This window comes from Rattus rattus, chromosome 1, assembly GCF_011064425.1.
Source record: "Rattus rattus isolate New Zealand chromosome 1, Rrattus_CSIRO_v1, whole genome shotgun sequence".
NCBI classification, from domain to species: Eukaryota; Metazoa; Chordata; class Mammalia; order Rodentia; family Muridae; genus Rattus; species Rattus rattus.
In genome coordinates, this window is record NC_046154.1 from 261,639,405 (window position 1) to 261,704,562 (window position 65,158).

General features: G+C 49.9%; 3 protein-coding genes and 1 pseudogene across 4 annotated transcripts in view; 2 read left to right on the top strand and 2 right to left on the bottom strand.

Moving 5' to 3' along the window:
• The window catches only part of LOC116890213 (keratin, type II cuticular Hb1-like), a 6,297-nt gene extending 6,196 nt beyond the window's left edge, over nt 1-101 (bottom strand). The window contains exon 1 of the mRNA XM_032890949.1: nt 72-101. Within this exon, the coding sequence (XP_032746840.1) occupies nt 72-74 (3 nt within the window). The 5' untranslated portion in view covers nt 75-101. The remainder of the gene's footprint in view (nt 1-71) is intronic.
• A 10,966-nt stretch (nt 102-11,067) lies between these two features.
• On the top strand, nt 11,068-17,999 carry LOC116883746 (keratin, type II cuticular 87). Of its 2 annotated transcripts, none has more exons than XM_032884997.1 (9): nt 11,068-11,451; nt 13,015-13,223; nt 14,206-14,266; nt 15,033-15,128; nt 15,583-15,747; nt 15,929-16,058; nt 16,447-16,663; nt 17,379-17,410; nt 17,806-17,999. In XM_032884997.1, the coding sequence occupies exons 1-9, from the start codon at nt 11,068-11,070 to the stop codon at nt 17,997-17,999; spliced, it is 1,488 nt and encodes a 495-aa protein (XP_032740888.1). The 2 variants fall into 2 exon arrangements, with proteins under 2 accessions (XP_032740888.1, XP_032740882.1); XM_032884991.1 differs by having other exon boundaries at nt 15,929-16,054; nt 16,443-16,663.
• Nucleotides 18,000-21,085: 3,086 nt separating this feature from the next.
• Nucleotides 21,086-36,204, bottom strand: Krt7 (keratin 7). The gene is made up of 9 exons (XM_032885008.1): nt 35,814-36,204; nt 34,373-34,584; nt 32,524-32,584; nt 30,263-30,358; nt 29,104-29,268; nt 28,244-28,369; nt 25,005-25,225; nt 21,795-21,829; nt 21,086-21,397 (listed from the first exon to the last, which is right to left on the bottom strand). The coding sequence occupies exons 1-9, from the start codon at nt 36,117-36,119 to the stop codon at nt 21,246-21,248; spliced, it is 1,374 nt and encodes a 457-aa protein (XP_032740899.1). The 5' UTR covers nt 36,120-36,204; the 3' UTR covers nt 21,086-21,245.
• Nucleotides 36,205-38,859: 2,655 nt separating this feature from the next.
• Nucleotides 38,860-44,348, top strand: LOC116890203 (annotated as a pseudogene).
• The last annotated feature ends 20,810 nt before the right edge of the window (nt 44,349-65,158 follow it).

Consider the following 65,158-nt stretch of genomic DNA (forward strand, 5'->3'; position numbering starts at 1 on the left):
GGCACTTGGAGCACCTGGTAGAGTCCAAGAGCCTCAACCCATGTGACTAATGAGCCATGGGCAAGTCTCACCATGGTAAAGGGCCGCCCGATGCCTCCAAACCTCTCGAGTACCACAGCCTAGCTCCAGCCTAAGGTGCTCACAAAATCCTCATCTGTCTCCTGTCTGCTCTGTGACCTCACTTGGTTACAGTTGCAAGGTTCCAATTGGAATTTTTAGAGACAGAGGATGGAAGGAGCTGGCGCTGTGAGTCCAGGCAGGAAGGAGGAAGGCTTCCTCCCTGGGACCCAGTTGGCATTGTTGTGTGACTGTCTTAGTCAGGGTTTCTATTCCTGCACAAACATCATGAACAAGAAGCAAGTTGGGGAGGAAAGGGTTTATTCAGCTTACACTTCCACATTGCTGTTCGTCACCAAAGGATATCAGGACTGGAACTCACACAGGGCATGAACTTGGAGGCAGGAGCTGATGCAGAGGCCATGGAGGGATGTTACTCACTGGCTTGCTTCCCCTGGCTTGCTCAGCTTGCTCTCTTATAGAACCCAGGACCACCAGCCTAGGGATGGCATCACCCACAATGGGCTAGGACCTCCCCCTCTTGATCACTAATTGAGAAAATGCCTTACAGCTGAATCTCATGAAGGCATTTCCACAACTGAGGCTCCTTTTCTGTGAAAACTCCAGCTTGTGTCAAGTTGACACACAAAACCAGCCAGTACAATTGACCCCTTGTCAACTTGACACACAAACACATCGCTTTAAGCCTCAACCTTTACTTTCTTATTCATCCCCAAGATCTAAATAACTTTGAGTTCCACAGTCTTTACATATTAAAAATTCAATCCATTTAAAGTATCCAATACCTTTGAAAATTCAAAGTCTTTTTTAAAATTCAACTGTGGACTCCACTAAAATACTTCTTACTTCAGGAGGGAAAAATATCAGGGCACAGTCAAAAGCGAAATCAAACTAACTGTCTAATGTCTGGGATCCATTCAAGATCTCCTGGGCTCATCCAAGGGCTTGGGTCACTTCTCCAGCTCTGCCCTTTGTAGCACACACGTTGTTTTCTAGGCTCCAGCTGCTGTACTCCACTGCTGCTGCTGCTCTTGGTGGTCATCTCATGGTACTGGCATCTCCAAAACACTGCTGTCTTCCACTGCATCTAGGCTTCACCAATAACCTCTCACAGTCTCTCTAAATGGTGCCAAGTCTCAACTCCTTTGCATGGCCCCTTCAGTCCTGGGCCATCAGTTGCAACTGAGGCTGCACCTTCACCAATGGCCTTCCATGGCCTCTCACAGTGCCCAGCCTCAGCTGCTCTTCATGACCCCTTCATGCCTTCAAAACCAGTACCACCTGGGTGACTCTTACACATTACCAAGTCCAGCCACACGCAGCACAAGGTACAACCTTGGCTATCTCTGGAACACACCCTCTTTGTGCTCTCAAACACTTTCCAGAAGATTTCACCTCAATGATGCTTGTCTCTTCTTAATCACCAACTAATTTCTTAGCTCCAGCTGACCAGCATCAATAGTCCCAGTAACTCAAAGGTTCACTTTAGTAGTTCTGGTATCTTGTTAATCACAGCTGATTCTTGTTAATCACAGCTAACCAAAACCACAGAATCTTCACAATCATAAAAAAACATGGCCCTGATAAGAGTCTTTAATCTTCCCTCTGAAATTTCTCAAGCCAGGCCTATCATCGTCTGCACTGTTCTCAACATTATCTTCCAAGCTCCTACAGAGCTCTTAACATCCCAATAGCTCTTCTAACTCAAAGTTACAAAGTCCTTCCACAGTCCTCCCCAAAACATGGTCAAGTTGTCACAGGAACACCCCACTTCTGGTACCAATTTGTCTTAGTCAGGGTTTCTATTCCTGCACAAACATCATACATGACCAAGAAGCAAGTTGGGGAGGAAAGGGTTTATTTAACTTACACTTCCACATTGCTGTTCATCACCAAAGGAAGTCAGGACTGAAACTCAAGCAGATCAGGAAGGAGGAGCTGATGCAGAGGCCATGGAAGGACGTTTCTTACTGGCTTGCTTCCCCTGACTTGCTTAGCTTACTTTCTTATAGAACCCAAGACTACCAGCCCAGGGATGGCACCACCCACAATGGTTACTAATTGAGAAAATGCCTTACTCCTGGATGTCATGGAAGCATTTCCACAACTGAGGCTCCTTTTTCTATGATAACTCCAGCTTGTGTCAAGCTAACACACAAAACTAGTCAGTACAGTGTCTATCTCAGTGTAATTCTGTTTTTATTTCATTTTTGTTTTTTCTTACAATGATGGCATGACCATAGGGTTGGAGACATGGCTTGGTGATTCAAAGCATCGACTGCTCTTGCAGAGGACCTGGGTTCAGTTCCCAGTACCTACATTGTGGCTCGTAATCACCACTCACTTCAGTTCCAGGGCGCATGTCTGTGGACACAGGGCACACAGGTGGCACATGGATATACATGCCAGCAAAACACTAATACACATAAACCTAAAAATAAAGAAATGTAAGATGGTGCCCGCATATACAGTGAGGGGTAGAGTTACAAGGTAGGCAGAGAATTCAATTTCACAAAATGATAGGAAATTGTTTTCCATTTTTACTGGTAACACATAAAAAAAATTGCCTCTGTTGAGGACTGGATTTGTGCTTACATGGGAATTTGCACGTCTGTCTGCTGCAGGTCCCTGGGAACAGTTGGGTTTTTTGACTGGTCAATAGAGAGCCAGCAGCCAATGGCTGGGCAGGGGAACAGAGGCAGGACTTTGAGGATTCCCAGAAGGGAAACACAAACCAGGGAGGAGGAGAATCATTGCCAGGGAGAAAAAGGGAAGAGGATACAAGCATAAGGGTGTGGAAGACAGAACCAACCATGGAAGAATCAGGGAAAAGCCGCCAGGGGCCACTCCCACAAATAAAAACAGAATTACACCGAGATAGTCACACAGCAAAGCCAACTGGGTCCCAGGGAGGAAGCCTCCTTTCTTCCCGCCTGGGCTCCCAGCTACCCCCATCACTTTAAGTCACTTAACCACAAAGAAGACGCATACCCTATTCCCTGGTGTATGGTACTAACTGCCTCTTACCTCTTGCACTACCCACACATACCTGGCATATCCTCCATGCCTGACAGGACCCAGGAATGGGACTTCCCTCATGGTACTCACCCCTCCCCGCTCAGATCTAGAAGTAGTAATCTCTTGCGATAGTAATTTAATTTACATATTCCATTGGAAGAAACAGTTTCCCCAGCCAGGATTTTCCCAGAAACCAGTGAGGGGAGGCACCAAGTTAGACTTAGGCCAGAGCAATGTCAAGTCATACATAAACTGAACACAAATAAGAAAAAAAAAATAAATCCCCCAAGGATATCTGCCAGTTAAAGGAGAATCCTGGAAAAGACGCATTGCAAGACACACACTCTGGTTCCCTCCAGTTTCTCTGAGGGAAGAATTGCTATCTACTCTGATAGTATAAGCCTAATTTTTCTGGGGCTTGGTTTTTAAGATTTACTTTATTATATGTGTGTGAGTGTGTGTGTGAGTGTATGTGTGTGAGTGTGTGTGTGTGTTTCTGTCTGTCTGTGTTTGTGTGTCTGTGTAAGTGTGTCTGTCTGTCTGTGAATGTCAAACAAGTGTACCACACATGTATGGTACCTCGAGAGGCCAGTAGGGTGTATCAGACCTCCTGTAGCTATGCTTTGAGGAGGTTGTGTGATGCTCATTGTGGATGCTAGGAATGGAACTCTGGTCCTCTGAAAAACCGGCAAGCACTGTGAACTGCTAAGCCATCTCTCCAACCCCTGCGGGCTCTTAATGGGCCCATCCTTGACATCTGCAACCTATTGCTTGGGTCCATTTCTTGTACTTTTTATTTCAGTAATTACTGTAGTTTCCAGTTCTAAAATGTCCACTTTATTCTGTTCCATTTTCATTTCTTTTACTCATCGAGATTGTAATCGTTTAAATATGATTAGCCCAGGGAGTGGCACTATTAGGAGGTGTGGCCTTGTTGGAGTGGGTGTGGCTTCGTTGGAGTAAGGTGTGCCCTTGTTGGAGGAAGTGTGTCACTGTGAGCTTTAAGACCCTCATCCTAGCTCCCAGGAAGTCAGTCTTCTCCTGTTTGCCCTCAGAACAAGCTGCAGAACTCTCAGCTCCACCTATATCATACCTGCCTAGATGCTGCCCTGCTCCCACCTTGATGATCCTGGACTGAACCTGTAAGCCGGCCCCGATTAAATGCTATCCTTATAAGAGTTGCCTTGGTCATGGTGTCTGCTCACAGCAGTAAAACCCTAACTGAGACAGAGATTAAGCAAGCACTTTGGACATATTTGCATCGGTTTCCTTAAAGTCTTCACTTGCTAAATCCATCATCTTGCCATTCTGGAGTCCACCTCTTGGTGCCTCAGTAAAGGAAGATACAAAGAACCTATGGGTCTACTGGGGCCTGCTGGATATGCCCACTCACATTGATTCTGACCTGCAATCCTTGAGCACCTACCAAAACCTGAAGAAGGAAGAGGTGAGAACAAGGGACTTACCCATCCCCGCAGTACATTAATGCACACTAACGACAGCTATTATTCATCTTAAAGATTTCAGTCTTGTTATTTTAGTATAATAACTCTCCCAGGCTGGGGGTAGAGTGCTTGCCTACCATGTTCAAAGGTCCTGGATTCAGCCCCATCAGTAAACAATTAGCTTCCCTGAGCTTAGATCAGGGGGAAAGAGTATAACAGGAACCATGGAGCGGGAACGGTGTCTTTTGTCTCTGCATTCCTGGGACTAAGTACAATCAGGCTACAGTCAGCACTCAGAAGAGGTGTACAGGACACACACATGGATGGGTAAATGGTGTCCTGTTCATTTCAGTTGCTGTGGCAAATATCTCGATTGAGGGGAGAGAATGATCTACTTGGCCTATAGCATCAAATCATAGCCCGTCACTTCTGGGAAAGTCGGGGCAGGAACTCATGTAGGTAGTCACAGTCAAGAGCAAAGGGAAAACAAAGCCCCCTGGATTGCTTGATTGCTTGCCTGCTTGGTTGATTGACTGACTGACTGAATGGCTGGCTGGCTGGCTGATTGATTAATTGATTGGCTGGCTGGCTGGCTGTATGACTGACTGACTGACTGACTGATTGATTTCTGCATCTTTATAGAGGTTGTATATAAAAACCACTGGTCTACTGGGTATGGTGGCCCAGGGTTTTAATCCCAGTATTCAGGAGGCAGAGACGGGCGGATCTCCGAGTCAAAGGCCAGCCGGGTCTACATATCAAGTTCCAGGACATCTAGGACTACATAGAGAATCTCTGTCTCAAGAAACCATAACAAAAATCATACATACTTTAAAACCCGCTGCTCTAGCCTCATTTTTATGTCTCCTGGATGTCTGTCTGCCTCCTCTACTGGACTGGGGATGCTCTCGAATCAATCCCTCCTGTCTCTCAGTCCCCCTTGCATGGGAACAAAAGCCTGGGAAAGATTCAGCCCAGGACAATTGCTCAACTCCTTATGTTTTTCATAATTGGATATTGAGCCCAGAGTCTTGCAAACGGCCAACTGAGAAGCTACCACCCACAATGCCCCAGGACACCACATGATGAATGAGTGACATGGTGGTGATGGTGCAGAAGGGCTGGGTCCTCTGAGGCTGCCTGCACTATCTGAAGCTGTGTTCATAGGAGCCCAGCTTGTAAAATCCCCCCCAGAGGGGCCACGGTTGGCCCCTCTGATGCTGAGATTTTGTGTAGAGAAAATGCAGCTGAAGACAGATCCAGACCCTGGTCTAGTGGGCTCCACTGCCAGAATTCAGACGAAACCGCACCTCTGGTGGTGACTCCAAGCTGGGCCAGAAAGGATGGGGACAGAGGAAGAAGAGCCCCCTGACATCTCCCTCGACGCCACCATTCATAAGACCACATGGGAGGGTCCTCTGCCTCCCTAGGTCCAAACACCATTTTGCCACATGGGTTCAGCGAATGTTGAGCATTTCCCCTTCCCCTGGGGTTTCACCGTGAAGATGGAGCTTTGCCAATCCTATGCTGTAGTAGCTCTGAAGTCTTAGCAGGCTTCTTCCCTGGGTGAGCGTCTGAAGGTGTCTGTCTGTCAAGCTTTACCAAGGCTTGTGCACACTGCACTCTGGAGGGATCAGGGGCCAGAGGAAGGCCACATTAGGCTGTTTGCTTTGAATTATTACCCAGCCTCTGAATCTTGGCTTTTCCGTTGGGCCACAGGTTAAGATGTGGCGAAGAAGAAAGGATGAGCCATCCTCACTCTGCAATCCGTACCTTAGCAGTTCTGAGACAAAGGAGCTCTTAGGAGCTCTCCAGGGGCTCCAAAGGTCAAGTTCTCTAGGTAACCTGGGATACGTGGACCCTGGCATGGCCTGGGGAATGTGTCAACCCCCACCATAGAGTGACAGTCCTACTCATAGCCAAATTGTTCTCTGTTAGGTCTTCCTCCCTGAGGAACCATGGGCTTAGGGACCCTGTGTGAGCATCTGATTTGAGGGTTCCAAATATCTGTGTCCTAAAGTACTCCAACTGGATCACCTGTCTCCATCCTTCCTACGTGCTACCAAGATTACTCAACCCTGTTCCATGCCTCTCCCTTAGTGTGAACAAAAGCCCAGGGCCTACTCGCAGACTGGTTTTGTTACCTTGGGTTCCTTTCCAGAGAGCTTCTCTCTGAGTCCAATCCACCAACTACAAGGCAAGACTGGGGCCACCTGGGAGAGCAGGTGGCTGGGGTGGGGGGCTGAGGTGGGGGTGACCTCTGAGCAATGACCTGGGCAGGCACCTGGAGTGACCAGCGGGTGAAGGAGAAAGAAGAAGAGCTGCCATACATTGACAGCTTGCTGTCCATCAGGGATCAGATCGCTGCTGCTGTAGGGACACTCCTCACTCTAGCCTCTTGGTGTTCTTGACGAGTTTGTTTATGCCAGTGCTGGCTACAGAGAAAACAAGATGGGATCCTATGTGTGATTTCTCTCAGGCAGTAATGGTGGAGCTGAGTGGTGTTGGACTTCAGGGAACTTGCCTTGGAGAAATGTATTTCTGAGGTGGGTGCGTTGATGTTCAAGATGTTTCAGAGTGAAGTTATCAGAAATAGTGCACGTGTGCATCCATGCACATGTACACACAAATACACACATACATACATACACACATGTTGTTGTAAAAATATAAAAATAAAAAAGGTATTGTTGTCTTTTACCCACTAGGTCCGCACCACACTGTCCCAAGATATCTGTTAGATATCTTGGCGGAAACACATCCCAGCCGCACACTTTCCTACACTCAAACCCTCACATAAAAGAACACACAACACAATAATCTTAGATCCAATTGATAAGATATAATTGCCCACTTAATCATACAAAGCCCGGTACCATCCATCTCTTAGGAACATTAATAACAACCTGTTAATACACAGAGCAGAATCTTAACATCACCTGCCATGGCTTCTCACCCTCTCCTCTCCTGTCTCTCCTCCTTTCTCCTCAGTCTCCTCCTCTTCCTTCAAACTTTTCTCCTGCCCATCCTTCCTTCTCCTCCAATGACAGGCCTCCTTCTATCCTGTACCTGCCCCTCACCTGTACTTTATAAATGCAATGGGGAGAAGCTTCTGGTGAAGTTACCTGATTCCTGACTAGGCAGCTGTCCTTGGGGCAGTGGAATTAGCATCAAAATACAGATAACTTCAGGACAAACCAGAACACACACATACATGCACACACATGCATACATATAACACATACACATTCACATACACACATATACACACATACATGCACACACACGCATACATATACACACATACACATTCACATACACACATATACACACATACACACACATAAACACAAACATATACCCACACACACACACACATACATTCACACATACACACACACATACACACACACACACAGAGACACACATACAATATACTCCCGCTCCTCTCTATTCTTGGTACTTTCTAATTCTTTGCATTCTCCAGATCTAACCAAAGAGCCATCTGCTCTAAGAACCTGCCCTAACCTGGCTCAAAACCCCAATTTGAGGCTCACCCAGTCAAAAGTTTATATAGCTTGGGGTCCCATGGTCAGACCCCTACTGCTTCCTATATAGAACCTGTGTATGCCTGCCCCAGCTGAACCTCCTCATTCACTCTCTGACCCTGGTTCCTGATGGGCATGATGACCAAGACAAGACAGCAGCTCCACCCAAAGGCTGGAGATGAAGGTGCGGAGATGAAAGGCCTTCCAGAGCTTCCCAGGGCTAAGACTGGGGAAACCCTCCCCTCCCTAACACCTGTCATCACTAATGCTCTGATGAAGACGTCAGTCCTGGATTACATCCGGTATTTCTCGAGATTCAGTCTACTTCTCTCCCAAGTTCAAGACTAATAAAGGGACCACCAAAGGGGATGCTCGCCCAAAGGCTGGGTCGGGCATGAAGATCTGGGGGAACCACTGTGGCCACTGTGTCAAGGTACCCCTTTCAGGTTGTGTACTTAGTAATCTCAACTCAGCCTGCAGCCCTCCCAGTCTCTGGATTTCACATGCACATAATTTTCTGTGCAGAGAGACTGGCTGTTAACACCCTGTCTGGTGGTGCTAGCACAGACAGTCTGTTCAAAACAGAAAATCTCTGAGCCAGAACTGTGCAAGCAACTACCACACATCCAACGTAAATCCTCAAACCTCAGAGGAAGTGTGACCCTTCGGCAAGGAACAACCCCAGGGAGGACCCCTCAAGGCTACCTCTCCCAAAAGAAAGGTGGAATGGGAGCTTCCTGGAGGATTAAGTTATCAGCATGCACGAGGTCCTGGTTTTTATCCCTAACACAGATGGAAAAATCAAAGGAATAAACATATACACTCTTTAGTCAGATGTAGTAGCACATGCTTTCATGAGGAAGATCAAGAGTTCAAAGCCAGCCTGAGCTACAGAGTAAGACCTTTGGGGGGGGGAGAAGAGAGAGGGGGAGGGTGAGAGGAGAGGAGAGAGAGAGAAAGAGAGAGAGAAGAGGAGAGGAGAGGAGAGAGAGAGAGAGAGAGAGAGGAGAAGTAGAGGAGTAGAGAGAGGCTGGCCGTGAGCACAGGGAGAGAGAGGGGAGAGGGAGAAAAGAGAGAGAGAAGAAAGAGGGAGGAAGGGAGAGAAAGTAGAGGGTGAGGGAACAGGAAGGAGAGGGAGAGAGAGAGAGAGAGAGGAGAAGAGGAAAGAGAGGAGGAGGGAGAGAAGAGGAGAGAGGAGAGGAGAGAGGAGAGGAGAGAGGAGAGGAGAGAGAGAGAGAGAGAGAGAGAGAGAGACCTAAAGCCAAGACACTAAAGTGGAGGATCCATCTCATGTCTGGGCTAAACTGAGAGGAAGCAAACCCAGGCTGGACCAAGTAAACCCATCCCAAGAAAGACAGTTGTAAAGGACAGAGTTGGTGACAATCCAACACTCCTTGGAAGTGAGCTGTCAGACCTGGCTATGATGACCTTGGAGTTCCCAGATTTAATTATTGCATGCACTATAATAGCACAGCTTTAAAACAAAGGAAGCACCAAGTGACCTGCAGGCTTCTCTTTAATGCTGGCTGCTGAGCACACACTCCAGTTTCCGCTGTTAGCGATGGGACACATAATTAACTTCCTTTATGATGGTTCTAGCTGCCTAGAGTCAGTGTCCATGATCATCAGAAGCAGCCCTGCCTCCAAGCTCTCAGCCTTACTCAGACCCCAGCCCCTTGGAGCAGTCCTGATCTCTCAGAACTCTCAGATCTGACTCCAGTCCTTGGAGTCTTCCACATAAGTCCCTGTGCCACTATGAGGTCATTGTCCCAAGCAGGTAAATGAGCACAGTGATACCAACCCCTGAAGAAAGCCTTTGAACTGGAAGAAATCATGTGTCAAAGAGCCCTCCATGGGGGGTAGGGGGGAATGCAGTGGCTCACACCTGTTGTGCCAGCATTTGGGGGGACAGAGGCAGTAGCATCTTGAGCTCCAGGCTAGTGATTTGGGGTCAGCCTGGACTATGTGAAACCATGTCTCCAAAACAACGAAAATCCCTCCACAGTGAGCTAGCCAGAGCGGCCATCAGTGTCAGTGGCTTCTCTCTGCAAAGTGCATAGGGAAGGGTAGAAGAAAGATTAGAGGAAACAGGAGCTGGGGGGGGAGGAAAAAGAGAAAGGAGAGGAGGGGGGAGAGAGAGGGAGGGAGGGAGGGAGGGGAGAGAGGGAGGGAGGGAGAGAGAGAGGGAGGGAGAGAGAGGGAGGGGAGAGGGGAGGGAGGGAGGGAGGGGAGAGGAGGAGGGAGGGGGGGGGAGGGAAGAAAGAGAAGGAAAGTTTCTGCCTAAAGGGATACAGGAAGAATAACAAGTTAACAATAGCAGAACAAATAGATAAACAAGCAAACATTTTTAGAGCTCTTAAGTGCTGGGTCCTGCCCTGTAGGCTTTCTGGTCCATTATCCCATTAGGTCCTCTCAACAGCTCTCTGGTTGTTACTATTATTATTATTATTATTATTATTATTATTATTATTATTATTATTATTATTATCCCCTTATCCCTGCTCCTCACAGGACATCTAAGGCTCGGGAAGGTTATTCACCCACCCAAAGTTGGACATGAATTTGCTCATAACTTCAAAGACCTTGTCAGCACGCACGCACGCCCACAGCATGAATTCAAAGATAACCAGACATCCAAGGCCAGGGCTTCCTAGCCTTCAGAGTGGAGAACTAGGTGGGATATGAACCAGTCTGGGATGGAAACAGTGGCCCAGTGAGTCCCAGTAGCGCAACAGAAGGGTCCCGCCCGATGCCCACAGTGCTCAGCCCCGGAGCTGACCAGGCGCTTCTTGGCACCATAAACCCCGGGCGGGAGGGAGAAGAACGCCGTTTTATGGGATCAGCAAGGTAGCCGGGGCTGCTTTGATTCTGACAGGCAAGCTCATAAACGCCTGGGCGGCGGGCGCGCTCCCTCCTGCACGATATAAGGCTCAGCGCGAGCCTCGGGATTCAGCCTGGCTCTGTATCACCTCATCACCATGTCTTGCTTCTCCTCCCGCCTCGGTGCCTCCTGTGGGGTCCGCGCCTTCAGCTGCGCCTCAGCCTGTGGGCCCCGACCCGGCCGCTGCTGCATCACTGCAGCTCCCTACAGGGGCATCTCCTGCTACCGTGGACTCTCAGGGGGCTTCGGCAGCCGCAGCGTCTGCGGGGCCTTCCGCTCTGGCTCCGGTGGACGCAGCTTCGGTTACCGATCCGGAGGTGTCTGCGGACCCAGCCCCCCCTGCATCACCACCGTCTCTGTCAACGAGAGCCTGCTCACCCCCCTCAACCTGGAGATCGACCCCAATGCTCAGTGCGTGAAGCATGAGGAGAAGGAACAGATCAAGTGCCTGAACAGCAGGTTCGCCGCCTTCATCGACAAGGTGGGTGTCCTGGACCAGCCCTTCCTGGCGCCTAAGGACCTGCTGGGAGCGATCCAAGCAGGTCATCAGAAAGGGAGCTTCTAGGTAACTTTAGCTGATGAGAAAAGTCACACATCTTTAAGACTGCTCCACCGCCTAAGAGGGAGAAAGGTCATTGGTCCTAACTTCCCTCCCTTCTAATGCAGCCTTCTCTCCCACTTTTAAAGAAGGAAGTTCATAGCCCCGTGGGACAGTCTCAACTAGAATGCCATGCTTTGTGAAATCATTTGACACCTTCCTAGTGAGGCTGCTTTCCCAACACTGTGAATTCGTTGTTTTAGTGTGGCCCACGTGCAGATTCCTGTGCACGCACACATGTGTGTTTAGATGGAGCAGCTTGGTGTCTCCAGGGAGGACAGAGTGTTGCAGCCAGCCTCAGGGAGTGTGTGAAGACTGATGCCTCCTGCACAGTCCTTTATGCAGGGAATAGAAAAAGTGGCAACGATGGAGCTGAACCATCCCACCAGAGTCAGATCAGCCCTAGGCACAGAGTGTTCAGGCCAAAGCCCAGAGCCGCAGTTCGCTCTAGCCAAGCTACCCCGGGGTAAAGTAGTCACAGTCAAGCAGAAAGGAACCTGGGCCCAAAAGCCTGTGGCTTTTACCCAACACCTACTTCCTCCTCTGGCTCACTGGGTGACAAGGCATGGAGGCCCTCTCTCCACCTCAGCAGCCTCCTGCCAGTGGCGGTGGGTGAGCCAGCTACGCCCTTGAACAGGCAGGTAAGGCTGAGAAAGCCACAGGGACCCTAGTTACTAAGACCTCCAAAACCATCCAGCACACATAGTACCAAGGACCCCAGAGGCCATTTTTGGAAGTTCTAACACTCCAGGCCTCAGCTGTACTCTTGGAAGTAGGTGAACAGGGCCCAGGCCTGCAGTCGAATGGCAGCATGGCTCCAGCCCAGTCTCGGGGAGAGGAAAGTCTCAGAGTTAGAGGCTCAGAGCCAGTCAGACCTGCTGCCATTCTTCAGCCTTGGCCACATCCGCAGTCAAGTCTACTTGACTGACAGTAAACCAGCACATTCCCATGGGCCTGTTTTCTAAAATCCTCTCCAGTCTACATCATCCACACGGTTTCCAGAGACTAGCGAGCACGGGCTCACATGGGCCTGCAGGCTTCTTATGTGGCAAAAGCCCAAGAATACTCACCCTTATGTCTCTGACGTACCCCAGGACTCCCTGTCTACTCTGTCCATGCTCAGCTGGTCACCAAGGACATCAGATAAGTCACAACCCTCCCACCACTAGCTCGCAGTGAAAGGCTCCCTTCTCTCCTTTCCCTTCACTGCCCCATGTTCTCTCCTCCAGGGAGGCTTCCCTGCTTTCCTCTGCCTTACCCGAAGGCATTCAGGTACCCAGCACAGCTACACATCTCACGGTTTCCCTCTCACCCCACCTGGACAGACCTTCATTTGCCCACCCATTTACACAGCTCCTCCATGGGCTCCGCCCACCTCTCCCTATGCCCTAAGGAGGGCAAGACAGGTGGGCTCCTCCCACAGACTTTCTCCCTCTCCCACAACAGGTGCGCTTCCTGGAGCAGCAGAACAAGCTGCTGGAGACCAAGTGGCAGTTCTACCAGAACCGCAAGTGCTGTGAGAGCAACCTGGAGCCTCTGTTCGAGGGCTACATTGAGACGCTGAGAAGAGAGGCTGAGTATGTGGAGGCCGACAGTGGCAGGCTGGCTGCTGAGCTCAACCATGTGCAGGAGGCCATGGAGGGCTACAAGAAGAGGTGAGGGCCACTGGGGAGGAGGGCTTGCAGAAACAAATGAAATTAAGTCGAAGACGGTGTGTTTAGATAGGACTTTAAAGTGGTGCTCCCCAGATGTCCTCCCTAAAGAGAGTAGAAGACCACGCAAGACACATGCCTCTAGATCACTGGTTCTCAACCTTCCTAAAGCTGCAACCCTTCACTACAGTTCCTCACGCTGTGCTAACCCCCAACCATAAGTTTACCCCATTGCTACTTTGTAACTGTAATTTTGCTACTGTTGCGAAGCATAATACAAATAGCAGATATGCCGGGTATCTGGCATGGGACCCCCAAAGGGGTCATGACCCGCAGGTTGAGAAGCACTGTTCTGGAGGGAGTTTTCTTCTAGACTGGGAATTTAAAGATTTTTGGAGGGACTAAGGTGGCTCAGTGGTTAAAAGCAGAAGCTGCTCTTTTAGAAGACCAGGGTTCAAATCTTAGCAACTCACCTGGCAGCTCACAGCCATCTGTAACTCAAGCTAGCCCCAGGGGATCTGGTACCCTCTTCTGACCTCCATGGGCATTGCATGCACACAGTGTACAGACACATATGCAAGCAAAACACTCACACACATAAAGAAAACTAGATAAAATCTAAAAAAAAGAAAAGAAAAGAAAAGAAATTAAATAAAGATTTCAGAGGTTCTAAGATATTTATTTTTTACTCATTTTTTTAACTCACACGTTGAGTGCCTGCTGATGTTCTAGGTACTGAGTTAGGCCCTAAATGGTGACTGAGCAAAGGGAGGCTCCAAAGCCAGGCCCAGCCGACCCCAGAGACAGGGGCCTCTGAAAGGTGCAAGGCTCCTGCCTGACCCGCATTAGCCAGGAGAATCCAGGAGCACAAGGAGCTAGCATGTCTGCTCCAAAGATCCAGGTCCTGGAATATGATCATCTAAGCCTTTAGCCTGTCTCTTTTTTCCCCCTCCTCAAATCTGAGCCTTGTGTCCTCTGTCCCCAGGTATGAAGAGGAAGTGGCGCTACGGGCCACTGCTGAGAATGAATTTGTGGCCCTGAAGAAGGTGAGTGACTCAGAATGGCCATCCTTCATCCAGAGCTGGCATTCAACACCTTCACTGGACACTGAAGGCCACTGCTCCCCAGAACCACCAGCCCAACCCCTGTATAGCCCTGGGCCACAGAGCCCACTGCCAGCCTCACTTGGAGCAGATGTTTTATGCTCATTGACCTAGGCTTCTGGTCTCCCTTGGCGCTGGGCCTCCCATAGAGTAGGCCCCTGATACACAGTAGAGAAGAAGGGATCACCAGTTGCCTGGGCAACCTTGGACAGCCACAGTGGGAAACACCTGGTGGTGAAGAAGGCCTGGTGTCACTTGCTTCCTAAACATGACTCTGCAAGGACAGCCTCCTGGATAAGGGGACTGCCCGGGGTCCTCAGTTCTGACAGGCCTGGTTCTCCTATAAGATCCAGGACACAGCTGCAGGACCTGGTTAGAAGTGACCCATTCCCCCACGTCCACACTGGCAGAGAGGTCAGCTGTGGATTTGAAAGAACCATCCCAGTTGTAACAATGTTGCGCCTGAGATCCTCAGAGAGCCCCCATCCCAGTTGTAACAATGTTGCGCCTGAGATCCTCAGAGCACGCCCCCCCCCTTCCCACACTGACTCCTCACCAATGTTATAAAAGGCATTGCTCACACACCATAGCACCAGGCCCTGAGATGGCCAGCTATGGGAAGTCTCCCAGGAATGAACTGTTCAGGAGAGGGAAGAATGGCAATATGGTGACTTCCCCGTGAGACTCTTGGTTTGTCTTCCCCACTTAGGATGTGGACTGTGCCTACCTCCGTAAGTCAGACCTGGAAGCCAATGCGGAGGCTCTGACACAGGAGATCGACTTCCTGCGACGACTGTACGAAGAGGTGAGGGGACTCGGGGCAGTGAGGCAGCCAGGAGGAGACCGTAACATTTTGGAATGGACTTGTGATCATTTTGGTCTCTAAGCTCCCCAGTGGACACAGGGTATAAAATATTGGGGAGATCTGAGGCAGGTTATGTATCCCAAAGAGGAGAATCATAGCTAGCTCTCTCACCCCACTTCCCACACAAGCTAGATTCCCTGGTGACCACAGTGATCACAGGTGGGGAACACTTAGACCTGAAGCACAAAGCTGAGGTCTCAGACATCGACTCTGTCTCTTCCTCTGGACCTGGAAGTTTGTGTGAGGAGCATTGAAGGATGGGTGGAGAGGAACACAGTGACATAGCTGGGCCACCAAGGAAGGAGGGAGGAGGCAGACAGGACAGGGGAGAAGGTAGGCTGCCAAGAGTAGGGGTGAGAACTAAAAAGAACTTTCTTCCCTCTTCCCCCCACAGGAGACCCGCCTCCTCCACGCCCACATCTCAGACACCTCCGTCATCGTCAAGATGGACAACAGCCGGGACCTGAACATGGACTGCATCGTGGCTGAGATCAAGGCTCAGTACGATGACATTGCCAGCCGCAGTCGTGCAGAGGCCGAGTCCTGGTACCGCACCAAGGTGAGTGATTCAGGACATGGCAATAGACAGGGCATGAGGGGTCTACTAGAAAGGGTTCCTTTCCGAGTATTCTGACTCTTAAGAGCCAACAGTGGGATGAGCATTGCTACCTGGTTGCACAGGGGTGCTCGGTGGGTGGCTGTCCCATCCTGGACGTCATGGCCTCTCCCACCCTTCTCAGTGTGAGGAGATGAAGGCCACAGTGATCCGGCACGGGGAGACCCTCCGCCGCACCAGGGAGGAGATGAACGAGCTGAACCGCATCATCCAGAGGCTGACGGCTGAGATCGAGAACGCCAAGTCCCAGGTGAGTTGAATGGAGATTCAGGCAAGCGGTAAGAAGAGACAGGCAGCATCACCGGGCCCTTGGCCCACTAGAATGAAATGACATGGCTCCAATAAAGCTCGAGAGGGAGTAGGGACCTAGAGAGAAGGCAGGGTTTCCCTCGTCTCATACAGCCCTTACACTGGGGTGACACGTTCACTGACATCCGGTAGCCATTGTCCACCAGCAAAGCGAAATGCTGAAAATCCCCCGCCTCCTTCTCTTCTTTAGATTGCCAGAAGAGCTAACCACCTTCCGTGGACTTCTAGGGCTCTCTCTTCTCTTGCTCTACACACTAGGAGGAGCCCAGCTGGGGCCCCACCCAACCCATATCGTGTTCTAACAAGATACCCCCTCTATACCCCCACAGCGAGCAAAGCTGGATGTTGCTGTGATTGAGGTAGAGCAGCAGGGAGAGGCCGCCCTCACCGATGCCCGCGGCAAGCTGACTGAGCTGGAGGGTGCCCTGCAGAAGGCCAAGCAGGACATGGCCTGCCTGCTCAAGGAGTACCAGGAGGTGATGAACTCCAAGCTGGGGCTGGACATCGAGATCGCCACCTACAGGCGCCTGCTGGAGGGCGAGGAGCACAGGTGAGCTGAGGAGAACCTTGTAGGAACTGATGTGAGGGACAAGCTGTCTAGGGCCTGTCAGACCTTGGATGGAAGGAGATGACCCTGGTCCTCCCAGGGAACTGTCTGTTCCCAAATGTGACACACAGTTTGACTACCTTATTCTGGGCCAGGCTTCAGTACTAATGGTTACCTATCACATATCACATGCTTTATGTCAAGTGCCCATTTTTAATCCTCCATTCTGTCAGGGAGGTACCATTTTTCCTATCCAAAAACAGAAGTGGATTGGCTCAATGGCCAGCACATTTCCCATGGACAAAAAGTTACTAAGCTGCAGAACTCGAACCTTACAGTGGGTCCTGGCCTCCTAAAGCCAGTTCATAGCTTCCTTTGACATTAAGCTCGTGTGTAATAAGGATGATGTTCCCTGTATACATCTAGCCCAATCTAATCCTTGCTGAAAGCACTACTGGCATTCAGCAGGGTCAGTCACTGATTGCAAGCACTGTGTGAAAGTCACAATTCCACTCACTGCTGCTCTAAAATCAGGAGAGCTGGTCTCCGTGGGATCAAAGAAAGAAAGTCATCACGTGATGAGGATTTGAGGGAGCCTTTCCTGCCTTTCAGGAGATAGAACTTACCTAGAACAAAAGCTGACCCTGTCTGTCCCCAAGCAACTGCCTCAAGGAATCCAGCTCACTGCTTGAAACTAATGGCACTTTCTTTCCCCTAGGCTGTGTGAAGGTGTGGGCTCTGTGAATGTCTGTAAGTATCTGATGGAAATACCCCCTAAAAAAATAGCTTTGGGGATGGGCAAAGCTGATCATAGGCCTACCCCACTGAACCCCAGTGTTCCTCAACTTCCTCAGTCCCTCCTCTTCCTGAGGCTTCTCTCGAAGGACTACTGGGGGTGGGAAAGGGTATCCAAAAAGTTGAATGTCCCCTGCTGGTGGTCACCAGGAACTGCACTCCAGGGAGATGGGCCTAGGCATCCTCACAGCTCTCCAAATGTGCTGTGAGGTTGAAAAGTAGAACCTGTCATGTTAACCACTGACCCCTTGAGGAAAAGGCAGGTCCTGTGTGTGAAGCCCTCAGGGACTTCTGGTGGGTGGGTGACACCCCAGCAAGTCCTTTATCTCTTCCTGTTCCTCTTCCCACAGGTGTCAGCAGCTCCCGTGGAGGAGTCACTTGTGGGGGCCTCACTTATGGCACTACCCCAGGGCGCCAGATTGCCTCTGGACCCTCTGTCACTGGGGGCAGCATCTCAGTGATGGCCCCTGACTCCTGCTCTCCTTGCCAGCCCCGTGCCTCCAGCTTCACCTGTGGGAGCAGCCGCTCTGTGCGCTTTGCTTAGTGCCAGGACCTCCAAATGAGCCACCTGTCTGCCCCAGAGTGGAGTGGTGTGTGAATGGAAAATGTGTGCTTGCTTGAGAATCTTCTAGATGCTCCTGTTAGAGGAAAGAGTTCAGGGCCACTCTCCTCTGCCTTCTCCTTTTAGGGAGTTGTCTCCCAGTTCTCCTCTGGCTTTACTTTAGAAGGTCATTCATTCCCAACCCGTCCCTTAACCCCAACATGTCTTCAAATACTTGTAAATGATTTGTATCGTTCACCAAGCTCTGCGGGACACTACCAGTCACCCAGGGTGACAATAACGCTTGGCCTTCTTGGGTCAAGGCATGACCTAACCACCCAGCCATGCCTCTCCAAGACCAAGAACCAGGGAGAACCCTTCCCAAGCAGCTTCCCCTTCTGGCCCCAGGTACAGGGGCAGCAAGCACCTGCCTATCGTTGGTTGGGTTTGCTAACCTCCCTGGCTGCCTTCCTTGGGGCAACCTGCTCTAACCACACTTCTTGGGTTACCTCCCAGGAAACAGTCTATGCTCTGGGGAGGCCTACTACCTACAGCCCCTATCTAGGGAGCTTTGAACAGGTCTTGCTGTTCAAGAAGCCTTTGCACATTTCAAAGGCCCCATACTTGCTCAGGCCTCCCCTGCCTGTGCACAGGGAACTGCCCAAGGGAGAACTGGCGGGATGGGGACTATGACCACTTTCTGTCTGTGGGTGCCTTGCCCCCTGGGTTGAACCCATCTGTGTTTCAATAAATGCTGCTTCAACGCAAGGGGTTTTGGTGTTTTGTGTCAATGTCCCACCTGCGTGCTTGTACCAGCCAAGCAATCTTAGATCAGCCACAAGGGGCTTATCCAGTCACCCCTGTGACTCCTTTCCCTGTCCATTCCCATTCGTCCTTTCTCCATGCCAGCCTGGAGCCCAGCTCTAGTGCCCTAAGAATAAGCTGTCTTGTCATCTTGTTAGGGTCACTATTGCTGTGATGAAACACCTTGGCCAAAGCTACTAGAGGAGGAAGGGGTTAGTTTGCCTTGTGCTTCCATATTGTGTTCATCACTGAAGGAAGTTAAGACAGGAACTCTTACCAGGGCAGGTGCTGAAGCAGAGGCCACCACGGAGGGGTGCTGCTTACCGGCTTGCTTCCTACAGTTTGCTCAGCCTGCTTTCTTATAGAACCCAGGACCACTACGGGCTGGGCCCTTCCCCCAATCTATCACTAATTAAGAAAATACCCTAGGGGCTTGTGTACAGCCTAAACTTATTGGGGCATTTTCTCACTTGAGGGACCCTCCTCTCCGATGGCACTAGCTTGTGCCAAGTTGATGTGAAACTACCTAGCACAACTTGTCATCTTGACATTCAAACATGTCACTGTTAAAGCCACAATCCCCTTTCTCCCCTTCTCCGAGATGCCCTCATGCCTTTCCAAACCAGCACCACTTGGGTGACTCTTAATGTTATCCAGTTAGGCTCCTGGAATGAGGTCCAACCCTTAATAGGACTGAAACTGGCACCAGGATATTACTGTGGCAAAACTGATCGTGTTGTGGGGAGGATTGTGGAAGCCCTTTGGAACTTTAAGCTAGAAAAGCCACTGAGTGTTGACAGCTCCATGGGCTGTTGTGTGGGAGCTTGTAGAATGTTGAGAGCGGTACAGACAATGGAGGCTGTGTTTAAATGACCAGTTTCCTCACTGTTCTGGGCAAAGGGGCAGTTCTGAGTCAGGATGCCCTGGGGGCTTGGATACTTTTGGCTTCTGTTAGACTAACTGGCCCCAGGACCCTTGTGTACCCTACCTGCCTCATCCAATCTTAGCTGTGGTAATGGACCCATCCCAGCTTCCCAGGGACCAACTTCAACACTTGGGCTCCCACAAAGCTCCTGCTCTGTTAACCGTGCCTCCCCCGACCCCGACCCCGACCCCAACCCCGACCCCAACCCCCTTGGCCTTGCTGCCCAGGTTTCCCTGTTTTAGGGCTGTGAACTAGGGAGGAAAGAGGGTTGTCTCTGGGTACCTACCCATTCTGCACAGCCTAATCCTCAAGGCACAGGGGATGAGCTGGGAGGCCCCAAACTCACAGAACCACAAAGGCTCTGAGGGATAGGCTGTACCCCCTCCCAGGGGAAGGACCTGAGACTCCCATACCCTCGGTGAGTTAGGACCTCACCACCAGGAACTGCTAAGACACCAGTGATCCACTTCCTACATGCCCTGTCCCATACCACACCCAAGTTCAATACTCCTTCCCATGGGGTTAAATACGTAGACACCTCAGACGTCAGCACGTCCTTGGTGATGTCGCCATCCTCTGTTCCCTGCGCCCACCCACGCCTAGCTAGCCAATGAAGCCCACTCAGAGGATTTTTATTAAAACCACCTTATGCTGCTTCCACCCCTACCCTGCAGACCTCATCCTCGGAGACCTCAAACTAGCTCCCCTGAACCCCTCATATGCACTCTGCCCTGGCATAAAACCCTCACCACACAGGCACATGAACCTCTACATCAGAGACCAGACATTTGGAAGCCCCAGCACAGAGGTTCCCTCCTCCCTTCCTAGGGATCTAGACACAGCCATTCCTCCATCCAAGGATCTAGGCACAAACCCTTCCTTCCCCCACAACCTAGACTCTGGGACCTCTCTTATAACCAGATTTCCCTCCGTGACATCCCCAGAGAATCTCAGATACAGAGGACCGCTTATTAGTATCAGAATACAAAGTCCCAGGCCTCAGGAAGGGCTGACTGTAGGCGTCTTGGGGTTTGCCAGTCCCCCAAAGTCCAGGGCCTGGGAGAGCTGAATGTGTGTGATCTCACTTCAAGACCACAAGCTGGCAACAGTGGGTGTTGGGGTGCAAGTAGACCCTCTCTAAAAGGGAAAAGGACTTCAACATCCACCTGTTACCTCAACCTCATGTACCCAGTGGCCATATTAAATGATCTCAGGAGAGGCACTGGAACCAGTCCCAGCCTGGACAAGGCCAAGATGGCACCCTGGATAGGGTTCCAGCACCTTAAAGCCATACCCACGTCAGTCTGAACCCCAGTCCTGATCACACCACACCTAGCTCCCTGTGAGCACCACTCCTAGCTAGCTGATGAAGCTCTCTCTGACAGGCCCTTTATTAAAACCAACGACAGTTTCAGACCATCTTCCAGGCTTGGGACAGGGACATGAGGCAGGAGGGGTCTTTCTGTATGTGGACAAAAGGGTATGGGGTCTCTCCAAGCCCACAGCTCAGTCGCATGTGCTCAGTGGTGGGTGCCCCTGCGGGCGGTAGATGTAGTCTTGATGGAATAGGCCCTGAGGACTCCGGGTCCCCCACTAAAGCTCAGAGCGTTGCTTCCCATGGTTCCCCCGATGGTAAGCCTGCTGCCATTGGCCCCAGTGGAATTCACAACAGCTGGAAGAAGAGAGAGTCTGTTAGTACACACTCCCCTGCCCAGGGGTCAACCCTTTCCTCTACCTGCCTTCCCCGCCTCAGCTGCCCCTCTCCTCCATCTGCCTCCCCTCTCTAACAGCCACCACCCCAACAGCCCAAAAGAAACTTCTGATAGTGACAGGGGCCCCTCCACAGGGGCTCAAAGCCTTGTCTCACCTGGCTTCCCACTATCCCCACCCCTACCATCTTGCTCTGGGCCACTGAGAGGGGTGGCTATGAGTTCCGTGGAATCTGCCAGAACTGTGTATGGAGTTGGGGGGAGGGGGCTCCCAGCCACATAAGCCAGTCCTTTGGTCCAGTCTACCCTGCTAAAGACACAGTTAGGTCTACACAGCTCAAGGTGTGGCCGAGAACTTACAGATGTTCACAGGTTCCATTCCGTCTCCAGACAACCTGCAGAGCAGAGGACAGATCTGTGAACACCACTCTTACTTCAGTGCTGAACTAACACTGCCTGCCACCAGCTTCCAGACCCCAAGCAGAGGGTTCATCCCTCCCTCCTTGTTCCCAGCTTACCCTTAGCCTTGTTTGAAAATGCCTGAGGAGTAGAATGGAAAGGCCCACTTTGACCCCTCTCCCAGCCAACTACAGGCCATATACCAAAGTCCCTTCATGCCCTGCCTCTAAATTGGTCCCACCCCCAGAGTTAAGGTGGCAGGTCTATTCCTGAAGACTGCTGCATCTCACTAAGTTCCCTACCAGCCCTGAGCACCCAGGGCTTGGGAAACAGCTGTCAGGCTTATTGTTTGCAAACAGCTCTGCCCTTCCTCACCAGCAGCTCTCAAAATGGGCTGTTGCCTGCAGACTCCTGTGTCCGGCCCCTAGCATGAGGCCTGGAATTAACAATTACTTAATAGGTGATGAAATAATTAATGAATTGTTGACTGATTAACTTCAGCCCCAGCCAGGATTGAGAGGGTGGGGGCAGGCAGGGTGGCTTTCAGAAGCCCGTGGGCCTGAAACAGGTCTTGCAGTGGAAATTAAAAATCTGTCTGAGACAGCTGGGTGTGTTTGTTTGGTGACTCAGAGGCCCATTGTCACCAAGCTCTTGGCCTTGGGGTTCAATTTGCTTGGTTAGGGGAAGAGACACCTTATGTTGATAGGGAGGGGCAGTGAGGACTGACTGGCCTCAGCAGATTCAGACTGAGACAGGAAGAAAAGACAGGTTTTCTGGGCGCTTCCAGGATACTGGATCAAATAGTAGAAAATGCTAGAAGTTGGATTAGTCAAGGTCAGGACACCAACAAGCAGCAATTCCATGTCAGAACGTCCAGTGTACTGTCTAAAGTGGGAACAGACCTAATGTTCAAGTTAGAGTGACTGATTTGCTTTTTTTCCTTTCTAATTCTATGTACGTGTTGATTTGTGGCTATATTTGCAACATTGTATCTCAAAGAAAACAAACTCGTAACAATTATGAAAGCTTCAGAAATACACAGTCCTTGATGTATCCAGGAAGCAGTGAAGGGTTGAGGGATTTAAAACAGGAAAAATCAAGAATCAGAGGCCTATATGAGTAGAAAGAAGTCTCAGATGCAGCTGCCTGTGTGGCAGTCACCTTGCCTTCCAGGGGCCTCTGATGTTTAGGTTCCTCTTCCCACGAAGAAGCCAGAGAGGTAAATAAAAGCACTTATAAATAGTGTAATAAATTATACTGAATAGGGTAACACAGACCCTCTTCTACATCTGACCTGCACTCTTAACCATGTTTCCCCCTACTCCTATCACCTAGGTTTCCTGCCCCAACACACACTACTCCTGTCCCAACACATCCATACCTTCCCATCCATTCCATTCATCCCCACCTGCACACATACAGCTCAAGAGTAATGCTCAGGAAAGAAAAGGCTCCCCCATTAAATTTAGCATTAAAAAAAAAATGCAAGTTCCTGGGGCCAATGAGATGGCTCTGCAGGTAAGGGAATGTGCCTACCAAGCCTGACAACCTGAGTTCAATCACATGGTGGAGGGAGAGAAGCTACTCCCAAAAGTTGTCCTCTGACCTACACACACAAACACACACACACACACACACACACACACACACACACACACACACACACTAAATAAATAAATAAATAAATAAATAAATAAATAAATAAATGGATTTCTTTAAATTAGGATTTCTTAAGTGCAAGCAAATAAATGTTTTAAAATAATAACAATAAGATATTGAAGCCCAGTTTCCTGGTCTATAAACACTCTCCCTTTGCAGGTGTTTTATCTACACAGTGTATGCACTTCCTCCCCGAGGGCAGAAACATGGCTTACATATTATCTGACTCTATGCTGGGTCCTAACAAGTGAAAAGTAACAAGTCTACTCCCATGCCTCTGCCTTTCCAAATTCCAACCATCCCCAGGGCACAGCCCTGTGTGCCAGCAGACGCAATCAGCCACTGCAGGAGTAAGAACGAGACCAGCCTCAGACTGAAGTGCTCTGCCCTGCAGAAGCCGGAAGCCAGCCCAGCCCCTGCCAGCCCCTGCTATCACGGCAGCTGACTGTGCAAACAGCTCTGGGGACACAGGAAATCTTCCCAGCACACCGAGTGCCACGTGGTTAGCCCAGTTAGCCATGAGAAGCAGCCTAGCCCTGTAGGCATCCGTGGGCCCTGTGGATGTCCATGACCGGGAATCTGCAGGCCTCAACTGCATGCTACCCTGTCCCACGGTTAATTGAACCACACCATGTCCCTCTGTAAATCCTGGAGGCAAATGCTCATGACCTGCCTTCCTGAATACATGCTGAGAACGAAGAGAGCCCGGCTAGGGGCTGGGGAGGCAGCTCAGTAAAGCACTTGCTGAGCAAGCATGAGGGCCTGATCCCCAGAAATAAAAAGCCAGATGTGGCCACGCACATCCCTGTAACTGCACAGCTATGAGGGAGCAGCTGGGAGACAGGAAGATCACTGGGGCTGGCTAGCCACCAAACACGATAAGTAAGAGGCCCTCTCTCAAACTAAGGCAGACGCACGCTCGCGGAGCAGGACACTGACATCCTCCTCTGGCCTCCAGGCATCCAGCATCAGCTTGGATGTGGGAGCCTACACCAGATGCACGCACCAAACACACATCTACACATACACATAACCAAGAAATAAACTATCTTTGAAAAGTCCTGCTCATGGCCCCATCTGGGAAGGGACTTAACACATGGCCTTCCCTTCTGAACAGTGGTTCTTAACCTGTGGGTCATGAACTTTTGGGAGTCAAGGAACCCATTTCCGGGGGGGGGGCTCAACATATCATGCATATCAGATATTTATATTATGATTCATAACAATAGCAAAAGTCACAATTATGAAGTAGCAATGAAAGCAATGGTATGGTTGGGGTCACCACAGCATGAGGAACTGTACTAAAAGGTTGTACTGGGAAGGTTGAGAGCCACTGTTCTTGGAGGACATTTCCTCCAGGGCTAAGAAACAATCACTTAAGTTTTGTGCACCCTGTCCCTCTCACCCTAAGCCCTACAAAAAAGGGGCACCTAGGAGATGCCTGTAGATAGATTAATAACAAAGACAGACCTCCCAGACCCCAGGACCCCCTGCCTAGCTTGTATCTCTCACCTGCTCTCCTCGCCCTCCAGCAGCTTCCTGTAGGTGGCGATCTCGATGTCCAGCCCCAGCTTGACGTTCATGAGCTCCTGGTATTCACGCAGCAGCCGGGCCAAGTCCTGCTTGGCCTTCTGCAGGGCCTCCTCCACCTCAGCCAGCTTGGCCCGAGCGTCCTTGAGTGCCAGCTCCCCTTGTTCCTCAGCCTCGGCGATGCTGGATTCCAGCTTGGCACGCTGAGGGCAGTAATGAAGCCGTGAGATGAGAGGCCAACTGGCCGCTACTTTCCTACCTGCTCATGCTGCAGCAAGCACCTGTCAATCAAGACGGCTTTACTGGCCCCACCTACTCCCCCAAATGCCAGGGAGTGCTGAAGGTTAGACACAAGGATATGAGGTCCGACGCTTAGGGTCTAGTACTGACTCTGCCACTATCTAATGATGTAGCCTGGGGTGAATTAGCCCCTTCAAGCCAAAGTCTCCTCTTTCTAAAATAGTAATGGTCACAGCACCTATTGCATAGGGTTACTGTGAGGGTAAGATAAGCTAAGACACAAAGCCAGGCTAGAGAGTGGTTAAGAGTACCTGCCGCTCTTGCAGAGGACCTGGGTTCAATTCCCAGCACCCACATGAACATTCACAACTGTCCCAAAGGCCAGTCACAAGATGCGTGTGACACACACACACATACATGTAAGCATGGCCCTCGTGCACAGGAAATAAAGCAGATAGATATGAGCCTAATTGTAATTTTAAATGGCTTTTAAAAAATAATAAAAGGCGTGCGAGGTCTTAACGTGATTCCTGGAACACACCACCCTAGCACCTGCCCACCCCTCCACAGCGCTCCGAGGCAATGGGATGCTGGTTGGGTCACAGATGCCAGCAGAGAACAGGAACCAAATGCCATCTTTAAAACGGGAACCAGCAATTTAAGAGGGCACGGGCAGAGAATATTGAAGGGAGGAAAGGGAAGGGAGGAAGTGATGTAATTACATTTTAATTAAAGGGGATTTTTAAAAAACAAGATAAAACAGGAAGCATGTGGGAACAGTCCAAATAGAAGACTTGGATCAGAGCCTGTATCATGTGGGTTGGGTGACACAGCGCCCACGGGCTGGGGTCTGCCTTGAGCACTGCGGCTGCCCCTGCTTTGGGTGCTTCCATGGTTTGTGTATTGATTGTGCCACACAAGCCCATGTGTTGAAGGTCTGGTCACAGCTGATGGTGTCTATTGTGGGGAGGTAGGACCAATAGTGGAAAGCCCTAGTAGATGGAGCTGAGGTCACTGGAGATATGTGTCCATGAAGGAATGTGAGGAACCCTGATCCTTCTTCTCTCTGTACACACACACACACACACACACACACACACACACACACACACCACGATATTCTGCATAGCCACCCCCTCAAAGTAATAATGCTCAATGATTGGGCACTAAAACCATGAACCCTAATACAACTCTTTTCACCTCTAAGTTGGTTCTCAGGCACTTTTTCCACATGAGTAGATAGCTGGCTAGCACAGCCACTAACAAGAGTGGTCTCGCCCTCCCACCCCCTACACTCCAGCCAAGAGGTTCTTCACCCTCCTCAAGGACACCTCTCCACCCTAGGGTCTTCTCTTAGCTGTAGTCGGTGCCTCTCTACTCCATGGGCACCGCTCAGTGGATTCCTCTCACACTAATATCCCCTGGGCCAGTGCCAGCCTACTGCTTCCAGAGACCCTTCCCAGCCCCTTAAGACCCGCACATACGGATGCAACGAAGACGACAAGGTTTGAGAAACCACCCTTGTTCTTCTGAGCTTCCAGGCCTGGCCAAGAAGAGTCTGGACTGTTTCACTGCCGGGCTACTGACAATGCCCCATCTAAGCCAGAAGGCAGCTGCCAGCCTTGTGTGTAAACCAGCCTACAGGGCTCAGGGACTTCTGGGTAAATCATCCCCAGATCCCTATTGCAACTCAGTGAAGTGAGTTTGCTAAGGCTGCTGCAGGCATCACCTGCTCACCCCCCATCACAAACACCGCCCCCATCACAGACACCCCGCCCCCATCACAGACACCCCGCCCCCATCCGCAGACACCCGCCCCATCACAGACACCCGCCCCATCACAGACACCCGCCCCCATCGCAGACACCGCCCCCATCGCAGATACCCGCCCCATCCCAGACACCCGCCCCATCGCAGACACCCGCCCCCATCGCAGACACCCGCCCCCCATCGCAGACACCGCCCCCCATCGCAGACACCCCGCCCCCATCGCAGACACCGCCCCATCGCAGACACCCGCCCCCATCACAGACACCCGCCCCCATCGCAGACACCCGCCCCCCATCGCAGACACCCGCCCCCATCATAGACACCCCGCCCCCATCGCAGACACCCGCCCCCATCGCAGACACCCGCCCTCATCTCAGACACCCACCCCCATCGCAGACACCCGCCCCCATCGCAGACACCCGCCCCCATCGCATTCACCCGCCCTCATCGCAGACACCAGCTCAGACTGAACTGGACCAAACTGTCCTAAGCATCTCTGCCAGGGCGAAGGGGAATCTTCCCTCATCAACATCCCCCACTTCTGACTTCCAACCATCTCCGTGCTCTCGGCCTCTACCCTAGATGTTCATCCCCATGGTGTGACAGGTTCTAGAAGACAGGGCCAGTGAGCCAGACAGATGGCTTCTGCTCTCAAGGAGGATGTCATTCCAGCCAAGCGAAAACTGCCAATAGCTTAATAATAACCTCCAGCCCTCCAGGCAGGGGAGGGCGCTTCAAAGAACTTCAGATGGGCTGTTGGTGTGGTGTTTAAAGAAGCCAACCTCCACAAGGGGACTCTGGTCCTAAATCCTAGTAGTGAGAAAGCAGTGGCCACAGGCAGAGCTGGGAGAGTCAACTGGACCGAAAGGCCTTGGAGCATGAATGTTTAGTAAAAGCAAGAGTCAGAAAGCAGGGCCTGAGCAAAAGGAGGAGGGGCGTTGTCCAGAGTGAAGACAGGGGTGGGACACATAGGGTAGTGCGCTGTGAGCCCCAGAGCTGGAGGCAGAGTGCTCTGTGTCCTAGCGATTCATCTTCAGCCCTGAGCCAGGTTCGGGCTAAAAATCACCTCACCCGTAGGTCTCACTAAGGACCTGAGGTGTGAGTTGCACCCACCTGGGCCCAGGCCTCCCAGACTCACTCTGCCCCTGACCTGACTAGCTGCCTCCCCTCGAAGCAGGATGGGACAAGACAGCAGGAGGGTGGGTTCCCACCTGGTTCTTCACGGTGTCAATCTCTGCCTGCAGCTTCTGGATGGAGCGGTTCATCTCCGCAATCTCATTCCGGGTGTTGCGGAGGTCATCCCCGTGCTTCCCAGCCTGGGCCTGGAGTGTCTCGAACTGGAAGGTGGAGAGCATGCACTTACAGCCGGGTGAACCATTACTGCCAGCCACTGGACCCCTCCTCATCCACAGAAAGCCCCTCCCAGCCTCCATTCCCAGGAAAGGGTAGTCACACTACAGGACAGTCCGTCCCCTCCTAGTCAGAATCTGAGAGCATGCGTGTGTGTTTACCCGTGCATGCTACAAGGATCCATGCCCTGTGCTCCCTTCACACCTGACTTCTGGCTTCCTCCAGTGTCTCCCATTTCTTTAGAAGCTTGCTCTCGGCTATTCTGACTCTGTAGTAACAATTAAGTCTCCTGGGCCTGGAACCCTGGACTTCAGGATCTAGTCCCTTGCTCTTCCACAGACCAGCTGTGTCTCTGTGTCTGCTTCCTCATGTTTAGAACGATGATCATAGTGTCGCACACATAAAAGGGCTTTTCTGTGGATTAAGTGTGTGGAGGTGACAGGCCATTGAACACTCCGCCTAGCCCTGCCTGATCGTCATTATGAAAGTGAGTGCCATCAATCAGTATGTGCCTCGTTCCTCATCCTGTGCCCCTTCAGCCTGGCTTTCACCCAAGGGAGGGGCCAGCCTTGCCACCTTCTTCATCCTGAACTCCAGAGTATACCATGGCCTTAGCCACTGGTGTCTGCCAGGTCCTGAAGGCTGGAGACAAGGTGAGGGGAAAGGTAGCAGCCGCCCAGAGCCTAGCAGAAGGAGGAAAGATACCCCAGATAGCACACACCTTGGTCTGGTACCAGGCTTCAGCCTCTGCCTGGCTATGGTTGGCCATCTCCTCATACTGGGCTTTGACGTCAGCGATGATGCCATCCAAGTCCAGGGAGCGGCTGTTATCCATGGACAGCACCACGGATGTGTCTGAGATCTGTGACTGCAGCTCTGCTAACTCCTGCAGGGACCAGACAGGACATTGGACTACATGCCTGGGACATGATCTATCCCTGTTTCCAGACCACAGTGGAACCTACTCAAGCTGGAGTGGGCAGAATGGCCAGGCGGTGAGGGGGCAAGGACCAAGCACGTGCCAAATAGTTCTGCCTACCCTGACTGCCAGCACCTCAATATCTGAGTCTGGTAGGATTAAAAGAGATAAAGAGACAATATGGCCCCCTCAGGGTACAAGTCACACATGACAGGAGCCGGTGGAGATGCTGAAACCATTCTTACTCCACCAAGCATGTCTGCAGTACGCCCTCCCCTGAAAGGACACGGGACTGATTTTCACAGAGTACATATTTTAGCCAGTCATGGTGGCTTGTATCTCTAATCCCAGCCCTGAGAAGGCTAAGGCTGGAGTATCCTACATTTGAGACCAGTGTAGGCTATAGAATGAGTTCGAGGTCAGTCTGGGTGAAACAATCAGATTCTATCTCAAAACGTGCGGACACACGTCTGACTGCGTGCGCGCGTCCAGGCGCACAGCGATCCAAAAAGGGTAAATATGGACATGTTTTATTGATTAATCTGTTTTCAATGTCATGGCTTGCTTTTCTGTATCATTGGCAATGAGTACGAACTCTGCGTTCGCCGATGAGAAGAGACCGTGTCCTATAGAATGTAGTTTTATGTTTATATACATATAGCCAGCTACCTATATGTAACACAAGCCAAAGATGGGAAGACAGACCCTGAGCTTGATTGCATGAACAGCCGAAAAACCCCCACTCCTGATAGTAAACATGCATGTAGACAGCAGCTCTAAACCTGATGGAGGCCGGATGATCCCATCAAGACTACACCTGAGGGACCAAAGAAGCATTCGGCACCCAAACCCCAGTCAGACGATGCCATTGTACCTCCTTCCCAAGGCTAAGATGCCGGATGATATCCACCGTTAGCCCCTTTCTCAGCCTAGGAGACATACCTCCCACCCTGGAACTCACTGTCTCATGAAGGGTCTTGAGAAAGTTGATCTCATCCTGCAGACTGTCTGCCTTGGCCTCCAGCTCCACCTTGTTTGTGTAGGCAGCATCCACGTCCTGGGGAAGGGAGGCAGGACAGAGTGACACCAAGTCCTCAAGACAGAAAACGGTCAGCAGAGAGGATGACAAGTTAGCCAATCCTGCCCAAGTTTCCAGGACAAAAGGCCCCTGCTTCCCCAGACGCTTCCGTCCTGGCTCTCCAGGTTGCTTGCTGGCTGGGTGACAATTTCCATGCATCCCCAGGACCAACACCTGCAGTCCAAAGGACATGAGCCCCAAACCAAACGTATGTCTAACTCCCAAAGGCAAGGCTTCATGTCGTGGACACGATCCTGACTCAGCTACAACTGGCTGTGTGACCTAGAACAAGTCACGTCCACACTGAAAGCCTTAATTTCTCAGTCCATGTGAGCACAGTGTCAATCATTCAGACCCCCCTTCACCCTCCTAAGATGAGCAACTCCAGCTGGCCTGTGTTATTGAATCACTGGGTGACTCCAAGGCAGGTGAGCCACAGGTAAAGACCAGATGGGAGCTAGGGTCTCTGTTAGTGCATTTACATCACTGTGACCAAAATGCCTGACAGAAACATGTAAGGGTGGAAAGACTTGTTTAAGCTCCAGATTTCAGAAGTCCCAACAAAGAAAGCCCAAAAAAACACTACAGCTCACATCATGGCTGACCAGAAGGAGGAAGGAATTTTGCTTGCTCTCTCTCTCTCTCTCTCTCTCTCTCTCTCTCTCTCTCTCTCTCTCTGTGTGTCTCTCTCTGTGTCTTTGTCTGTGTCTGTGTGTGTGTGTGTGTGTGCGTGTGTGTGTTTCTCTGTCTCTCTGTCTCTCTCTGTCCTTTCTGTCCAGGGTCTTAGCCCATCCTTCAGATGGTGTTGTCCACATTCAAGGCAAATGGTCCTCCCTCAGTTAGCCGTCTCTGGACACACCCAAAGGTATGCCTCACCAATCTTACAAGTGATTAATAGTGATATTACTGAAAAGCAGGTCTTACCAAGTAGCCCAGGCTGGGCTCGAGCCTGCAGCAGTCCTCTGCCTGTGCCTGCCAAGTACTGGAATTAAAGGTATGTACTACCACATCCAGCTCCTGGGTGATTCCAAATTCAGTCAGGCCGGCAATGGAGACTAACCTTCTCACTCTCCGACCTACACTTTCTTGGAAGACTCTTGAGTCTTTCAGGCCCCACTCTGCCTGCAGCAGGGCCTGGAAGGCAGAGCTGCCTGATGAGAGAGTTTGGACTCAGAATCCTAACACACAGGTAGCACAAATCCCCCGAGATGCTCCCACGGCTTTCCAAAGGCCACCTCCATGTCTCCAGGGTCAGAGAGCCCATCCTGCTTCAAGACAGTTCGCTGTTTATTCTGGAAACATCTGAGGCCACCCAGGAACCACCGGGTCTGGAGTCAAATGTTCTGACCCCTAGTGGACACTTCCTTTTGTGAGCCTAAGACATGGCTTTCAAATGTCCATCTTCTGGTCTTAGTTCTAATCCTAAAGGTCTGGAAACAACTCTATTCAGTCACCAGAGATATGCATACGCATAGGTGCACACACACACACACACATACATACCACACACACACTCACACACACCACACTCACACATACATACATACCACACACACACTCACACATACAGACACACATACATATACACATACATGCACACTCATACACATACATACAGAACACACATATACACACTCACACAGAGGTACATAAAAGCATACATACACACAATGACACACACATACAGTACACACACTCATACATATAGACACACATACATACATACACATACATGTACAGACACACATACATACACAGACACACAGAGGCACACATATATACACACTCACACAGAGACACACATACAACACACACTCACATTTGAAGACACACACAAACATGCACACACATACAGATATAGAACACATACACACACAGAGACACACACTCACAGAGGCATACACATATGCACAGAGACACACACAAAGACATACACACTCACACAGAGACACACAAGCACACGTGAACATACAGCATGTGAACACAGGCTGTGCTCCTCTGGTGTGGTTTTGAGACTTCCCCAAGCTTATCATTCCCCGTTTAGTCCCAGGCAGGCCTTGACCACAGACCTAGTCCGGTGGTAAAGCCCCCGGTCCCATCCTGTGAGACAGAGGGGGGAGCCCTCCAGCACCTCTGCTCCTCACCTTCTTCAGCAGCACAAACTCGTTCTCGGCAGCTGTGCGTCGGTTGATCTCCTCCTCATACCTGCAGCGGGAGAGGGGGCCGTGACACACAGCTTAGCCTCCAAGCATCAAACACAACACTTGGGAAATGTATGTGGATTAGAAACCAAAGGCTGCAGCTACTGATCGGGAGGGCAAGCACAGCCCTGCTTAGGGGCTGTTTGATGGAGCCTGCACTGGTGTGCACTTCCTGTGGGGTAACTCACACTCTCCTCCCAACAGTCCCACAATACAGTACTGCAATTGTCAGAGCTGAAAACACAGAGGCACGTCACCTGCCCAGGTCACTGTACTGCAAAGGGACAATCCCTGGCTTAGCTCCTATAGCTGACACCACCACACGCACCAGACCACTAGGTAGGCCGGCTCCTGAGGTGTGGACAGCAAGCTCAAACGGGACAAGCTTGTTGAATCAGGACAGACCATATGGAGTCCTGAAGAACCAGGCCACACTGGATGGTATAGCCTGGATCTCTCCCCCCACCACCCCAATCCCGTTGCCTCTGAAGGAGCTGGCAGCTGGCTTTTGGGAGGATCTCTGCAAGCAGGGCAACAGGAAAGAGTATGCATTTGCCTGTTCTACTGTATATGTGGAGGATCAAAAGGAAACTTAAGAACCGGTGGAGAGGAGGGAGGACGCAGGAATTGCCTGTTGAGAGTGGCGGGAAAATGGCCTGAACAGCTTTGGAAGAAGCAGGGTGCCAGTCAGGAGCTGGCTCTGGTCATTCACACATCTGCAAGGCTCTCTGAAGCTCCACCTTGGGGCGGGGCTGCTGGGCTTGAGCTCTCAGAGCAGCCATTCCCCTTCCCTGTGCCTGCTGCCTGTCCCTCATTCATCCTCTACCTAGGGCTCACAGAGATGAGGGGAGATGGCTGTGGGCTGAATGCCTGACAGCAGGGGCTGGCTGGCTACCCAGAATCCTCTCCACCCTGCACCTGTCTGGCTCCACCTAGGAGATTGTCTGTTGACTTTTGCTCAAGGGAAGCAGCTGGTGGGAGACACTCCCCAGAGGTCCTGTTTGTTCTCCTCCGGTCAGAGCTGGTATGCCTAGTCCCTCTTATTCACCTAACCACACACAGAGCACATTAGCTGTCCCCAGTGCCCAGTGATGGGGGGTAGGGGGGAGTGGCAGGGGGGAGGTCAAGTCTCAGGCTTTGCTTTCTATTCTGGGAGAAGAAAGGGTTGCAGGGACATTCAAAGGTGCTCACAAATCCCAGGCTTCCTGTCTCTGGTGGCTTCGTCCTTGGTCTGCCCTGATCCCTGCTGTGTCATTCAAAACCATCAACTCCATCTGTTTCTTTCTTTCTCACATCAGGCTTGTTGGCCCTTCCTGGGAATGAGGGACCCACCTTCAAGACCAAGTTTCCTGTGACCTGCTATGTGATTTCAACTAAGCCCCATAGACTGTCTGGTTTCCAATTCTTCATCTGCCTGAGGGGGAAAGGGGCTGTTCTGGAATCATCTGTGAGGGCTATAAGTTCTGAAGCATTCCTTTCATAGGATACCTTTTACTCATGGTGCCTAGGGACTTAGTCGGTCACCCAAAAGGAAGCAAGACTGTCAAGGAAGACAGGGTTATTTCTGACTAATCCAGATGGGAAATGACCAGAATGTCCCAGCAATAGCCCCTGGGGGCAAGAAGGAGAGGTGAGGAAGAGACTGCGTCAGCAAAGGCCATTGCTCAGGCCCTTCTAATGCTGAGCAGCCATGCACTTTGACCCCTGAACCAGGGACATTTGCGGAGTGTCTGTGAGTGAGAAGCACACTGTCCCAGGGCTGGGATCTTCCAAGAGGCACCAGGGACATTACTTGTTCTTGAAATCTTCCACCACATCCTGCATGCTCCGCAGCTCCACCTCCAGGCGGCCCCCATCCAGCTGCAGTGCCTCAAGCTGCTGCCGCAGGCCAGCAATCTGGGCCTCGAAGATGCGGGGAAGCTGGATGCTCTTGGCTGACTTCTGCTCCTGCAGCAGCGCCCACTTGGTCTCCAGCATCTTGTTCTGCTGTTCCAGGAAGCGCACCTGGAGGGGTATGGAAGGGGAGGCACTGAGGGGCCAGGCTGGACAACCACAGATGTTAAGTCTGGAGCCACTGTGAGGCAGAGCCCGTCTACCCAGCACTCGCCCTGCCCCCATCTCTAGGACCGTATTTCAAGTGTAAGCCGTGGAGTAGCTGAGCTTGGTTTGGTGGTGTACAGGGTTTCTAGCCAATTCTGCCTCAATGGTGTTCTCTACCTCTGCCTTTTAAATAGCCCCTTTCTTCCCTGAAGCTGGGGCTGAGAGGGTATTAGGGAACTGACTGGACTGTCCCCTCCTTCCACGCTGGAATTTTTCTTTCTTCCTCAGTATCTTCTCTCCTTCCTCTTTCCTCGGCCTAAAGGTGAGAGGCAAGAAAACCAGCAGCCTGAGGAACCAGGATGGTACAGCTTAGCATCAAGGCAGGAAACGGGTCTAGAGAAGCCTGGGAGGCTTCTTTTAAGGATTTCTGGGGCAGAATAGTATGGGTAAGAGGACTGGAAGGGAGACATAGAAGCAGGGGACTGGGCCCTAGCCAGAGGGCCAGGCAGGACTGCAGGTCTCAGCTCCCCTGATTTGGGTCCTTCTGTGAGACTCGAATCTGCCTCTCATTCCTAGAAGCCCAGGAATGGCACGGATGGACAGCCAGGGAGCAGACCCTCCAAAGGGTCCCTCAACCAAGTCCCTGTCTCCCACACAGCCATCTGCAAAGGCAGAAGTAGCCTTACCTCCTACCAACAATGGAAGGTAGAGGAACAGGCAGGTAAGTAGGGCAGAAGCCTCCTCCCCCAGGCCTTTATTCTCAACATCTACCTCAGATACATCATTCTCCCATCTGGAAAGGGAAAGTCACCCCACCCAATTCCTGACTCCCCGTAACTTCCTCCCAGGGAAAGGGACCCAGACAGCAAAGAACTAACTTCTGGCCTTGGCCTCCAGAGCTTCCAGTCTCACACCTGTAACAAAGTGGCTTCAAAGACCCAGAGATCTCAGTCAACTAAGGAAGCTGGAGAGAACTTAGGGGACAAACCGTGAGTCCTTGAAGAACGGGAGGGGCCCAAGGCCAGTTGTTTGAGGAGAGGAGCTTGGAGACTGAAGAGAGGGTGTAAGGAGAGGTACTACAAAGAGCCCACCGAAGACACAAGAGGAAAGAGATCCACAGTGGTCTCCCAGGACAGGGCGTGGCCGGAAAGAACCGCTAGGGTTTGACTGAGGCTGGGTCACATCGGCCTCACCTTGTCGATGAAGGAGGCGAATTTGTTGTTGAGGGTCTTGATCTGCTCATGCTCCTCCTGGCGCACCTGCTGGATGGTGGGGTCGATGTCCACACTCAGCGGTGCCAGCAAGCTCTGATTGATGGTGATCTCACGGATGCCGGCGCCCACCGGGCCCCCATTAGCGGAGCGAACGGCCACACGAGGCCTGGAAGTGCCCAGGCCATAGAGGCTCCTGCTGCCGAAGCCGGCGCCGGCCGAGCTCAGCCGCACCTGAGCCCCGCGGCCGGGATAGGCAGTGGAGCGAGAGCTGAAGTGGATGGACATAGCGGCTGTACAGGGCTGGCTGGACCAGGAGAGAAGCAGCGCGAACTCCCTGACCTCAGGCAGTCTGAGACCTTTTATCCCTCCACGAGGGGCGGAGGCGGTGAGCGCACACAGGTGGGGACAGGGCGGGGCTGGCCGCTGGCCGCTGGCCGCTGGCCACCTTTCTCTGCCGCCAGGGCCCTCCTGTCCGCCTGCTTTCTGCCCTCGCACCGCCCCCAGCCACCGCCCAGTCTCCCCGTCCACTCAGGAAGTGTCTGCAGGAGACCCAGACGCCATCGTGAGACACCCACACCTGAGGCAAGTTGCCCAAGATACCCACAGCCTAGAAATCTCTAGACCTCAAAGAGACCACCTTACAATTGGCAGAGCAAGGCTTTCTGGAGCAGGCTTGGGGAGTGAACACAGAGAGATTCCTGAGGCCAGCAGGAAAGCCAAGTGCTACAAGAGGAAGTGTCTATTGAGAAAGTTGAAACCCCTCACCCATTGGCTGGGGAAGCCCCAGGCATTCTAGAACTCTCCCTCCCAGTCCTGCTGCTCCTGGAGAGCTCAGCTCAGTTCTTCAGTAACCTGGCCCCGTGATGAGCCTCATGGGATGAGTTGTTTCAGTAACTGCGCCCTCCCCATCATCCAAATTCAGAGGGCTTTCCTCACCCCCTCCTCAAACTCCTGCATGGGTTCCTGGGATGCCTTGTGTGCCCTACTGTGCCCTCATACCCCTAGACACACCAGTGTGCTTATACATACATATATATACATATGTGCAGTGCTCCCCACTTCCGTTTTTCCCAGACTCACTTGGTCAGCCTTTAACCTACCTCTGGCCCCATGCAATGAGCCCCACTGGTCCTTTAGGGGCACCCTAGGTGGAAGAGAGTGGGAGTGGAATGTTCTTCCTGCTTTGCCTTTTCAGGTAGAAACCCCTAAGCTTGCAAGGAGACTCCCTACCTCTCAAGGTGCTTCCTCCGCCCTTCGTCCCCCTCTGTACCCCACTCTCCCTGCTGCTACAGCCCCTGCCACCCACCCCCAACTTTGGAGGTTGTGTCCTGCCTACACCAAGAGCTCCCTCTTTCTCCAGATGGGCTGAGAAGAGTCCCAGCAGGGCAGAGCTAGTGTGCTGACCTGAATGAGTCACTGGACCCCTCAGCCACAGCTCCTTCAGAGTGTGCAGTGAGCGGTGGGAAGCAGACTACTGGGAAGACAGAAGTGCCTGGGCCCTTCAGCCCAGGCCTCAGCCCCCTACAACCACCACAGCCTTGAGAGATACTTCCTCATTCCTGAGCCTACCCCACATCTGCCCTGGACCTCTTTAAAGCTCCAGTGCTAGCTAGATTCCTCCTGCCCCCACATTCCCAGACCAACCTGAGAGGCTATTCAGTGCCAGGTGGAGGCAACACACACACACACACACACACACACACACACACACACACACACACACACGTCCTTTGAAATGTTTCACAGAGGGATGCGAGCCCCTGACACCTCCCATCAAATTCCTGCCCCAAAGAAGGTCACAGTCCAGTGATTCAGCCAATCTCTCCCTCTCCCTCTCCCCCTTCCCCTCCCCCTCCCCCTCCTCCTCCCTCTCCCTCTCCTCCCTCTCTCTACATGCAAGCCTTGCAGAGACCACCTCCTAGATTCTGCCTTAGCCCCACAAACCCCTCCATTGTCATCTGCCTAACTCAGTGACAACATTCTGCTATACACACCACACACACACATACCTACACTCATTCACACATACACATTCACATACATGCACATACATCTCACACACACACATTCACACATACTTACACACACATACATGCACACAATACACAATCACACATATGCAAACACACCACACATACACACTCACACTTACACACTCACTCTCACATACATACACATTCACACATGCACACACCACACACACTCACTCACTCATACTCACATACATGCACACACACCGCACACTCACACATGCATGCACACCACACACACTCATTCATTCACACTCACATGCACACACACCATATACTCACACACATTCACACACTCATACAACACCACACATACCCCACACACACACACTCACTCACACATGTCACACATTCACTTGCACACACACACTCATTCATACTAAGCCACACCAGGCATAAACTTTGTTTGTCCTCTGACTCTCTTGGCTGTTAGGCTAAGCATCCTCTGGAACCTAACCACCAACAGCAGTGAGCCCAGATTCTTAGCCCTACCTGTATCCACCAATCCTGACCTGGAAGCCCGGCCTCTGCCACCCAGCCGAGTGAACATTGTGGCTCCTCCCACAGAGCAGGGGAAACACTCATAACCAGTATTCATAGCCCAGCAATGTAAAACACATTCTGATTCTTAAAGGGGGGAAAGGGCTATTTTTTTTCATTATCTTGAAATGTGACTGCTTCTGATCATACTAAAAGCCATTTAACAATCTGCATGAGACAGAGTGCTTGAACAGCATGCTTCTAATCATACTGAAAGCCATTTAGCATTCTGCACAAACCACTGAGGGAGGTGGTCAATGGCAGAGTGCTTGACTGGCATGTATGTGGTCCTATGTTCAATCTCTAATAGCGCCACACAAAAAATTCAGCCCAGAGCATAAGAGCTTAACACTTACAAAGGAACCGAGAGACACAGGCTGAGAAGGATGTGGCAGACAGCAGGCTACTTTCCTGACTGTACACCACCATCCAGAAGAACATGACAGGCATAGAGAATGTCGCTGCAGTTTACATGGTACCTTGTGAGTGCGTGCTGGCTTAACCTACTAAACCATCTTGTATGTATACTACAACCTATGACACAGAGGTGTATTTTACCCCTCCACTCTTTGTGACAGGCTGTCACATGTAGCCAAAGCTGGCCTCAGATTATTGATGGTCCTGTCCCAGATTTCTAAGTGCTGGAATTATTAGACATGTGTCACCAAACCCAGTTATTGACCCCGTTTGAAGAGAATACATTGAGGCACAAAGAATTTAAGTCACTTGCCCAAGCTCCCACAGCTAAAATGTAGAGAAGCTAAGACTTGAACCCCAGTAGTTAGAACCACTAGATTACTTGCAAAAAAAAAAAATGATGATGATGATGATGATGACAACAACAACCGTAGGAAGATGGGAGAGATGGATCCATGGTTAAGAGCACCCAATTTCAGTTCCCAGACTCATGTCAAGTGACTCACATCTTCCTGCAACTCTAGCTCCAGTGATCCAATACCATCAGTCTCTCTGAGTACCTGAAGGCATCTGCTTGTATACACACATACACACATGTACATACACACATACATATATGTACACATACACATGTACACACATAAATATACACATGTACACATATACACACATACATATACATACACATATACATATATACATATACATACATAAACTTATACATGTACACATGCACACATACATGTGTATACATACATGCACATACCCACATACATGTACACATACATAAACATGCACGTATACATGTATACATGCATGCATATACACATGCACATGTACACATATGTACACACATGCACATATACACATACACATATATAAACATACACGTGTACCCATATATGCATACACATGTACACATATACACATATATACACACATACACATATACGCACACACATACACATGTACACATGTGTACACACATATACACACATACACATATACACATACAAGTACACACATACATATACACATACTTATACACAAACACACATACACACATATACACACATACACATATACACATACACATATATAAACATGCACATGTACACATGCATGCACATGTATACATACATGCATATACACATATGCACATAAATGTACACACATATACATATACACATACAAGTACGCACATACACATATATTCACACAAACACATATACACACATACACATGCACACTAAATAAATTATATATAGAGTAAATACAACTGTAAGAAAGAAAATTACTTGCAAATATGGACTGCTCAGCACCTCTCAAACTGGGAGGAGAAAGAATAGAAGCACAAAGCCAGGCCAGGCATGTTGGAACGTGCCCATGACCCCACAAGGTGGAGCCGACAGAGTAGGTTGGTGACCTGACGACCAGCCAGAACCGCATAGCAAGAGTCTGTCTCAAACAGTAAAACACGAAACCCTTTTGTGCCTTTCAAGCCATTGAAGACTGAAACCATATTAGCAGCACTCCAGTCGTGTGCTCTCCTGCTGGGATTATCGATTGTCACCTCCTCGTGCAGGGAAAGCTGGCAGAAGATCTCAGAATCAAAAGAGACATCAGCAGGGGCTGGAGAAATGGCTCCATGGGCAAGATGCTCTTGCATAAGGCTGGAGTTCCTTTCCCAGCATCCACATGGAGGCTCGTAACCATCTGCAACTCCAATTCCAGGTCTGACGCCCTCCTCTGGCCTCAGTGGGTACCAGCCATGCACAGGCGCACACACATGCATACATGCAGGCACTGACAAATGCACATAAGATTAAAAAAATAAATCTTTTAAGAATATGGCCCTCAACCTTGGATGAATAAGCGAAACAAGACGAATCCATCAGCCCTTGGCCAAGTCTTTCTGCTCTGGGTTCTTCTCATGGAGTTCACAGTAACTGCACGTGTACACCACAGTCCCTTCTGTACTGTCTTGTGTTCAGGAAAAACTGGAAACCTAAGTGCCAGTCAACAGGGAGCCCTGACGATGAGTTGAGCTGGCCACTATATTAGTGACAACTTTATCAGTGCTAAAAGGCAACCTGCAGAAGGAAGGGTTTATTCTGCAGCTAACGGTTCCAGAGGGTTAGTGTCCACCATGGTGGGCAGAGGCAGAGGAAGCAGGAGGTGAACTACAAGCAGGAAACAACCTTGAAACCCCAAAGCCTGTCCCAGTGAATGCTCCAGCAAAGTCACATCTCCTAAGTCTCCCTAAATGGCTCCCAACTGGGGACCAAGAATTCAAGCCAGTAAGACTTACAAGGACCATCTCATTCAAACCACCACAGCAGCATTCAGTGGGCTGCCGTTTAGTGACATTAATACATCCTTTCTATGCGGGGTTTTAGAAGTTTTAGTTCATCAATTGGTTTTCATGTGTATGGATGTTTTACCTGCATATATGTGCATGCAGTCACATGCATGAAGTACCCAGGAAGCCAGAAAAGGAGGTCAAATCTCCTGAGGCTGGAGTTGCAGCTGATGTGGTCTGGCATGTGGGTGTTGGGAATGGAATCCAGGTTCCCGGAAGAGCACCCAGAGCTCTTAACTGCTGAGCCACCTTTCCAGCTCCCCTGAGTTTTTAATCTTTACATATCAGCAGCAAAACTGGCGTGGTCTTTTTTTTAAAGATTTATTTATTTATTATATATAAGTACATTGTAGCTGTCTTCAGACACATCAGAAGAGGGCATCTGATCCCATTACAAATGGTTGTAGATACTATGTAGTTGCTGGGATTTGAACTCAGGACCTCTGGGAGAGCAGTCAGTGCTCTTAACTGCTGAGCCCTCTCTCCAGCCCATCTTAATGATTCTTTGCTTCTGCCTGCATAATGATGGGTTTCTTCATTCCTGTGTGTCATTGTACTCTCTTCTCATGCCACCCCTTCCCCACTGCCCTCTCATGCCTCCCCTCCCCCACCACCTCTCATGCCTCCCCTTCCCCACTGCCATCTCATGACACCCCTCCCTCACACCCTCTCTCATGTCACCCCCCCACCTTCAGCTGGTTCCCTCTCTTCATCCAGATGTCCCCTCATCTTTCTAAGCATGTTTCCCATTGCCCTATCTCATAGCTTATTGCCAGTGCTTATCACAGCTGCAGAAAGCAAACAGACACCCTGCCGATTCCCTTCCCAGATTGCTGGTTTACACACTCTTACACTCTCGCATATACATGCACATACGCAATCATAAATCTGAGTTTCAAATACAAGTGAAAATGCAGTGTTTTGCCTCTGAGTCTGGCTACCAGCATAACACTTTAAAATAGCCCCCAAGTTTGTCCATACCTCCCTCCCTCCCTCAGCTGTGGCTACACAGCCCACAGCTACCTTCTAACCTCCTGCCCACTGTTTCCCACGCACGAGGACCCTGCAGGAAAGTCCTCGGCTCCCACCTATTCCAGCAGCCTGGTTCTCCACAGATGATCCGCCCTCCTCACACCTGAAGCTGCTCAATCCCAGCAACTTTCTCCTTCATCTTTATTCTTGAGTCACACCTCCTAATAGTGCCACTCCCTGGGCCAAGCATATTCAAACAACCACAGAACCTAAACTGCATAGCTTAGCATCTACAAAGGAAAACACACCATAGCCAGAAATAGAAATATCTACATGGAATCTAGCATTTGGAAGGCTGGGATAGACCAGCCTGGACTAAGAAAAGGAGAAGAGAGCAGGGAAGGCCACACACATACAATACATACATACATACATACATACATACATACATACATACATACACATACACACATAACACATGCATACATATATACACATACATACACATAAACACATACACACACATACACACATACACACATACATACACATACCTACATACACACATACACACACACATACACACACACATATACACACACGTAAGCACATACACACACATATACACACACCTACACACACATATACACACATACACACATATACACATACACACATACACACATACACACACGTATACACACACATACATATAAACACATACACACATACACACACATAATCACACACATACATACACACATATACACACATATACACACATAATCACACACATACATACACACATATACACACATACACACACATAATCACACACATACATACACACATATACACACATATACACACATATACACACACACATACATACACACATATACACACATACACACACATAATCACACACATACATACACACATATATACACATACACACACATAATCACACACATACATATACACACATACACACACATATACACACATACACACATATGCACATGTATGCACACACATACATATAGACACATACACATACATATACACACACCTACATACACATACACACACACATACACACATACACACATATACACACACATACACACGCACACACAGCACACACATACACACACACATACAATCATATACACATGCACACAGCACTTCACCACTAACACTGCGACCCAGTTTAGCTGCATCCTCCATGCGACTAGTAGGCGCTGCTTCCCAGCCCTTTGATCTGCAGCCTCTGCCAGGCATCTCCATTGTTTTGACATAGCTTCAGGGCCCTCTTTCTGTCCAAGGTCCTACCCCTGTCCCCTCCTCTCCACAGAGAATCATCATGTTCTTCTTCACTGAGGAAAGGCCCTCTGGGAGAAACTCCACCACCTTTCTGCCTCCGCAAATGGCCTCCTCCCTCCCCCCTCCCTCCCTCCATCCCTCCCTCCATCCCTCCATCCCTCCCTCCCTCCATCCATCCATCCATCCATCCATCCATCCATCCATCCATCCATCCATCCATCCCTCCAGAATGAGGACAAAGTGGCTCCTCCTCTCCCTGGCACATCAGTTGCTGTCATCTCCAGAACTCCACTCCCCTCTCAACCTCTTCTTCCTAGAATTCCCATGCCCTCTCCACCCTTGTCCTTGCTCTAACCTTAACCTCCTTCTTTGCTATTACATAAGCCTTTCCTCCTGGACCATGGTCTCTGTGCACCCTCATTGCTGATGAGGGTTAAGAAGTCAGATGTCGGACATCTTAGTGAGGCCGCAGTGATCCACACTACTCTCTGATTTTCGCTGTGCCGCCCAAATACGGCAAGAAGAAAGATGCCGAAAAGTCCGCCAGAAAAGACAAAGATCCAGCAAATAAATCTAGTGGCAAAGCCAAAAAGAAGAAGTGGTCCAAAGGCAAAGTTCGGGACAAGCTGAACAACCTTGTCCTGTTTGACAAAGCTACATCTAACAAACTCTCTAAGGAAGTTCCCAACTACAGCTTATTACTCCAGCCGTGGTCTCCGAGAGACAGGAGATTCAAGGTTCCTTGGACAGGGCAAGGAGCTACTTAGTGAAGGACTTATCAAGCTGGTTTCAAAGCACAGAGCCCAAGTAATTTGCACCAGAAACACAAAGGGTAGCGACGCCCCAGCTGCGGGTGAAGATGCATGAACAGATTCAATCAGTTGTACATTTGGGAAAATAAAACTTTATCGAATGAAAAAAAAAAAGGACATCAGTAGGATGAGGTTTCAGTGGAATGAGGAAGCAGAAATTGAAAGGACCTTTTGAAATTGTACATATTTAGCCATTATTTATTTATTATCGTAAGTTCGCAGCAGCAGAGAATATGCTACATGGTGTGTATGTCGGAAGGAAGCTTAGAGTCAGCTCTCTCTGTCCACCATATGGGTTCCGGGGATCAAACACAGGCAGCTAGCTAGACTGGTGCTAAGCACCTTTACCCACAGAGCCACCCCCAGCTCCAGAAGGACCCTTTGGAAGGAAGGAAAAGTGACGGAAAAGTTTTCTTAAGCAGGAAGCAAGCTTAGAGGAAGGTCTATTTACAACAGGTGAGACCTATGCCCACGGAATGGCACGTGGGTGTGTTGAAGGGATCTTAAACATGAGAGACTATGCAAATGGATGCAGCAGGAGCCAAAGGAATGTGCCTAAGAGATGTGGCAAAGCACAGGAGAAAAACCCCAGATCTATGACAGGAAGAGAAGCTGAGAGCAGAGATCATTCATGTATCCAGATGCTCCCGGTGGGTGGCCCAGGCCAAGTGAGGCTCTAGAGTGGCTGTCTAGGTCTGCTTCTGGTAGACACATCCCGCCTTCTCCAGCACGGCTCCAGGGATTTGCTTGTCCAGGTTATTGCTAGGATTACATATTGGAGCCATTGTGCCTGAATCAACTTCCCTCCCTCCCATTTTCCTCTTTGCTTATCTGGGTTATTGAGGGAATAAAGAAAAGACAAACAGGGCTGGGAGTATGTACACTGGTGGTGTGCTTGCCTAGCAACTGTGAGGTCCTGAGTTCAGTTCCCCCCACTGCCATAAGTAAAATAAATAAATATATTTTTAAAAAAGAGAAGAAAAGACAAACGCACAGAGACAGAAACGGTGGCATTGGGTGCTCTGGGCTTCCTGATGAAGATGTCACGGTACCTCGGAAGCTCAGCCTGTTTATTAGAGCAGTTGAATGGGGAGACTGGGTCACTGATAGAGCTGAACAGGGAGGAGGAGTCGGCTAAGCTACAGGAGCAGTCTCTGCTGGGGAGCAGTCTTCAGGCTGTAAGTATCTGGGAGCAGAGGAAGCCAGGGTGTTCGTTTTCCACACACACGGAAGGGAAGACTTTGCCTATACCTATCCTGATGGTGGTTTTAACATTTCCTATGGGTCTCAGATACCCGGGTCCTTGACACAGTGGTGCCTATAACAACAGCACACATTCACTCCAGATTTCATTCACTGAGGACTTCCCTCACTCCCCATCCCATATGTGGACTTTCTCTAGTCTCTCTCCTCATGACATCCCACACTGTAAGAGCTCAGTCACCTCAGGGGAAGCTGCACAGGTCTCCAGTGGAAGGGATAGGGGAACAGCCTCACCTTAGCTTTGTAACTTAGCTTTGTCACCTTAGCCTTGTAACTGACCTCTATGAGACTCTACTTATGTATCTGTAAAGTGGGTCTCAGCAGTGTCTGCTCCATGGGGCTTAAGCACTGATGAACAGAACAATACAATGTGCTCAGGTTCTGCACCCCTCACAAAGACCCAAAAACGGAGATGTCACCACAGCAGCTGATCAATGGCACATCTGTCCTGTGGTGGACATTCCCAGCCTCTCTCTCTCCCAGTAAAGGTTCAGAGGTTGGCATCTGGGAAACCACCTTTCTTGTTTTTTATTCCCAGTTTCACAAGACTTTCCGGTTATCAGAATCCTGGTGTTTCCCATGTACTGGCTGAATATTCTAGAACTGGTTATACAAAACATGGCTTTCCTACTTCCTGCTGAGGTCCACCTTGACATAAAATGGACAAATAAATGGAGAACAGAAAGCAGGAGCCCTTCAGCAGCCTGCAGGAGTTCATAGGCTCCTCGGGGAAGCTGACTCTGAGCTACAGCATCAGGACCAACTTCAAGTTCAAGTGCAGGGGGAGCCCTGGGTCAACTCCAATCCCAACTTGAAGAAGTTCATTTCAAGAGCATCATGGAGAGAACCCACAGCTGCAGTTCGAGCACTTCGTGGTGGTCGCAACGTTGGCCTTGGAAAACAAGGACCAGGTAGTCGATGGCTCTGTGGACGTGATTGTCTGTGTTCAGGGGAGCACCAGGAGAAGATTCTCAGGGCATGCTGAGTATTGAGCCGGACAGGGCACCAGGCCAGCTCAAGACGGTTCCGGCACAGTTCACATTGAGGGCAACCTTAGTCACACAACCCGAGCAGTACCTCATTATTTATTCAACGAATACTTGGAGAATTGTGAGCAATGTAGCGGCCCTGTGCTTTAGTGTCATCTACACGCACAATGATGTGTAGCTCACAGAAATGGCAGAGCCATGGGGCTGGGGAGGTGACTCAGCTGCTACAGTGCTCGTATCCACGTGAGGACCTTACTTTAGATTCCCAGCACCCACATAAAAGCTGGGTGCGTGAACACCTGTTGTCCCCGTGAGACGGAGGAAAAGGACACAGCGGATATGACTGGACAGCGAAAGAGCTCTAGGTTTGGTGAGAAACCCTGTGTCAAAAACTAAAGTGGAGAATGACCACCGAAGATACCCAACACTAACCTCTGACCTCAACCACCTCAACTTCTGAGTCAGGAGTCTCTCCAAACACGGATCTCCCTTTGCAGTGTCTCCCAACCTGCGGGTCGAGACCCTTTGGTTTGCCTTACAGCCCTTTCACAGGGGTCACCTAAAATCGTCCCGAAACATGGATATTTGCACTACGATACCTAACAGTGGTAAAATGGCTATTACAAAGTAGCAACAAAGTAATTTTATGGCTCTGGGGTCACCACAACACAAGCAACTGTTTTAAAGGATCACAGCTTTAGGACGGTTGAGAACCACTGTTCCTGTGGCTTCCGATGCGGCATCTTCTGAATCTTATAACACAGTCCAATTTTTTTTCAGAAGATGAGAACAACAAATCCCCCACAGAACAAGCCAGAACAGCACCCTTCATCAACAAATATAAACTTGTAAGTGCACAGATAGCTATCTCTGCTTGTCACATGTTCCTTGGTTGTACTCTGGGGCCTCCCAGGGTTATCTACATATCACTCTCCAGCTCTTTTCCCTAGTGACAAGCATTACTCATTGTTTCTGAAGAGAAAGGGAGGTAGGCATGCTGGGAAAGAAAAGAAGCCATGGTGGGAAGCAGGCTCCAGACGAGCTACGCATGGTGCCCTCTTGAGTCTGCACATGATGTCCTTGTGGGGTTTCTTACCGCTTTGTTTTTAATTATAAAAGCATTTGATACATAGGATTGTTGTTTAGAGGGAGGGAGAGAGAGAGAGAGAGAGAGAGAGAGAGAGAGAGAGAGAGAGAGAGAGAAGGAACAGGGGAAGGGAGAGAGGAAGGGGGAGAGATGGGGCAGAAAGAGATGGAGAGAGAAGAGGGAAAGGGAGAGAGAGGGAGGGGGAGATATGGGGAAGAAAGAGATGGAGAGAGAGAGGGAGGGAGGGAACAGGGAAAGAGGGAGAAAGGGAAAGGGAGAGAGATTGGGCAAGGAGAGAAAGAAAGACAGAGAGGAACAGAGAGAGACAGAGAGGAACAGAGAGAGACAAAGAGAGACAGAGTCAAAGGTCAAAGGACCAGGCATAATGACCAGCACTCATCGCTAAAGAGGCAGAGGCAGGCAAATGTCTGAGTTCAAAGCCATCTTAGTCTGCACAGGGAGTTTAGGCCAGCCAGGAGTACACTGTGAGACGCTGTCTTTAAAAGAGGGGCCTCTGGGGAGGACGGCTTAATTCCTCCTTTATCTCTCTCAATCCCACATCCTCCCATCCTGCGGGAAATTCTCATGTTTTCCCTGCCTCATTTTGGGTATTTGGGGAATTTTTTCATCTGGGTTTACTAATAGTTACTTTTCATTCCCAAGCTGAATTAGACCCAGAATTCATGATTATAAGAATATAGTGATACTGCCAAGCAACCAGAGCTTCCAGGGACTAAGCCACTACCTAAAGACTATACATGGACTGACCCTGGACTCTGACCTCATAGGTAGCATTGAATATCCTAGTAAGAGCACCAGTGGAAGAGGAAGCCCTGGGTCCTGCTAAGACTGAACCCCCAGTGAACTAGACTGTCGGGGGAGGGCGGCAATAGGGGAGGTGGGGAGGAACACCCATAAGGAAGGGGAGGGGGGGGATGTTTGCCGAAACCGGAAAGGAATAACACTCGAAATGTATATAAGAAATATTCAAGTTAATAATAAAAAAAAAAATAAAAAAATAAAAAAAAATAACAATAAAATCCAAAAAAAAAAAAAAAAAAAGAATATAGTGATACAACCCTTCAGCTCAGGGCAGCTCAGAGCAGATGACTTCAGATTTCACTTCCCCCTTTCCCTGATCCCTCTCCCAACCCCATGAACTCCCCTGTTCCAAACCCTGGGCTTGGCTGAAATAACCTGACATTGTAGCTCCCATCCATTCCAATTTATGATCACTTAAAATCACCTTATCACGACCCACTTAGTTTACTGGCGTGTTGCTGATCGATGTTTCTTACGGTATTTGTCTAATTGTTACTGCGAGCTTGGGACTAATTTATATTTCACATTTAAGCTTGGTTTGTGTAGGCTACCTTACGAAACAGTTCGTGGGATATCGTTGTGTATCTGGAAATGTCTCCTCTTCTGGAGTCCTCACAGTTAAGTTCTTTGGCCAAGATTCTTGGCTCTGAGTCTGAGCATTGAGGCGTTTCCACGGCCTCAGGTGTCTACACTGCAGCGGGTTTTCTCAGAGCCGGTTAGAGTCTCTTTCCTTTACAGCTTGTTGTTTGGTTTCTGGAGTCTTAAGGACTACATATGTGTCTTATCTTTATTATTTATATTCATTTTAATTTAATATTTATCAAATATTCGTGTAATGTTTATTATTTTTATTTTGATCTTAGTATTCAAGTGTTTGTTTGTTTGATACAGGGTGTCCCATAGCCCAGGTTGGCCTCGAATTCACTATATAGCTAAGGCTAGCCTCAAACTCCTGTTCTTCCCACCTCCACCTCTCAAGTGCTGGAATCACCAACCTGTGTCCTGTGCCTGACCTCAAGTCTCCTTTGGGTCATACAAACCTGTCGCTGTTGTCTCCTTTTCTGTTGTTTCTACTGCTTGTGTTGTTTTTAGAGCAACACTCAGATACAAAGTTTCCCAGCTTCAGCGTCCTTGCTCCTTCAGTTGTAACTTCACTCCCTGATACTTTCAAAGCCTCAAGAGAGTCCCTGCTCACTCAAAGCCGCAAGAGAGTTTATTTATTTTAACTGGGTTTTAAATTAGAGCTTTGTAATCGTGAGAATGTTATTTCCAAGTCATTCTTTATCACTTTAGTCGAAGCCCCTAGGGGTGTATTTGTTGCTGCAGACATTTTCTTAAATTCTGTCTTTCTAATTCCCATGAAATTTTCTTCGGTTGGAAGTAGGTGGTCTGATAGGTCCTGCTGGGGTCCTCTTTCTGACTGGCAGGTAGGTAGGATCCTCTTGACTGAAGAGGGGGGACAGCTTCTGTGCTGCCTCTGGTGCCAACAGAAAAGGGCATGCAGAGTGAGTTCCGTCCTGGGAGGCTGGCGGCAGTGTGACCCTTGCTTAAGACCTCTTGTAGAGTGGCCTTTTCTGGTTTTGAAGAAGGGGATTCGCCAGTCTACTCTGGGGTGTCTTGCTTCGCCTTCCTGGGGTTCTAAGAATCCTAAGCCCCTCCTGCATCTGCTCTGGACTACAACAAGCAGCCAAGTTTCCCCACCTGCTCCCATCCTCAGTTTAGTGTCCCAGAAGCACAATGAAGTAGAGACGCCCTTATCCACTTCACCCGCCATTTTTATAAGTTCCCAGATGGATGTGGACAGACAGATATACTGCTACAAATTCTTGCTAAAGAAGCACATAAATAGATTCAGAGGCAAATGTAAAGCTTATAATGCAGGCTGGGAAGATGGTGCAGTTGGTAAAGTGCTTGCCTTAGAAGCTGAGGGATCTGAGTTCAAGGCCCAGAACCTATGTAAAAACATCCAGGCAAGCGTGGCAGTTGTTATGGAATATAATGCAGCAATGGTGGGGTAAGGAGGTACCTGGCAGGCCCATGCCAAAGTGTGCCCCTGAGAAATCACACCCTGCTACTGGCCTGGTATAAGGGAAGTTTGTTTGGAAGGGAGGGGAGTGAAGTCCTGGAGAAGGAGTAGAGGCAGAGAAGAGGGGGCAGAGAAGGATAAAAAGAGAGGTGGACCAGGAACACATGAGAGTAGAGAGGGGGAGACAGACAGACAGGCAGACAGACAGACAGGCTAGAGTAGCATCATAGCTGCTGCTGCCACAACTGTCTTAGGCAGGCAATGGAGGCAGATGATGATGCAAGATTTTGCTAGGCTCTGATGCTAAGTCCCTGCGAGGAGCCTAAAGGAGTCACTTGTAAGCCAACAGTAGTGTGCTTATAATCCCAAGGTTGGGGACAGCAGCAGAAAGGTCCCTGGGACCCGGAAGCCAGATATCCTGGTTCCCTGGCAGATCCCAGGCAGTGAGAGACGCTGTCTCCAAAGAAAGGTGGATATCACAAAAGAATGATACCCAAGGCTGTCCTCTGGCGTGTGTAAGCATGTGCATGTGCATTCACACACACACACACACACACACACACACACACACACACACACACACACACCACACACACAAAATCACGGAGTCACGGGTTTCTGTTGAGAACTTTTACTCCCCAAAGGCAACCACATTCAACTTTTTTTTTAAACATTTATTTATTATGTATACATCATACAGCTTTCTGCCTGCATGTATGCAACTACAGGCCAGAAGAGGGCACCAGACCTGATGATAGGTGGTTGTGAGCCACCATGTGGTTGCTGGGAATTGAACTCAGGACCTCTGGAAGAGCAGACAGTGCTCTTAACCACTGAGCCATCTCTCCAGCTCCCCCACATTCAACTTTTAGCTCTTTCACGGGCAATGCATGTCCGTATCTCCACATAATACACCTGTGCTTCTGCTTCCTGCTTCATGGATGAAGTACCGTCTGTACTGTGATATCTCTTTTGATCAGGATTTCCATCTCTGTTTACTAGTTGCTTCCTTCCTGTTTAATCTGGGGGTTTTGTGTGTTTTATGGGGTTTATTGCTTGTCTTCTTGTCTGTACCTTAAGCTCTGGCTTTCATCTAAGTGGCCCTCCTCAGGTGACCGATGACCAGTAACCAGGGGCTACCTCACATTTCAGGGTTGTCACTAATGGCTAGCTGGACACGCTGGTGGAGAGGTGAGCTGCTGGTGCTGTCTGCCTGGTTCCAGTGTTCTGGAAGCCAGAGGAAAGACTGGGACTAGGGGACTCAGCCTTCCATTACCAACTTTCACTCTCCCCCACCCCCATCTTTTCTGCAGGTTCTATGCCCGCAGCAAGGTTTACTGCCCACTGGAATAAAGACTCCGTTTCACTCTCTCCAGAGAATACACTTCCGGGCCTGTGCTGAAATGTGAAGGGACAGAATCTGTCTGTTCTGAGTGGGCTAGAAGGTCCCAATCACTTTCTAAGTAGATCTTAACCAGTCTCAACAGGTTGTAGACATCAACCTACTGGGGTACACGTTACATACAATTCAACCGCACAGTTGGACTAGTTCTAATAAATGTGTCGTTTAAGATAAACAGCCTATCCATCACTGCAAGATTCTCTTGCACCTCTTTACCGTCAATGCCTACAGCCCAGGCCATAAGCATGCCCTCACCCACTGTCACGTCTGAATTTGTCATTTCTAGAATAGCACATCAATAGACTTGAACAATAAGTGCTATTTACTGTCTGGATTTTTAATCCATGTTAAATTTTTGGAGACTCAGCCATATTGTGGCTTGTATCAATTATTATTATCATTATTATTTATAATTGTTGGATAGCATTTATGTATGTATAGTACACGTTGTTTACAAGTAGACCTTGGTAGTGTTTCCCATCCTTGTCAGCTATAATTAACGTTGATAGACATTTGTGCAAGCTTTTCTCTTTTTTTTCTTAAATATTTATTATATATAAGTACACTGTAGCTGTTCAGACACACCAGAAGAGGGCATCAGATCCCATTACAGATGGCTGTGAGCCACCATGTGGTGCTGGGATTTAAACTCAGGACCTCTGGAAGAGCAGTCAGTGCTCTTAACCACTGAGCCATCTCTCCAGCCCCTGTGCGAGCTTCCTGTTTGTTTGGAAAGTCAGCTACGTCAAATGATGTTTTGCTGGGGCGCACAGGTGAAAGGGTGTCTTGCTATAGCAAACATGTGAAGGAACACTCAATGGAGGTATAAATCCGATCCCACGGACAGTGGGAGATGGAGCGCTGGTTTGGTTTGCTCTGCCTCACTACTCTTCACTAACAGCACGCATGTATTGGTTTGCCTCACTTGGCATTGTTGAGCTCCACTTGTGGTAATGCTGCCATCAAGAGAAACTCGGCAGAGAATCGCCCGTGACATTCCTGCGGCAGCTTAGCCACTTCCGCAGCCCCACCTCAGGACGGTTGACGAGCCTTGCAGTTTCTTCAGGATTGAGCAACAGCTGCTGGTTTGTATTTGGTGCTTTCTGTGGGACTGAACTGCTGACAAAAAAAGACTGAGCTCACCCCCCCCAAAGAACTATTGCTGAACAGGTCCACATCCCCAATATCCTAATAACTTCTCTCTCCCAATACCTCTGCTGGGTGGTGGGCTAGAGGAGAGGTTGAAGAGTTACTAGAAAGATGTTGCAAAAGATGTATGCCTAGAGTGTTCATTTCTCCTGGATAAGTATCTAAAGGTAGAATTTCTGGATTACAGTGTTCAACAACAACAAAGAAAAAAAAACTGGCAAGGCAGTGTGCGTCTTGGAGTCTGAGACAGGTCAGCCAAGCTTCATGGCAAGTTCAAGGTCAGTCCCAGATTAAAAAAAAAGTAGCCATATCATTTACCATCACCCTGCAAGATATGAGCAGTTTAGTAGACGCTTGATATTATCAGCACTCCTAGTGGAAGTACAGTCACAGCGAGGACAGTTGTGATTTGATTTCCAAGTAATTATCAACAAACCTATTTCACACGCTTACTGGCCACTTACGTCTTACCCTAGGATGCATATAATAAGTAGCCCATCCCCTCTTTAAATTGAACTATTTGTCTTCTTATTGAAGTGTATCCTGTGCATATTTTGCAGTTAGGCCCTCAGTCAGATATATAAATTGTGAAATATTTTTACTCAGTCAAACCCAGAGCCTTGGGCAGGCTATTCAACTGTCCTACCACGGATCTGTGTCCCCTGTCTTTCGATTTTCTGATGGCACCTTTCAAAAACCAAAGGGTTTCAAGTCTGATTCATCCAATTTTTTTCATGCCCCATGTCTTTGTGTTTTATCTAAGAAATTTCTCCCTACTTCAAATTACAAAGTTGTTTTCTCATTCTGTTCTGGAAGTTTTATAGTTTTAGTGGGTTTTTTTTTCTTTAATTGGGCAATTTATTGGGCAATTGTGATCTACAATTGTGCAATTTGTGTAAAATGTATTAAATTACTTTTTAAATCTGAATATCCAGTTCATTTTTTGAAAGGCTGTTCCTGCTTTATAGGATTGCCTTGTGAGCTTACAGAGTATCAGTTGACCATGACTGTGTCTAGATTCTAATCTGTTCTAGTGACCTGTGTGTATTCTTCTGCCTAGTCCAAACCACCTGGTCTCTCCAGCTGGGCAGCCATCTGGGTCTCTCCAGCTGTGCAGCCACCTGAGTCTCTCCAGCTGTGCAACCACCTGGGTCTCTCCAGCTGTGCAACCACCTGGGTCTCTCCAGCTGTGCAACCACCTGGGTCTCTCTAGCTGTACATAGCTTTGCTAAAGGCCTCCAACTACCATCTCTGAGCTCCATTGGGTACATTCAGGTGAGTCTGTCTTCTAGGTGACCCTGGACCTCCTGTTAAAGCACAACTGTTCAGGGGTCTCTGCCCTGGCTATTTAATAAGGACTTGAAACTTCTCTTCACCCAATTTGAGCTCTGTAAGTTGTCAGTCTTTGTGGCAGCCATTCTTCTTTGCCTGGCCTGGTGAAAGTCTGCTTTATACATCTACACCATGTTACTCAGCAGGAGAATAGGAGGCCCAGGGCCCAAGCTAGAGCTCTCTCAGTCCTCTCCCACAGATGCCTCCAGAGTCAGCATTCTCAGGCCTAAGTCGCGACTTGTCCTACTTTCTCCTTTCCAAGCATTCTGCAATCATCTCCTTTGTTGTTTTCTTTGTCCGTTGCACATGCTGACAGCTGGGAACGCTGCTGCCGTGTTTGGTCGGTGCAGCCATAAAATAACAGCTGTGCTGCTATAAAAACACAGATGTGTTCCTAAAAAGCACCAAGCTGTGCAAACCCAGGCAATTGCTGAACCACTGGGCTTCGAGAGGAAAAAGTAAGGTCGGAACATGAGTCTTCAAAAACTTCATCGGTTACAGCCAAAAAAAAAAAAAAAGACGGGAGCTGAGCAAAAAACGGCAGCTTCTTTACTAAATGATTAAGAAATCGCCTTGAAAAAACAAAGTTCAAGTTTTTGTAGCAGTGGATGTGGTAAAACGCGCTAAGACTGTTGAGGTGTTCCCCAGCAGTGGCAGGACAGTGGCCTGAGACCCAGCAACAGAAGGCTTTAATACCGACGCACACAGAATGTGGGTAGTGAGTGGAGGCCACTGGCAGATGTTCAAAGCGAGCGGTTTTTACGGTTCCTATCTGGCTGGATAGTATTAGGTGCAGCTTCCAGAGTCACACGGGTTTCTCACGGACAAAACTGTGCATAAGCAAATATGAAACTCACACCATCCTCTCCACGTATGCTGTTCTGTAGGTAGATCCTGTAAAACCAGGCCCCACTTTCAAAACAACCAACTGATGTAGAATTTTGTGTGTGTGTGAATTAAATAAGTAAACGTCACTGCCGAGTTTGCAGAATTCAGAAGGGAACGTCAGTAAGAGCGTGTGCTTACTCCGTCTGCCATATTTTGTGTCTTTCCCAGTTAGACAGCAGACTCCCCAGGTAAGGACTAATACCTCCTCCCCCACGCCCCACTGTCTATCGCAGCAGCGCCTGACCTTTACTAAATGCTCACTAATGAAAAAGGCTGGCCGTTTAATGTATCAAATCAAAATACTTATGTGCATTTATCAAGAGATTATTCGAAATGAACTCCCTTTAGCACATACCCTTGCCTTTATGGGATGCGTAGCTCCCAAAACATCCTGGTTGGAATTTCTCAGGACAGCTGGATATTATTTCGACCCAGCTAGAACAATCTAGAAAGCCCTAGAACAAGCCACAGCCAACAAGGAACAGGTCCACTGGCACGTTGCTGGCATGAAAGGCACGTGCTTGTGATCCTATTACTCTGAAGACGGGAGGGTGAGAATCAAGCCTTCCTGGTAAGCCTGGGTTATACAATGAGATTGTGTCTCAATCAATCGATAAAAATGAATCCTGTGGTCCCAAGGGCCTCAACAGCTCAGGGCCTCCCATGAGTCTCCCCTGAGGGACAACGGCTGCTCCCCTTAAAGGAACAGAGATGTCAGTGTAAAGAATTAACTAGATAAAGGGCTACTGGCTATGGCCAAGGAAGGACACAGGGAGACTACGGCAGAACTAGTAGGTGAAGCAGCCACAGCGAGGTTCAGGCAACAGAGAGGTTAGAGGGTGTCTAACTGTGACCTGTGGGAGAAGCTGAAGCCCAGGGGTCCTGGTAGGTCTGAGCGGGCGGACGCTCTCAGGGTGACTCTCTTTGGGTGCTGGAAGACTGCCAATTGGATGTCAGACCAAGCAAGGCACACAGCACGCTAGTGGCCAGGAAGCCCACAGAGAGCAAGCACCTGGGCTCCCTCTCGCGCCCCCTATTGGCCAGCCTCGGTGAAGGCTGCAGAACACAGAGGTGTGAATTAGCATCCAAGCTCCAGTAGCTCCCAGCATGAAAGCCTGCTGGCCGCTCACTTCTGTACCCCCAGCACTGGTGAGCCTGAGGCAGGAGAATTGAAAGATCCATGTCAGCCTGTGCTACAAAATGAAACCCTGTGTCGAACAAAGAAAAAAAATGTGATTCAATGTGCCCTTCCTTTTTAAAGTAGTGACTATATATTTAGAGCTAAGATGAACTTAGGAACTGTCGCAGACATCAGCCAGCCCGTGGCCCTATCCACCTCACACCCATTTCCCTGAGCTGAGTGAACCAATCCTTAGTTTGAGCACTGCCACCCCCCAACTCTCCCCTCAGCTTTGCCCAGTCCCTGAAATGTGGATTTATATAACTCAGGTACCCTGGTTTTGGCTTTCTGACTGAGCAATAAAAATATAACACAGATATCTTAAGGCCTTAGAGTTTCCACATCACAGAACAGCTTCTAGTGCCGCCATCGTCTTTGGTACACAACAAGCCCTTTAGATGGCCCTTCAATAAATCATATAAATTCAAATACATGCTAGGTTTTCTATGTTAAAGAAGATGCTGCCTATTTTGTAAGCCACTGTGTTTTGAATCTGGCAGTCAAATTAAGGTAACCCTTGAGGAAAAAAATTCAGTTAAACAATGTTTATGAAAATGGCCATCATTATACACACACACACACACACACGAAGAGAGAGAACATTTAGTATACAATAGTACAATGATGATATGATTGGTATGATATATTGATATGATAATAAGTTGATGAGACAGTTCCTCATTGGCTATAATATGCCTGCACTTAGAATCAGGGTTATGAGGATAGAATTATACTATAAAAATATTTCCACTTTGGAGAGACTGGTCACCAAAATAGACACAAAACAAATGTGGGGTCAAACTTGAGTCCCGATCCTAGCTTCGTGCTCCTGGTGAATGCAGTGGGAGGCTCAGACTCTTTATCTGCAATGTCAAGAAAGCGCCTACTTTGCAAGATTATGTCAAGGATTAGAAGAGAACAATTGGTACAGGGTTGGATTGGCACCTCACAAGCACTGAATGTTTTTGTTGTCTTAAGTAAACACTACATGAAAAACACAACTTAGTATCCTCAGTGAGTCCACCCAGGGTGTGCGCACCTCCCACTTGGCTTCCTGCCCTCACAGTCCCAGGAATGAACTTCAGAAGCTTCACCGCCACCTGGGTCTAAAGTCTTCACTCTGCAGGACCTCATACCCTTAAGTCCCAGACAACTAGAAGCCATTGCCCTGAGCAAAATATTTGCGACATCAAGAAAGTAACAATTCATTGACCAACATTCTATGTAAACCATGAACATCCTGGATTTCCGTGTCTGGGATGGGGGAGGGGAACTTCTGGAACCAGTCCCCCGGGAACAATAGTAGATAACCATGATTCATCTTTCCTTAAAACCCCCATTAGTCCCATGCTGCTTTTCAACTGAACACATTTTAAGACCACTTCTTTGAACTAGTAAAGCTTGAAGCAGTATCCTTTTTTCTGAATCAAGGATCCAACAGCAAATCCTCAAAGGCAATGAGCACCGCCAGTGTCTGCATCTTGGCACATGTGCTGGTTACATTTTGCTACCTTGGCAAATGTGCTGGTTACATTTTGCCACCTTGACACAAACAGTGCTTATCTGGGAAGACAGAGTCTCAGCTTAGAGGCTCCCTCCCTCAGATTGGCGAGGCTGTGGGACATTTTAATTATTTTTTAATTTTTTTTAAAGATTTTTTTATTTATTTTATGTGAGTACACTGTTGCTCTCTTCAGACACACCAGAAGAGGGCATTGGACCCCATTACAGATGGCTGTGAGCCACCATGTGGTTGCTGGGAATTGAACTCAGGACCTTCAGAAGAGCAGTCTGTGCTCTTAACCGCTGAGCCATCTCTCCAGCCTCTGGACATTTTCTTGATTATGATCGCTATAAGAGGGCCAAACCCATTGTGGCCAGTGCTGCCCCCTTGCTGGGCCTGGGTTGTATAAGAAAGCAGGCTGAGCTAGCCATGAAAAGCAAGCCTATAGGCAGTGTTACTCTGTGTCCTCTGCTTCAGTTCCTTCCTCCAGGTTCCTGCCGTGACTTCTCTTCGTGGAGCACTATGATGTGGAAGTAAAGCGAAATAAACCCTTTCCTCCCCAGGTAGCTTTTGGCCATGCCGTTTCTCAGGGCAACAGAGAGCAAATGAAAATATCATCTAAATAAACACACTATCCACTCTGCGGAGAAATGGCTCTTTCCAGGACTGGCGCAGAAACACCTTGTTCCAGAGTTAGGAAATACTTAAAGGGTGGAAGAGGTACGTCGAACGGTACCAAAGACAGCCTGAAGCCACCCCACTCCCAGTGCTGAGAGGACATGAACGTCTCGGGAATAATGGACTTGGATACTACCCTCATATTCATTAAGCCGAGAACTGTCAATGATGCTGAGATGGGAGAAAGTTTGATGAGGACTGGGGTGTTTACATAGACACAGAGTCTCTCCCCACATTTTCTAATTACATAGAGGAAAAAACTTTACCATGCAGACACCTGGCAGACACCGTCTTAACCAAGGGACAAAGGTTAACATCTCCAGTAATGGAACAAACTGAAGTCACTTACTGCCTGCCAGGCCACTGCAGGAAGAGCCATGGCACTGACTCTATGGCTCTCTACCCCAAACCCACGAGTGGAATCTGATCAGGAGGAAATATCAGACAAAACCAGACTGGGAGCCTTCCACTATCCTCAAGGAAGTGTCAAACTCACCAGTGCCAAGAGGGAGAAACTTTCCCAGGTTAAAAAGTTTCTAACAAGACCCAGTAACTGTGAGCTACGGGAGAGGAAGAGAGGAAGTAGAAGGTGGGGGGAGGGGGGAGGGGGAGGGAGGGGGAGGGAATGAGAGAGGAGAGGGGAGGGAATGAAAGAGGAAAGGGGAGGGGATGAGAGAGGAGAGTGGAGAGGGCAGGAGGGGAGGAGAGGAGAGGGCAGGAGAAAAAAGGTGAGGACACAGGAGGGGTACAGAGGGAAGACTAGGGGGAAAAGAGGAGATAAGGGGAGAGGAGAGGGGTGGGGAAGAGAGAAGAGGAACGGCAAAAGAGAAGGGACAGCAACACATGACTGTATCCAGTTCCTCTCGCTGTGTACAGGGCCCTGTTGGACCGACTGGTAAAACTTGAATGAGGTCTGGCAATGAGGTGGCAGTAACACATTGATCTTAAATTCCTGGATCTAATGGCTGTGCCGTAACTAAGTAGGAGAATGTCTGCTTACAGGAAACGCGCACATAGCACTTGTAAGTAAGGACCTTCAGGTCCTGACTTCTCCACACGTGACAAAGGACTCCACAAACAGGGTTCAGAACGTTTTCACCGGCTGCCACCAAAAGTTCCGACTTCATTTATCTCACTGAAAGCAAAGGCCATACAGTCAACTCAAGCAGACAAACCTGCTCGCCCTGACTTTCAGGGACAGAGTGCCAGGCATGGGCTGGGCACACACCTCTGTGTCCAGAGGTTCAGACCCAAGGCTTAGCTGGGCAGGGCCAGACCAAGGCCACAGTCAAAGCTTAAGAGAGGAATTTCAGCATTAAACACTCAGGAAGCCCATGGCCTCTGGGGCCCAGAGGAGAAGCAGGCTGGTTCTTCCCACACTGCACTGTGGCCAAGACCTTCCCTCAGGCCCAGAGGCTCAGAAAAGGTGAAGGTTGTGAGGAGACAGAAAACAGGAAGCAGAACCTTTGCCCACTGGCGTGGCCACATTGGGTTGACAATAATAAGTACATATTTGTTGGTTTAAGTCTCCACACCTCATTGTCTTTGGACCCCTCTGCCATGTCCCTAGTGTTACTGTCCAGACAAGAGCAGGCAGGGATCAAGTATGGCGGACACCAAGGGTGAGTGAAGTAGGAGACCTCCTCCCCAGCCAGCCAAGCTTTTGCAAAGTTCAACAGGCTTGATTTTTCTCTGGGATAGTTTTACAAAAGTCAGGAAAAAAAAAAGAGCCCAGGCTAGGCGTATAGCTCATGATCACAGCACCCAGAGGGCTAGAACAGAAAGATCAGGAGTTCAAGGCCAGCCTGGGCTACATAGTGAGCCTCTGCCTCAAACAAACCAACAAGGATGGAAAAAGAACTAAATGCCAGTCGATGTGTGTCTTCCCTGCATGTCTGAGAGCTGTTGCCCACAGGCCTGGGCAACTTCAGCTTCACCCTTCCCATGAGTCCACTGTCTCCCAGTGCTTGTCAAGGGCTCAGCCTCAGAGGATGCCCGATGGGTGCTGAGTTTCTCTATGGGTTTATGTGCCTTTTGTTGGGCGGCGGGGGAGGAGGTTTCACAGCTTCCATTCATTCGTTCGTGTTTCGTATTCAGACTGAGACCATACCAGCCTCTGCCCCTGTATGCAGCCTATGCTGGCTCCTGCCTCAGCCTGTCTAGTGCTGTGATTCCCACCATCTTGTTTGCCTGATGGTTTTGTTCTACTCTGTTCTGCCCCTTCTCGTTTTGTTCCACTTTTGAGACAGGGTCTTACTAGATAACCCAAGCTGACCTGGAACTCACAATCCTCCTGCCTCAGCTCGGGAGTCCCGGAACATAGGTGTGAGCCACCACTCCCTGCCCATGTGTTCCCGTGTGGGTGTATGCTCAGAGCCTTTGTCTGCATGCCTGGAAGGCAAAGAGAGGCCTGTCACCATACTTCATCCTTCCTTCCTCAGCCTGCACAGGCCTCTCCAAGGCATTTCATCCTTTAGTACGGGCTTGTCCGTGACATCGGAAGGTCACGTGACATCGGAAGAACTGACAAGCTCTTGGTTCCTAGGATGAGAAGCCAGGTGCTAAAGGGACACAAAATAGAGGTTAAAATGGCTGCTGTTGGGGTTGGGGATTTAGCTCAGTGGTAGAGCGCTTGCCTAGCAAGCGCAAGGCCCTGGGTTCGGTCCTCAGCTCCAGAAAAAAAAAAAAAAAGAAAAAAGAAAAAGCAAAAAACAAAATGGTGGCTGTTGCTAGGCACAGAGATGGGGTCAGCAGCCGGCCCTCGGGCACTGTCCTTTGTACTGAAGGAGCATCCTTAGTTACCGCTGGGTGGATCCCTGTCAGAGAGGGTGGAGGTTAGATGAAGGAGTTAACAGGAATTCGCCCCCTACAAATGTTCACCAAATCCTAGGCAGTTGCGTGTCTGGGTCCCGATAGGGCAGGCTAGACCAAGATAAAGCATGAAAAACTAAGGAGTCAGACAAGGCTGTGTCCAGGCTGAGCTCCGGAAGTCCAATGCCAGTGAGAGGCTCTTCAGGCTGAACCAGCCCAGGGATGGAACAGCAGCTGATGCGGGATCCCTTCGGGCTTGTAAGGCCTTTCCACAGACGTTCTGTCTAAGAGGTGTGCACATCCCAGAGCCTCTGTCATTCTAACCTGAGCACGCACCGATAGGGCACTCGGAGATCCAGGAACTGGCAACGGGTATCACGATAAAAGGGCAGCTTGTGTTTGTTCCTGCCTGGGTACAGCATCTGACCCCACAGTGACCTCCCTCCTCCCCAACCTGGGCTGACTCATGCCTCCAGAATGGGAACCTGAGTGTTCTGGCTACCCAGCCACAAGTGACTCACGCCTCATCCAGGGGATGCTGTAGAAAGGGCTTGTGGCAGCTGTCAGCTCTCAAAACAGACTCGCTTATCGCTTCCTGTGCACCGCCACATGGCCTGAGTATAGCGACCCTGGGGAGGTAAAAGCATCTTCCCTTACGAAGGAGGAAATGAGAACCAAGGAGGGAGCCCACCCAGCTCTCCTGAAGGAGCCAGACCTGGCTGCTCTTAGAGGGGACCTGACATCAGTCATCCTGATAAGATCCTTACAGCCCCAGCTCAGCCACTGGGTGGGGCTAGCATGGTCCAGAGTCAGTCTGACAACACAGGTTGCACACGGAAGGAGCTTTGCGGGGAGGTGTCCTCCCTCTCCTGGGCCCCGGCCCTGCTGGTGTGGGTGGGTGGGTGGATGAGGTGCAGGGACAACTTAGCCTCTTTCTCATTCCTGTGGTTTCGAGTGGCCACTGAGTCAGACTTAAGTGACTGGGGACTCATAGTGTCCTGGGTCAATCTGGCATTTCTTTAAAAGCTTACAAATATCTGTGTGCTTACCATTTCAGCTGCCGTGCCTCGGAACCACAGGGCACACTTTCCCCAGCGCACCTCCCAGAGTTCACAGGGCAACAAGGGCCTTCTTAGGGGCTTGTCTCCATCATGAGCGTGTGAGAACACAGGTGTGCACATCTGCCTAACTCGGGCAAACAGCCAGGCCCTCATGGGTATATGGATCCCATACAAGCCCTAGCTATCCTCAGTTCTCAGGCACCTATGTGTCTCCAAGTTGCTGTCAGACACGGAACCTACAGTGCACGGCAGCAGGACATGCACACGCACAAGTGTGCACACACCCAGTGCAGGCAAGTGCATACCCAAGTGTTCACACAATAGTGCATACTCCAAGACGAACCTGAGAGACCCTTCAGGAACCTGGGGTGAGACTACCAACAGGAAGGGGCTGCCGCTGGCCAGAAGCTACAACCCCCAGCCTCACCTCTAGGAGTCACTGTCAAGTTCTCTGCCCCAAACCTGGGCTCTGAGATAGGAAGGATGAAGAAGGCCTGAGGACCAAACTCCCCCCTCAGCCCTACCGCCTACCAGGTGGGCAGCAGGTGGCACCACTGGGCTGCTGATTAGGACCCAGCTGTCCTAGAGGTGGCAGGAGAGGGACATGCTGGTGGCAGGATTCATGTAGGATACAGGATGATCTCCTACCCAGGCAGGCAGCTTGAACTCGGGGAGACTGAGCCCCAGGAGGAGGTGAGCGAACTGGAGGTGGTGGGAAAGAGAAGGTGGGCGAGGAGATGAGGAACATGAAGCAGGAGAGGAGTGGGCTGAGAGGGATAAGAAAGAGAAGAGGGACCGGACAGGGACAGAGCAGAGCAGGAAGACACTGGGAGGGGACAGCATGGCTGCCACATAGATACCTAATGGCTATCACATAGATATCTATCACCAGACATAGCTCCCTTATCCTGCCAGCCGAGGCCTGGGCCAGGACAGACAGACAGACAGAGCTTGGGTTATGCCCCTTTTCTTTCTTCAGAGCAGCAATCCAAAGATACCTGTATTGGAGGGCCCTGCAGACAAGCAGAGTTCACCACATCATGTGAAGTGCAGGGAGCAGGGAGCCTGTAACTGAGCCTGCTAGAGCCAGACTCCAGAAGCAGGGACCCTAGTGCATGGACAGGGTATGGCAGTATGCCTCTCTCTCCCTCCCTCCCTCCTTCCCTCCCTCCCTCCTTTTCTTCCTCCTCTTCCTCCTCCTCCTCCTCCTCCTCCTCCTCCTTCTTCTTCTCTCTCTCTCTCTCCCTCTCTCTCTCTCTCCTTCCCTCCCCCTCCCTCTACCCCTCCCCCTCCCCCTCTCTCCTTCTCTTTCTTCCCCTCTCCCTCTCCCCCTCCCCCTCCTGGGGCTGGCTCTCTCCGCTGACCTCTGCTGGCTAGAACTTTCCGGCCCAGAGGCTGGCGCTACCTCAGCACTTTGGCACAGGCTGGCTAGTAGCCTAATACTGCTTCCAGCAAGTCCTGAGTGGCAGGCAAATGTGTACCAGAGCTCAGGCCGAGGTGGCTGAGCAGTGCTGGAGGGTGAGTGCTTCCCACAGCACAAGCCCCACTCAGATGTCTCCTCCAAGAGTACAGACAGTAAGGCCCCGGTGGACAGGGACAGAAGTCTTTGTTGCCTAGACCCCTCCTGTCCTCTGTGCCTGGTACCAAAGCTGAACAAAGTGGAAGCTGCTGGGCCTACTCTGAGGTGCAGGTGAGGGCTGTCATTTAGGTCTAACCAGTGATCAGCGATCCTGTCTATCCTTGTCCTTTCTGCCCTAGGGCCCTGGGAGGGTCTGAGAGAGACCTCTTGGCACCAAGAAGAGAGACCTCTGGGACAGGTTGTTTGTCATGGCTTCATTCCCAGAATCCCCTGTCCCTCCAGCACACAAGCACTCCCAGAGGTCAGGGGAGGCGGCACTGTGAGGAGGAGGACCAGCCTTTGAGGCCTACAAAGGAGCTGCTGAGAGAGCCACAGTGCCCATGTGGCCCTCAGTTCTCCCCCAGTATCAGAGCCCTGATACCAAAGCCTCCACCCCATGCAAGTCGGTGACCGGCCTCACAGTCCCGCTTCACTCCCCTCCCATGCCTCCCATCAATCCTCCTTGGCAAAACCAGAAGGCGAGCCTCCCATAGCACTCTAGCCCATATCTGCCCTGCTCAAAGACCCCTTCCATGGCTGCTCACTTCCCCCAGACAGGAGGCACCCTACTCTGCCTGCCTCTACACCTTTGTGACTTTATCTGCAGATGGCAAGAGGCCCTGCCTGCTCCCAAATCACAGGAATGTTCTCAGGTCTCTGATTGTGCTGGTGTACAACCACACCCTGCCATTGTGAGTGGGTCAGGTGCGTACCTCAGAGCCTGCAGCGCCCTGGAAGCCCTTCCTGGAGCAGACTGCCCCTGAATATTTATCTGAATTTCTCCTACTCTGCAACTCCCCCTGCTGTGAGGACTCGGGGTATCTCAGCCAAATTAGTATCTTTAGCGCCTCACACGCCACTCAACACCTCAGAGGTGTTGATGGATGTCACCGACGATTATTAAACACCAGTAATTTCATCATGTTGTGTTTCTGGCTCCGCTTGCCCAGAGGGCAGCTGGGGTAGGCAGCTGGAAGCCACTACCCAACCCTCCACTGAAGGCTCCTTCTCTCTGACACTAGACAGGCCTTTGCCATGGGGTTCACAGGCCTCAG

Excerpts from the sequence above, each read along its gene's own strand:
- LOC116883746 (XM_032884997.1), top strand. The coding sequence starts at position 11,068 with ATGTCTTGCTTCTCCTCCCGCCTCGGTGCCTCCTGTGGGGTCCGCGCC. Across the intron at positions 13,224-14,205 it reads ATGGAGGGCTACAAGAAGAG|GTATGAAGAGGAAGTGGCGC; the intron begins GTGAGGGCCACT and ends CTCTGTCCCCAG. Across the intron at positions 15,129-15,582 it reads TGCGACGACTGTACGAAGAG|GAGACCCGCCTCCTCCACGC; the intron begins GTGAGGGGACTC and ends TTCCCCCCACAG.
- Krt7 (XM_032885008.1), bottom strand. The coding sequence starts at position 36,119 with ATGTCCATCCACTTCAGCTCTCGCTCCACTGCCTATCCCGGCCGCGGG. Across the intron at positions 34,585-35,813 it reads TCGCCTCCTTCATCGACAAG|GTGCGCTTCCTGGAACAGCA; the intron begins GTGAGGCCGATG and ends ATACCCCTCCAG. Across the intron at positions 30,359-32,523 it reads AGTTTGTGCTGCTGAAGAAG|GACGTGGATGCTGCCTACAC; the intron begins GTGAGGAGCAGA and ends TCCCTTCCCCAG.